Raw genomic sequence first — 72089 nt, forward strand, 5'->3', positions numbered from 1 at the left:
ATGCAAATCATCCATTTTATGAGATTTCAAAAAATATAATGGATGTCATAATCTCCTGGAGTCAAATGATCAAATCACATTCTTAAGAGATATTTGTGTGTGCATTGCTTGAAAACATCATCCTTCAGCCTTCGCTATACCAATAGATTGGCCCAATCATGTTCTTGAGCCCAATTGATAAACACCAAGTTTTACACTGGGGCAGATTTTCCATTACCTCCACTGCTTTCATTTGGGAGATCCTGGAATCCGTTAAAAAAAATGAAAAAAAATGAAAAAAGAATGAAAAATGACTCTGTTGAGATCATTTAGTCTTGTCTCCTAATTAATCTTTTGAAAATAAAACAACCAAAATTTGAAATGATGTGTGGCCATCTTTCTTCATCAAAAAAAAAAAAAAAAAAAAAAATAATACATCCTTTGATACCAAATTTGAGCCAATAAGAAATTTCTTTTCAAATTTTACCTGAACAAGAGTTACCATCACAGTAGAAGTCGACTCAAGTTGCAAGAAGAACACACTTAGTGATCAAATGAAGCAAACTCCTCAAAAGTGAAGCAAAAATACAAAGAATCACAAAGTGATGGCAAGCAAAGAATGAAATTTGAGAAAGGGCAAAGTAGTCAAAACAGTTTTGACGAATAACTGATACAAAGTATAGATGGTAACACTTGTTTTTCAAAAAAAATACCCACAAAAATTTATTTGAGCCTTTATATCCTTTCTTTCAACACCCTTTAGCCCAAGCCACATTACCAGCCCAATAAAAGTCCACACAGATTGAATATTGGTTGCTTAAATTTTTCATAAAGTTTAATTTTCGAGACAAATCAAAATGACTAACAATGCAGTCAAAAAAAAAAATGAAAAATGATGAAAAATAAATGTCTTCGGATGAAGGGAACTCCCTTTTGATTAGAATTATACAAAGGAAAATCAAACCGTTTGGGACAATCTTTTCAAGCCAATACTTTCCATATCCATCACAAATTCTTGAACACATTCAAATCCCATCCAAACTCTTCCCCCGAGTCCCAAACTTGGGGCAACTTTGTAAGCTCTTCATAACCTTTTCGCCTGTTCTTTAAAACCGGGGCAACTATGTGAGTTTTCATATGTTTCGGCCCGGCCCATTCAGAATATTGGACGACTTTGTCAATCTCACATTTTGTTTCATCTGTATATTCGAAGTTCGTACCAAGACGGGGGCATTCCTTGTTGGGCCTCTCAGATTTTTCCGTACTGAAATTCATAAATACACCCTCAAAACAGGGGCAGACACTTTGGGGTTTTGTATGATCCTGAGTCCATCTTATCATTCGTAAACCCAAAATGGGGGGCAACCTTTTGTTGAACCTCGCTTAATTGACTCATACCCAAAACCAAGGCGTGACTTTCATATGCTTCTGCCCATTCAGAGTATTGAGCAATTTTGTTAAATCTCAAATTTTTTTTTCATCTGAATATTCAAAGCTCATACAAAGACTGGGCATCCCTTGTTGGGCCTTGCATGATCTTGGTTCGCCCTGAACTTCAGAAATCTAAAACCACCAAAATTGGGTCAATTTGCAAATCCCACATGATATTCTCACTCCCTCATTCCTGACCTATTCCCTCACAATTCACAGATACATTTGTCCATACCAATACTTTTACCATGCTCCAAACTGGAGCAGCTTCTGAGTATCTACTAGCTCACACTGGCATTTGTAGCCGTTTTAAGGAGTAAGAGGCTCAAGTAGCCAACCCGGTACTCTCCAAATCCTTCCAATCATCCTCCACATATTTTTCCAACCCCTGATATCAAGCATGTACACACTAGTATCTCGTCAAGAAATGCGTAGCACACAAACTTCATTTTTGCACAATTGACTTTAGAATTGGACATCCATTGAAAGGAAATTGGAAGTCTAGATCATCATAAATTGGATGATTTCAAAGGAAACAAATTGACTCTAAAAAAAATGTCATAGGTTCATAATCTTCCAATACATCATGTACATATTTTCGTCAACCTTGAATTTGCCTCCATGTATATTCATCAATTTTTCTTCTTTCAAAAAGACAAAAAAATCAACATTCATCAAAGTTTTCCTCTCTAATTTCAAAAATTTCATCAAATTTTTCTTCTTTCAAAAAGACAAAAAAAATGCATCAAAGTTTTCCCCTCCATGTACATTACATCAAATTTTCTTCCTTCAAAAAGACAAAAAAATCAACATGCATCAAACTTTTCTTCTCCAAATTTCAAAATTTACATCAACCATGTTTCTCTTGCACATTGAGGTTTCAAAATCCATATACAGAATTGCAGCACCTTGTTTCTTAATTTCAAATTTTCAAACAAAAAAAAAAAAAATCAATCAAAATCAAAATCAAAAATTTCAACATCTCAAAATTTCAACCAATTCCAATTTTCAAATTCAAAGCAATCAAGCACTTTTCTCTGCCATTTTATCTCGGCCATCTGCAAGATAATGGTCGAGCGCACTTTTCTTTTGTTTTATCTCGGCCATCTGCAAGATAATGGTCGAGTGCACTTTTCTCTTATTTTATCCCGGCCATCTGCAAGATAATGGTCGGAAGCACTTTTGTTTTATTTTATCTCGGCCATCTGCAAGATAATGGTCGAGCGCACTTTTCTTTTGTTTTATCTCGGCCATCTGCAAGATAATGGTCGAATGCACTTTTCTTTTATTTTATCCCGGCCATCTGCAAGATAATGGTCGGAAGCACTTTTGTTTTATTTTATCTCGGCCATCTGCTAGATAATGGTCGAACGCACTTATCTCTTGTTTTTATCTCGGCCATCTGCAAGATAATGGTCGAAAGCACTCTTCAGTTTTGTTTTATCTCGGTCATCTGCTAGATAATGGTCGAGCGCACTTTTCTTTTATCTCGGCCATCTGCAAGGTAATGGTCGAACGCAGTTTTCTCCTCTTTTATCTCGGCCATCTGCAAGATAATGGTCGAAAGCACTTTTCAGTTCCTTTTTTTATCTCGGCCATCTGCAAGATAATGGTCGAAGACACCTTTTGTTTGTTTTATCTCGGCCATCTGCTAGATAATGGTCGAAAGCAATTTTTGAATTTTGGTGTCTCGGCCCTCTGTAAGACAATGGTCGAGCCCATTTTTTAACTTTTTTCAAACGACCTTCTGCATGGCAATGGTCGAACCCAATCAAATTCAATTTTCTCATTCATTTAATCTTGTTCATTTTATTTGAAAAAAAAAAAAAAAACAAAAAAATTTAATTAACTCAAAAAAAAAAATGAAAGAAATTCCCTGTTTGTTCCTGATTCCTTTTCATTGAAAATTCTCTATTTTTCCTTGTGTATTTTGAAATCCGAACGAAATTAATATTTCTATCTTTACTTATCTTTTACTCTGATAATATGAAAACATTGTTTATCATATGATCTAGTAAAATCTAAGTAAAGAGGGATCACACTCAATTTCGTCCGGGTTGATTAATAAATTTATTTTCAAAAAAAAAAAGGGCAAAACAAATATATTTCCTCGTTCACTGCATCTGTAGCATTGGTGGACCTTCCACGAGGTTGTCACACTTCAATTTTCAGTTTTGTTTGTTTGTTTATTCTCTGTTTGTTTCTTGTTTATCTTAAAATCCAGACAAAATTAGTATTTCTATCTTTACTTATCTTTTACTCTGATAATATGAAAACATTGTTTATCATATGATCTAGTAAAATCTAAGTAAAGAGGGGCAGCTGTCAACACTCAATTTCGTCCGGATTGACTAAATAATTTGTTTTATTGTTTTATCCTCATAAAAAGGAAAAATTAAAAAAAATGTGTATATAAAAAGAAAAAAATAATAAATAATAAAAAAATAAAAAAAAGGGGATCAGACGTTCGTCCTCTATGAGGTCGTTCGTCCAAATAGTGACCGTTCGTCCTTCCTCACTGTTGCTGAAAGCATTCGTCCTTCCCCACTGTTGTTCAACCGGTTCTCCCTCTTCCTAAAAGGGCTTCAAGGGTACTAGTTGCTGGAAGCCATGCTGTCAACACCCAATTTTGTCCGGGTAATTGTAATAAAATTAAAAAAATCAATGTATCAAACTTTGTATGTTTTTATCTTCATTTTTGTTTTATCTTTATTTTTAATGTATTTTATAAAAAAAAAAAGAGCAAATAAAAATATAATAAATTTCGTTTTGATTTAATTTAATTTTATCTTTATTTTATTTTGTTTTGTTTTTATTTTATTTTATTTTATTCAAATAAACTAAAAATCAAAATACAAAATTATAAAATAATTTTAAAATAAAAAAGAAATCTCCACCACCTACTGTTTTGTCTCCAATCTTATTCTACATGGAGGTCCTTTGTCTGCAAGCGGATTCTGAGTGGAGGTCTTGGGCACACACCACTTACTCAATGCATCATAGGCACACCATTTTAGTGGGCATGATCATTCATCATGAGGGGCAGCCGACACTCCATGATCGTTTCACCATTACAAAAGCAAATAGTCGTTCGTGAATAGAGGGGGGCTGCAAAAAGGATAGAGCACCAAAGGGGGAGAAGCTACGAAAAAAGAGAAAAAAGAACCCGAGACAGAAAAGAGGGTGATCACCACTAAAGAGCAAAGAAAGGAAGGGCATCTTGAAGCTGAAAAGGTAAGTTATTGTTTACCTAAGCTCTTTGGTCATGCTCCTCATAGATATGTTTTCCTTATGCATGCGTAGAGATGAATGATTGATGTTCAAGCAATGTATATGGTTAAATTTGTTTGCCTTTTCTCTGTTAATCAAAACTGCACCCATAAAGCACGCAAAGAAATGCAAATAAAAGCAAACTAGAATAGCAGACGCATTTGTCATAAAGCAAGCATTTTCATGAAGCAAAACGGACCCCAATCTCACTTCCCTCTGCATGACTCCATCATCTCCTCAAACTGCTTCCACCATCTTTATATTCACTTCATCACCTTCAACTGCCGCAAGCCACTGTGAGCGAGGCAAACCGTTGCCACCGGCTTCATCACGCTCACCAGCAACCACTACATCATTCATGCATCCCCTCCTGCAAACAATAAATCCAGGAATCCCATTCACCCATTCACTCTCTGATCATCAACCTCATCACTGTGAACGTAGAAAAGCCACCACCGAGACCACCGCCATGTGAAGCTCGCCTCTCCTTCTTTTCCGCAAATGGTGAAACTCTCGTTGCTGCCGCGTTCCAAACCTCACCCTCGATGCGCTTCTCTTCCCTCACCGTTCCCTATACAAACCGCAGATCCATCTTCTCCTCCACGCCAATACCCAGTTCCAAACCTAGCCGCCTATCCCCTCGCTCAAACCACCGTGAGTTACTAAGAACCCAAAGCTTCCTGCCACCATGGCGCCACCTTTCTGCTTTCGGCGCCACCCTTCCATCGCGGGCACCACCATGAGCGTCTCATCGTGAGATGCTGTCGCCTCCCCTACTAACATCGTTACCATCATCTTCGAAAGCCTTTCCTCCGTCCAACTACACCATCGACCTCACCGGACCATCTTCTTCCTCTAACCTCTGATACACCACTCCACCACTCGAGGGTCACCCCCTTTGCTTCCCCACTCCTCCTGGCGCCACTGCAACTCAAGCCACCTACTGAGACCACGCCGGCCACCTTCCCGTCACCATCTCTTCACACCAACCTTCTACTTCAACTTCCCTGCCACCATCAACGACTATTCTCCATGCTTTCATTTCAAACTTCACCTCCGACCACCGTGCTCCCTCCACTGGCTCACTACCACGGCCCCCCCCCCCCCATGCGGCTGCGCCCCGACACAGTGACCTCGCCGGGATATCTCCCATTCGAACCTTGCAGTCTTCAACGCCATTAACCAACCAGCTCACTGCTTCTCAACCAAACCCGACACCAGCCACCTTATTCGACCAAGCCTAACGCGTCTCTCGGCCCGTTTCTGACATGAAGAAGAGTTTGGGCCCTGGCACGTTCATTTTCATAAAATAAAAATCAAAAATAATCTTTAAAGCTTTGATATTGTTCTCATTTTGTAAATATTGTCTTTCTTAAATAAAAATTGTAAATTCATAAAAATAGTTTTCTTAAATTTTATTGACATGTTTGCTTTTATAATATAATTTTTCTCAAAATCACAAAAAATAAATAAATAAAATAATAATAATAATGAATTTGACAAAATCCCAAAAATACGTTTCAAAGGTTTAGGCACATGTGTGATCGCACGCATCGTCCTTGTGCCAAAAAACCTTATCTCTTTCTAGAATTAAAACTCCCAAAAATACGTTTTAAAGGTTTAGGCGCATGTGTGATCGCACGCATCGTCCTTGTGCCAAAAACCTTTTCTCTTTATTCAAAAATACCAAAAAATATGTTTTAAAGGTTTAGGCACATGTGTGATCGCACGCATCGTCCTTGTGCCAAAAACCTTTTCTCCTTCTTCAAAATCCCAAAAATATGTTTCAAAGGTTTAGGCACATGTGTGATCGCACGCATCGTCCTTGTGCCAAAAACCTTTTCTCTTTCATCCAAAACGCAAAAAAAATATGTTTCAAAGGTTTAGGCACATGTGTGATCGCACGCATCGTCCTTGTGCCAAAAACCTTTTCTCTTTCTTCAAAATACCAAAAATACGTTTTAAAGGTTTAGGCACATGTGTGATCGCACGCATCGTCCTTGTGCCAAAAACCTTTTCTCTTTCCTAAATAAAAATAACAAAAATATATAAAATCTTCAAAAACTAAAAAACATCTACTTTTCAAACTACAAACAATATCGTTGCAGAACTACGTGATCCTTGATTCTCCATCAAAAGTGGAGATACGTAGGAGCAATGTCAGTCCTTGTCAGGCTCATTCTCCCAAAAATCCAAAATTTATCCAAAACAATTTCTCAAACAATTCTCAAACAAGTTTCTTAAGCAGTTTTCTAAATGAACTACGGAACCCTGATTTCTCATTCTGCATGAGAATACGTAGGAGCAAGGGCAATCCTTGTCGGGCCCAAAAAAGCTAAAAAATATTGTTTGTTTTCTTTAGCATTTTATTTTAAGGGGAAGTTAAATACTTTGAAAACCACATCCACATTCGCACATTTAGTTAAAGGTACTGCCTTAGGGCAGGCGTTGTAGGGTGCTAATACCTTCCCTACACGTAACCGACTCCCGAACCAAGAATCTGGTTCAATTTGACCATGCCTTATCATTTTATGGTTTTTCCGTAGTTTTCCAGAATAAACTATGGTGGCGACTCCAAAATCTCTTTTCAAAACAATTTATCTACTCTTTTTTTATTGGATCGTCGTCCCGTCGCGATTCCGGTTGCGACACTTACATCTAACCCAACAATGGACTTAACTCTTCATGGTCATGAAGAGCTCAAAAAGAGAAGATGAAAAATGGATGTGGACAAAGATCAAAGGAGGAGAATGAAGGTATCTAAGGAAACCCTAGTAGCTAAAACAAAACTCCAAAACCCATTCCACACTTTTTAGCACCCAACAAAACCATTGTCTCAATAAAATAAACAAGGAGAAATAAGCCAAAATGTCAAAAAAAAAAAAAGTAGTGCCAAACACCAAACACTATTATGGGAATGTGAACTAAGAAGCATTGAATGAATTCTTTGTCCAAGTAGCATTCAACACATGTGAAATGATGCTAAATGGATTTCACCACTAGGAAGTGAGGCTCAGTATAAGTCAAGTGACACTCAACGTAACTTACCACTCGAAGATGATGTCCAACCCATGATGGTGGTGTCAACCTCATTAACAAATGTTTCTCTGTACCTTTGCAGCGTTGTACATGATTCAAGTGACACCCAATTCGAGAGATCCTTTAAAAATTCCAATTTTGACTTTTTATTAACACTTTCTTAGATTTTAATCTTTTTTCGTTTAACCGAAATACTTTCTTTTTAATTATTTTGACAAAAATTAATGGAAATTAGTAATATAATTAGATAAAAGTATCCAATATCTAAGTACTTAAAAAAATATTAAAATGAAAACTAAATGAATTAAAAACTAAAAAGAAGTTGGCTTTATTAATATAAATAGCTAATAATGTTGTTGATGATTAACATTATCATCAAACAAAAGTGACTACCATCCGAAGAACATTCAAGCGTAGTTTATTGTATTAATTGGTTTATTTGAATTAATTCAGTTGATTGAGAATTAGAGATGTCTCATTGTATAAATCAATATAAAAATAATATGTATTCAATCTTGTTTCGGCCGGATCCGGGCGGACCCTGCAAAAACACACGAACTTACTGTTGATGGCGGACGGGCGGACGACGAAGCTGAACGAACGGACGACTGATGGCGAATGCTGGGGCCGGGCGGATGAGCGCTCACGAACGTCGGAAACGAGCGGACACTTTCAGCTGGATCCCACGAACCGAAGCAAGCTTCACTGGCGGGCGGCACCGAGATGGACGATTGCTCTATGCTCCAAACCGGGCGGACGTCCTCCAATCCGGACGCTCGCTCTCTGCACCAAGCTGGACGGGCGTCCTCCCTCTCCTTGGCGCTGCTCCACCCTCCCAGTTGGGGAGGGGCCGGGTACCTGCTAAAGGCACTCCGACGCTCAAGTCAGTAATATGACAGAGCGATTGTGATGCGTGTATGCATCGTTATCAAGTTAGTTCGAGTTCATACCTGAGACCTTTATTTATAGTGAGTTGTAATGGGCTTTTACCTTTTGGGGGCCTGGGAACGGCCCAATAATACCTTAATCTTCATTAAGGACTTAATGTGTCATTAGCATTTAACCGTGTAATCAGCGAAGTGCGTCGGTTGGGAATGATGGTCGGTCAGGGATGTTACCCTGGGTGGGCGTCCAGCTCTTGGGCGGACGATCCTTTGCTTGGGCGGACGTCCAATCCTTGGGCAGACGTCCAGTCCTTGGGCGAACGTCCTACTTCTTGGGCGAACGTCCAGCTCTTGGGCGGACGTTCCACATTGGGCGGACTTACCACATTGGCGGACGCTCCTCATTGGGCGGACGCTCCACTTTGGCGGACGCTCCACACTGGCGGACGCTCCATATTGGCGGATGCTCCACACTGGCGGACGCTCCATATTGGGCGGACATGCCAACCTTGGGCGGACGTTCCGCATTGGCGGACGCTCCACACTGGCGGACGCTCCACATTGGCAGACGCTCCACTTTGGCGGACGCTCCACACTGGCGGACGCTCCACATTGGGCGGACATGCCAACCTTGGGCGGACGTTCCACATTGGCGGACGCTCCACTTCTCGGATGGTTGGCCGCTCGTTCGGCCCTGATTCCTGGGCGGATGTCCGGTTTCTAAGGACGGACGGTCCTAGAGTATTTGGCGGACGTCCGGATTACTGGGCGGGCGTGTCTTATGCCGGGAGGACCTATCAGTACAAATCTTCTTCCTTTTCTTTTTATATTACATGTTATTTTTATTTATACAAGGATAATCCATTGAAGAACAACCATCATAATTCTGAACAAGTAAATAAAGTGTTTCGATGACTGTGTGCTTGTTCATAGCTCAATTTATTGTCAACAAGTGTTCGAAATATTTGAAAAGACACTTTAAACGATTTTGTGCTAATTATTTGAGTTACACAACTAAATAGGACGTGTGTATGCACACCTTTATCAAATGATTGTTAACCGCAAGTCCTTGTTTAATGTTTGACAGACAACATGAAAGATATTTTTATATAAACATTTAAGATTTTTCTTGTAATCAAGATGAAAAAAAATACAAAATAATTATAGTTAAACTTTTTTAGATATTTTGTTGAGTTATTTATAATGTAAATAATCTAAATTATTATTTGTAACGAAATATTATTAACTTATTTTAGTTGGTAATAATAATTTAACTATTAATACTATTTGTAATTCTCATATATTAAATATTTTTCCATGTATTTAATCTTGCAAATCTTAACAAGTATTTAATTTAAATCATAAACAATACATCTTAGCAAAAGGAGTTGTATTATTAAATATTTGGATAAGTATACAAAACTCAATTTACTTTTCTGTAATATACAACTTGTTAAATCTACGAATGTGGAGACAAAAATGCTAAAGTCTTACCGTTGTACACAGGTCCCACCATCTTTTTGGTTTTATTATGCCAGCATTTGGAGAGGTCTGCGTTAATTGGATTGGGTCAACGCGGCTTTGGATCCATAATTTCGGAGAAAGGAGTCCAAGACGACACCGTATTATTACTATAGTTATTATCTTCACTGGTGGTAGTCGTAGTAGTGACATACATGTCAGTAGTAGAAAAGCTATCCGCACTAATTTCCTCTCCTTTTTCAGACGCGTGTTGCTCTGCACTTTCTTGTAGCCGCAGCGTAAACTCCAACATCGCAACCACGTCCTTCATGGACGGCCTCTTCGTCCCATCTTCCAACAAACAACTCATTCCAATCTGACAAAACGTTTTCAGGCACTCCGGTGCAATCTTCTTCTTCAACGTGGGGTCCACAATCTCTGGTATGGTCCCATTTTGGTCACAATGTCTCACCCAGTTAGAAAGCGATACCTGCTGCGTCTCTGCACTGTGAATCAAAGCTGGACGACCACACAGTATCTCAAACAGCACAACCCCGAAAGAGTAAACATCAGACTTTTCCGTTAAACGAAATCGTTTGTAGTACTCGGGATCTATGTAGCCAAAGCTTCCCTTCACATGGGTACTCACGTGGGACTTGTCCGTGCCTGTTGGCCCGATTCTTGAAAGCCCGAAGTCCGAAACCTTCGCCACCCACTTATCATCTAACAGGATGTTCGTTGTTTTCACGTCGCGGTGGATGATCGTGTGCTTCCCGCCTGTGTGGAGATAGTGCAGCCCTCGCGCCGCGCCGATACAGATCTGCAAGCGCTGCTTCCACAAGATAGCGGGGTTGTCCGTGTTGTAGAGATGGTCGCGTAGGGTATTAGAAAGTGAGTTTATGCCTAACTCATCCCCACAAAACCGGCTTGTAAGGTGAGGTTTGCACCTCAATTATATATTATCATTTGGCCTTATCTCTAGTCGATGTGGGACTTCCAACACACCCCCTTCACGCCGAGGTATAGACATCTCGTGCGTGATAGTAGAAATTGGGTGGTCCGATAGCGGCCCGATTGCGGGTGGAAGAGAAGAATAGAATGCCCACTTAGAACTCGCTAGGATAGGCTCTAACCATGGCTCTGATACCATATTAGAAAGTGAGTTTATGCCTAACTCATCCCCACAAAACCGGCTTGTAAGGTGAGGTTTGCACCTCACTTATATATTATCATTTGGCCTTATCTCTAGTCGATGTGGGACTTCCAACACACCCCCTTCACGCCGAGGTATAGACATCTCGTGCATGATAGTAGAAATTGGGTGGTCCGATAGCGGCCCGATTGCGGGTGGAAGAGAAGAATAGAATGCCCACTTAGAACTCGATAGGATAGGCTCTAACCATGGCTCTGATACCATATTAGTAATGGGTTTTAAGCCTAACTCAACCCCACAAAACCGGCTTGTAGGGTGAGGTTTGCACCTCACTTATATATTATAATTTGGCCTTATTTCTAGTCGATGTGGGACTTCCAACATAGGGTGCCGCGCGCCATGAAGTCGTAGACCAGTATCATCTCGTTCATCTCGTTGCAGTATCCGATTAGGGAGACCAGATGAAGATGGCGGAGCTGCGATAGCATCTCGATCTCGTTCAAGAATTCGTGCGCACCCTGCTGCGAACCCGGTTTCAGGCGCTTGATTGCTACCGGGGTGAAGCCGCCGTCGATGTAACCCTTGTACACGTGACCGAATCCTCCGACGCCGACGATGAAGACGTCGTCGAAGTTGTTGGTGGCGGCTTCGATCTCCCCAAGGGAGAAGTGGCGGCAGAGATCGGACGGCAGGGAAGCTTTCTGTGTGGCTGTGAACAACTTGGATTTGTATTCCTTGGGATTCGTTTCAGTGGTTCTCATGTGTCTCGAGACAACAAAAAATAAAATCACAAGAGAGATAAATACGACACCGATTCCCACCCCTGCGACGACAAAAATTCTAGTTTTTCCATTTCCGCTGCTTGTCTTTCCGGGGATGATGTTGTGCGGAGTCTGAAGGGGGTCCGGCTCGGGTCCAGCAAGGTTGTTTACAGTGGTTTTGAAGATCTCGAGACCGTTGAGGAAGGCGTCGCTGTATCTCGTATCCACGCCGCTTTCGTAAGGGTGCATTTGAAGCGAGAGATTATACTTTTTCTGAGTACCATTGTTGGGAATTAAAACGGCGTAGTTTCTATGCACAGCTAAACCTTTTTGTTTCTGACTCCATTTCATTGCATCTGCACGTGCTTCAGCCAACTGACTCGCTATGTAAACGTAGAACTGCCTGTCACCGATGTCATTAATATTGGGATCAAGCTCGCAAAAGTAGAGTCTGAGAACGTAAGTGAAGCCACAATCAACTGGGAACTCCCAAGTGAGGTTGCTCATTCTGTTCAGAGTGGCGTTTGTGCCCATGCTACGCGCTGTTCTGAACAGTTCCTTTGGTGCCAAGTAATCGGGATTCACGGTTATGTTCATTTTCCCATCCATGTCACCTGGTAGATCATCATTCTTTGGATTGTGTTTGATAAAATAACGTTCTTCGGAAGCCCAATTCCTGAACAAACCGGTGTCGTTTTGTGGTGAGATTTCCTGGCCTCCGGATTTAATACGATAAACTGTTTCCATGGCAGTGCTACTTCCGACACTGAATAGCGTATCATGTCCCACGAGAGTGAATCCTGGGTCATCTAGTGGAGTGTAATATAAATCGGTTGGCATGGAAAGCACCTCGATTCCATTGATGAAAGCGTAGGAGTTTGGATGGGAGGGGGTGAAGGTAAGGATAAGACTCTCACCGTCTTTGACGTTGACGACGTATTCTCTGAAGATAGTGTCGGTGGCTTGAGCGTCAGCGTTAAGAGAGGCGTTGAAAGCGTCGAGGAGAGTGAATTGGTTGGATTGAACGGAGAAAGATGCGTGGGTGCGGAGAAAGGAAGAGTAGTCAGCAGGGTAGAAGAAGAGGCGAAGGAATTTAGGGCCTGGGGAGACTGGGAAGGTGTAATTGAATTGGGAACTGGACAAGCGTGCAGTGGAGAAAGGGATTTGATTGGCGGAAGGAGACTGTGTTGTTGCCATGTCTGAAACGGTGTCTTGGGGAGATAAGTACTTGGTATCTGCGTCGCCGGTCCACGTTCTTTGACCGTTGGAGGAGTTGGCGGTGGTGCCGCAATTGATGGTGAAAATTTCCTCTGGGGTATAGGCTTTGAGGTGTGTAGAGAAGTGTAGAAGAAAGAAGAGTAGTATGAAGGAGGCGGTGAAAGGGAGGAGCATCATGGTTTGCGGTTAACGAGTGTAGTTGTGTGGCTTAGTACTATATGATGATTTGTACTAGTACTGTAGTTTGGAAGGAGAGGAAGAGATGATTGTTTGTTAGTGAATGACTTGGACCAGTCAAAGTCAAAGTGGAAAATATGTGGAGTTGAATGACTTCTTCATATTTCATAGAGCATATTTTAAAGGGCAGTACCTGACATGCAACGTGCCAAATATATTTATTTGAGTGATAGGTGTTATTAAATTTTAAAATTGTGTACTGATATGAAAATTCTGCAAAAATAACTTTCACACCATATCAAATTAGTGTTAAAAACTAAAACTTAGTCAAAGTATTATTATTGTATTTCTAATTTCAACACAATAGTAATGACTTGTCAAATATGGTACTAGAGTTCTTGCTTATATCCTAAAAATCAAATCAAATTGTCATTCCAACACATGATGTTATCATGCTGATGCCTAAAAAATTGATCTATGAAATAAAGTATACCCTTATGTACTTTTAAAATGAAATATTAAGGACTAACAACATCAATTTGAAATTTAGGAAGAATCAATTTTGAAAATTTATACAAACAACAATTAAAATTTACGTACGTTATAAGAACTACAATAGTGTATTTTCAAATTTTTATAAAAATAATAACAAATAAAGTTATAACGCTACTAGAATTTTATGGGAATTTTACTGAGATTTTTGTATATATAAAAAATTGTAAAAACAACAAGATTTCTGTGGGTATTTTTGGAATTTTAGTCAAAAGATAATTTGTCCGTCGTCCATGTATAATAAATTAGACAGAACTTTTAAATTTGAAATAAATCTCCTACATTAGTATTTGTCGAAGAGATTTGTAGAAAATTTTCATATGAAATATTTTGTTCAAAATGTACAATATCCTTTTTCCAAACTTTTAGATGTGCAGGTATGTTTTCTACAAATCTTAAGCTCATAAATAAATTTGTTGTAAATTTTAAAGTTAAATTTATAATTGGTAGGTAATTTCGATTTAACTTAATATACAAAGGAGTCGGTAAGAAAATTATGTAAATTAAAAAAATCAAAATAATTTATATTTGACGAAATAATTCGTAAATTTATCTATACATATTTAATTAATTAAAAAGCCTTAATAGAATTGATATTTATTTAAAAAAAAGTTTTTAAACTATAAATAACTTTTCCTTTTTTTAATTTTTCACTAAAATATTCAACCGTAATCTATACCTCACTTTTTATTATGCCTGAATATACTACTATTCGATAATCATAGCGTAATTATATACCTGAATTTATGCATCATGTATGAATAGAAGACTCAAAAGTTTTCCACGTAAACTCAAAGCAAAAACAAAGTTCAAACTTTTTTACATTTATCTCTCTTAACTTATAACTTTATGATGCATCATGAATATCATTTAAAAGATTAAAAGTGATACGTTTTGAAATTAGGAAAACTAAAAGCTAAAAAAAGATAATAATCTTTAGTGTTAGTTGAATTTTTTGAAAATAGACTAAATCTAAATTGTAAATATTTAGAAAAATTGTAATGACAATATCCACTACCTCACTATTTCGAAATAAAAAAGTGAAAAATAAATTGTAAACCTTCAAGACCCTATCATCCGTTCATAATATGAAGGGACAGGCCAGTTCGATCGATCAGACAGCAACGTTTTCGTAGATACCTTTCAACATTTTCCTATCGAGGGCCTTCTGATTCGGCTTCCAGGCTTCCTTATCCTCCATGGCATATTATTCGACACTGCTACCTTTTCAGAATCATTAATCATCATAAATGCTCACTCTTTATGTACCATGTAAGATTCCTTTCAACTTTCAACTTGTAATTTATAAATCATCCATTAACTTAAGAAATAATCCTATGATATAATCACTAAACTAAACAGTAAACTTAAAAAAAAATCATCCATTTCAACTCTTTGCTTGAAGCTCGTCTTCGGTGTCTTACGTACTTTCTCTATTTGCTCCCTTACCTATTCATACATACATCATACTTTATAGTTAATTCTTGCCATTCTTTTACTCATAAATCTAATTAAATTGAAAAACCAATATTTTATAAAACACTTTGTAATAACTTGTTATTGTGAAACAAATAATCAATCGTTAAAACTAGGCACAGGCTTAAAAAATATTCATATGAAGGAAAATTAATACACAGATGGAAAAACAAAAGGTGGGCAAAAAGGAATTTTCATATTTAAGATGAATAAACATACACCTTAAATGGAATTCCGTTGAATTTGATTTCCACGTAGACAACTGTGCAAATCCAAAATTGAAACTTTTAACATACAAGTTTAGATAGAAGCTAATGTCATCTCAATTTCAGCACGACTAGCATATTTCTGATGTGATTATTTTATCATCATACCCTTATAACTACTCCAAAAGTATGCATCTATCAGTTCCTTATCAGCATAGGCTCACAAACCTCATACGATTGAACTTTGATCTTTGATGTAATAATGTTAGATTATTACAAAAGAAAACGTTGGATTGCAACGGTTAAAACTTTAATTGTCAATAATGTAAGACCCTGAAAATTAGAAGAAAAATTAAGTTTTGGGTCATTAGGAGACTAAGAAATTCAAGATGTAACAAGTTGTAACAAAAGTACGAAGTATAGTACAAAATACAATGTTGTCGACTTTGACAAGGTTTAGTATTTCAATTATAACTTTTTTTATAAATTAGATATTTAGTTAATTCTTTTTCCATTAGAAAGTAGACTCAAATAGCTTCGATTCGAGTACTCATACGCGTAATTCCGACATCGGAAAGGGGTTCAACCAGACTTTTGGACGCGTTTTGACTTAGTGAACGCGTTTTACTATTCAAACACGTTTTCTGGTTATATAAGAGTGTTTTGGGGCTGAGAGAAATTCCTAAGTTGAACCAGAGGCTAGAGTACGAAGGTTCTGGAGCAGAGGGACTTTAGAGCTGTGATTTGAGTCGGGGGAACGTTCGCAAAGTGTTTTCGAAAGGCTAGCTAAGGAGAAAACCGTAAGGGGAGCTAACCTTGAGTCTTTTTGTTTCTGTATGATCTTAAATTTGGTATATGTTTAGGATTTTGATTCTCTTTATGATTTTAGAATGAAATTTTGCTTCTGTTGTATTTGTTGAATTGATGTACGGTTTGGAATTGGGATATGCTTTTGTTTTGAAAATTTTGAAGAAATCTTGTTCGTATTAAGTATTTTGAATCGGTGGAAGTTTTTTTTTTAGTATACGTATAGATCGAAGATTTTGAATCTGTTTAGGGATTTAAAAGGGGACTAGGTTTTTGATATGAAATTTTGGATTATACTATTTATCCGCTGCCTTTTAATTATATGTTTAGTTTAGATGTTTATAAGATTTGGATGAATATGGGTTGTTGATAGGAGATGAGTTTTTGGACGTCTAGAAAGTCTGTATGATGAAAGGAATAGTCGTTATAACGCGGAAGGTGAATTTTCGTGATTTTGAAATGGTAAATTCGCTTGAGTGAATGAGTCAACTCGCTGGAGCAAGTTATGCGTAACAAATTTAGTGTTTTGATGTTTTTGACGTTTTGGGAGTTCTGGATGTCCGTTTTGGATGTTCTATAGGTCGATATGGGGGTTTTTGACCCTTCCGAAGCCACTGGTGAGGGTATCCAAGCTGTTTGAACTACTTAAGGGTTCAAATTAATAGATCATAAAGAATTACGTGTTAATAAGTGATGTTTCTGTGAGGATGTGAAATGTCTGAGTATGTAAGAGTTATTTTCTTGAGATATGACTAAAGATGATAATATGTAGACATGTGTATTTATGAAGGGAAAGTGTGGAGTAGAGTTCCAAGGAGGAACTCCTTGTTGATTTGGTGTCAAGTACCGTACGTATGAATTAGGAACTCCGATTTAGGGGTTCATTCTTATGCTCTCAATAGTCTCGATCTCACTTAGAGAGAAAGCTATGTGGTGGAGAGTGGGAAATCCTTATCTGAAGATCCAGTTTGGGGGACTGAGTAGGATAGAATACTTGAGCTAGCAAGTAAGTGCATCCATATCCGAAGATCCAGTTTGGGGGACAGAGTAGGAAGGATGTAGCTTCAGTTGTTGTATTCATATCCGAAGATCCAGTTTGGGGGACAGAGTAGGATAGAATACTTGAGCTAGCGAATAAGTGCATCCATATCCGAAGATCCAGTTTGGGGGACAGAGTAGGAAGGATGTAGCTGAGTAAAGTACCACTGTAAGTGTAGAACTAGCTAAGAGTTCAATATTCATACGATTATTCGAATGAGTGAATTGACGATGAGTATGGTATGTTCTTTGTATTATTGAGTAATTTAACTTGAAATTTGGAAATTTGGTTATTAATTTAATTTACCATAACATTTTATTTTGCATTAGCTCACACTTGCTTTGTCTGTTGTGTGGTTGTTATTTTGCGTTATGTATTTTGTCTGGCGATGATCATCCGGTGGATGGGAGCAGAAGTTGGTGATATGCCAGTGGAGCAAGCTTTAGACGGAGGATCGACGGAAGCTTAGTTATAAGAATGAGACTTATAGTTTTAGTCTCTGTTTTAAGCTTGAATTGTATTTAGTTTGAAATTTGAGTGAGGGTTTGTATAATAATGAGGAAAACTGTTATTCCTCCTCCTATCAACTGTTCTATTGTATCAATGATGTAAGAACTCTATTATAGTTTAATGCTATAATAATTGGGATGTTACAAATAACGTTTAAATTCATTTTATTAAGTGATTCAACGGTAAAATATTTAATGGTTTTTATTGTTTTTTATTGATTTTATTCTTCCCTAACTCTATAAATAGAGAACTCTTCCTCCATTCCAAAACACACCAAAAGCAGTCTTCTCTCCTTTCTTCTTTTCCACTTCTAAAATTATTCTGGGTTTATTTTATACTCTTTTTAGAGATCCTTGCTAGTTCTGAGATTTTCAGAGATATTATGAGAAGTTCCTGTTGTATCCTGGGAGACTTGCGCAATACATCGCGGATAAGTCCTTAAGGACAGTGACTCTACACGCCTCAGAAAATTTTGTTCGTGATTATGTCAGCTTTTATACAACAATATTAAGGACTTATGGCACATCAACAACTCAATCCCGAAGAATCAAAACTTTGTTTTCAGAACTCAGACGGTATTTGCGAAACCCATAACTTCCAGAGGTTGCCAAGGTGCTTGCAGCAATGATGACTTCTGATCGCATTTGTAAGGTAGAACTGAATGCACCTGATTTTGAAGTGAACTAATATAAAAATAAGCTTGCCTTATTCCTTTTTGTTTTCAAAAGTTTTCCTAAACGCTTTTTGAAAAACTTAAGTGTTTAACACTTAGGCAAACTGTCTAACCACTACAAAAACAATTACTTGCAAAAAAATTTGAATATCTATTCAACATTCCACCCCCACCCCCTCCCATATTTTTAGAGTTTCCCTATGTTTCATTTACTTTCACAACAAGGATTTAAGACAACTAATGAGTCAAACTTCACTACAAAAAAAACATTTATTACCGACGATCAAAATCCGTCGGAAACGTCAAAAATCCGTCGATAATGACATTTTTCCAACGGATTACCGACGGGCCTAACTCTGTCGGTAATAACGTTGTCGGTAACCTTTACCGATGGCTTTTTATGGCCGTCGGTAATTACCAAAGGACAAATCTGTCAGTAATGGCTAAAAAAATCCGTCGGTAATTACCGAAGGAAAAAGTCATCGGTAAGTCCGTCGGTAAATATCTCGATCTGGTTCATCTTCTTCCTCTTTCCCCTTCTTTCCTCAGATTTTAATTTTTTTATCAAACTTTCTTCATTCCTAAACCAAAACAACAATCCAATTAATTCCAAAACCAAAATCAAAGACTAAACTTAGGTTGTCCAATTGTTTTAGAAACCCTAAAATTAGGAAAAATCCTCAATTAGGTTTTGAGCATCCACAACAGCAGTGACGGCGCTCTCCCATGGCAGCGGTGACTCTCTCCAACGACAGCAGTGGCGCTCTCCAAAGGCAACGGTGGCGCTCTCCAACGACAGTGGTGGAGTTCTCCTATGGCAGTGGTGACGCTCCAACGACAGCGGTGGCGCTCTCCAACGGCAGCGGTGACAGTATGGGAAGATGGTTGACCAAGATTGAAAAATGGTTGCAGAGAAGGTGAGAAATGCTCTTGAAAGAACAAATGACGATTTGTGAGAGATGAAAATGTAGTCTTCTTCGCGCAGTAAGAGAGGAAAAATGGGCAGGAATTTTGTCACTCTTTTTATCGAAGGCTTTACCGACGAATTTTGTTTGTTGGTAATTACCGAAGACTTTACCGACGGATTTTATTTGTCAGTAATTATCGAAGGTCAAAATTCGTCGGTAATCACTTTTTTACATCTGTCGATAAAATCCGTCGGTAATGCATTCTTTATCGACGAAAATGATTCGTCGATAAAGTTCCGTCGGTAATTCCATGTATTTTTGTAGTGCTTTATTCCTAGACACAAGCTTCATTAGGTATTTTGCTTCAATTCTTAATTATAAAAAATATTTTTCAATAATTAAATATAAAGCTATAAGTGATCAAACCACAATAAACAATGAGTATAAAAACAAAATACTGACACTGAATGGAAAGACATAAATATAAATAATACAAATTATATGAGAGCTTAGTTGCTTACATTTAATCCCAACAAAATGAACTTAACTCTTCATGGTCATAAAGAGCTCAAAAAGAGAAGATGAAAAATGGATGTGGATAAAGATCAAAGGAGGAGAATGAAGGTCTCTAAGGAAATCCCTAGTAGCTCAAAAAAACTCCAAAACGCATTCTACACTTTTTAGCACCCAACAAAAACAACAAGGAGAAATAAGCCAAAATGTCAGATAAAAGAAAGTAGTGCCTAACACCAAACACTATTATGGGAATGTGAACTAAGAAGCATTGAATGAATTCTTTGTCCAAGTAGCACTCAACACATGTGAAATGATGCTAAATGGATTTCACCACTAGGAAGTGAGGTTCAGTATAAGTCAAGTGATACTCAACGTAACTTACCACTCGAAGATGATGTCCAACCCATGATGGTGGTGTCAACCTCATTAACAAATGTTTCTTTATACCTTTGCAGCATTGTACATTATTCAAGTGACACCCAATTCGAGAGATCCTTTAAAAATTCCAATTTTGACTTTTTATTAACACTTTCTTAGATTTTAATCTTTTTTCGTTTAACCGAAATACTTTCTTTTTAATTATTTTGACAAAAATTAATGGAAATTAGTAATATAATTAGATAAAAGTATCCAATATCTAAGTACTTAAAAAAATATTAAAATGAAAACTAAATGAATTAAAAACTAAAAAGAAGTTGGTTTTATTAATACAAATAACTAATAATGTTGTTGATGATTAACATTATCATCAAACAAAAGTGACTACCATCCAAAGAATATTCAAGTGTAGTTTATTGTATTAATTGGTTTATTTGAATTAATTCAGTTGATTGAGAATTAGAGATGTCTCATTGTATAAATCAATATAAAAATATAATATGTATTCAATCTTCTTCCTTTTCTTTTTATATTACATGTTATTTTTATTTATACAAGGATAATCTATTGAAGAACAACCATCATAATTCTGAACAAGTAAATAAAGTGTTTCGATGACTGTGTGTTTCTTCATAGCTCAATTTATCGTCAACAAGTGTTCGAAATATTTGAAAAGACACTTTAAACGATTTTGTGCTAATTATTTGAGTTACACAACTCAATAGGACGTGTGTATGGACACCTTTATCAAATGATTGTTAACCGCGAGTCCCTTGTTTAATGCCTGACTGACAACATGAAAGATATTTTTATATAAACTTGTAAGATTTTTCTTTTAATCAAAGATGCATAAAAATATAAAATAATTATAGTTAAACTCTTTTAGATATTTTGTTGAGTTATTTATAATATAAATAGACTAAATTATTATTTGTAACGAAATATTATTAACTTATTTTAGTTGGTAATAATAATTTAACTATTAATACTATTTGAAATTCTCATATATTAAATATTTTTCTATATATTTAATCTTGCAAATCTTAACAATTATTTAATTTACATCATAAACAATACATATTAACAAAAGGAGTTGTATTATTAAATATTTGGATAAGTATACAAAACTTAATTTAATTTTCTTTCATATACAACTTGTTAAATCTATGAATGGAGACAAAAATGCTAAAGTCTTCCTGTTGTACAGAGGTTCCACGATCTTTTTGGTTTGGAAAATGTTATTTGGACAACGTATTTTTAACACTGTTTTGACAACGCCACGTGTCAGCGCTTCATTGGCTCAGTAATTTGAAATTAAAACAGAGAAAGGGTTACGGGGCGAGGGATATTTTGGGATTTCCAGGTTAAAATTTTAAGAATTGGGTTTGGCGGTTTAGGGTGGGAAAGACGTTCGTTCAACCCTTCCAGTGTCTCGCTCTCTCACTCTCTCGCTCGTCTTCGAAACTTCCATTCCTCCTTCTTCAATACGTGCGTTGAAACCTTGGATATTCTGTGTGGCTGTGTGTTCAATCTTTATCGTAGTACGGACGTTGAACCCTTCGATCTTTTGTGTGGGTCTGTCGTCCACAAGGAAACCCTTCCATCTTGTGTGTCGCTTTGTCCTCCATCTTGCCCTTGAAACAAGATTTGGAAACATGGACATGGTCATCACTACAAGGTTTGATGCGTTGCAATCGCGCGTTGGGAACATTGAACAACAACTGCAACACTTCCAAAGTGCTTCTGAAAACAATCCTCAGACTTAAAATTGGTTGTTTAGGCTTTATTTTCTACATTATAAAGAAGTATGTACCACAGTTCCTACTTTGATAATTTCAAGTCTTTAATTTAATGAAGTTATTTACTTTAAAAGTGGTTCCTCAATTCTCGACATTTATTATGTAATGTTCAATTTATGATACACTTAATACCATTGCAGTTGTGAGTAAAACACCAATACCACTAACCAATACCACTTAATGACATTGCAGTTGTCTGTAAAACTAAAACACTGTTGTAATCGTTTACAGTGGCCTGGTAAACGATTACACGAGAGAAATCACTGTTTTGTACAGAAAGTTGAACTGAAGTAGTCAGCTGTGGTGTCATGGGTGATCATTGGCAAAAATTGTTACTTTCAGGCACAAGTCCACTTGTATTTACTTGGTGTTGGTGTTTCAGTCGAGGTAGAGAGTGAAAAGTGACGGGAGGTGACCCCAAGAAGTGGAGAAGAAGCCATTCTTACTTAGGGGACCAAGTTGGACAAGTGCAGAGCCAATCTGTAGAAAAAACACTATGGTAATCGTATACAGTTTCCTTGTAATCGATCATAGTGTCAAAGAAGGTGTAAACTTGATTTCTAAGGCATAATTTGAAAGGTCTTTGAGTATAGATTCCAACAAAACAAGAATCAACTCATTTGGAGTTCGGCGGAGAAAGTTATGAGCAAAAGAACAAGCAAAGGTCAGAGTTGGCAAAAATATATGAAACGCTAACTTGAAACAATAAACTGTACAAACTCAGATGTCCAAAAATTACAAATTAGTAGTCATTGGAAAGATTTTTGAGTCTAGTTTCTAATAAAAAAAGAATCACATCATTTGGAGGTCGGTGGAAAAAGTTATCAGTAAAATAGCCAGCAAAGGTCAAAGTTGACAGCATGTTATCTCACCCAAGCTGCTCACCTCATAAACATTGTTTTTTTCCTCCATCATGGGGTGCCAAAACATCACTTCCCACCACTGAAACACAAGGAACAGCCTAAGACAAGTGCAAAAGTGCCTAAAAGTCACTTCTTTTACCAATGGTGACCCCTGTTCACCTGACTGAGTACCTGTGTTGGACTTTCTGTACAAATTCAAATTTTCTCTCGGGTAATCGTTTATAGTTTCCTTGTAATCGATTACAGTGTCAAAGAAGGTGTAAACTTGATTTCCAAGGCATAATTTGAAAGGTCTTTGAGTATAGATTCCAACAAAACAAGAATCAACTCATTTGACGTTCGGTGGAGAAAGATATGAACAAAAGAACAAGCAAAGGTAAGAGTTGGAAAAAATATATGAAACGCTAACTTGAAACAATAAACTGTACCAACTCAGATGTCCAAAAATTACAAATTAGTAGTCATTGGAAAGATTTTTGAGTCTAGTTTCTAATAAAAAAAGAATCACATCATTTGGAGGTCGGTGGGAAAAGCTATCAGTAAAATAGCCAGCAAAGGTCAAAGTTGATAGCATGTTATCTCACCCAAGTTGCTCACCTCATAAACATTGTTTTTTCCCTCCATCATGGGGTGCCAAAACATCACTTCCCACCACTGAAACATAAGGAACAGCCTAAGACAAGTGCAAAAGTGCCTAAAAGTCACTTCTTTTTCCAATGGTGACCCCTGTTCACCTGACTGAGTACCTGTGTTGGACTTTCTGTACAAATTCCAATTTTCTCTCGGGTAATCGTTTACAATTTCCTTGTAATTGATTACAGTGTCAAAGAAGGTGTAAACTTGATTTCCAAGGCATAATTTGAAAGGTCTTTGAGTATAGATTCCAACAAAACAAGAATCAACTCATTTGGAGTTCGGTGGAGAAAGTTATGAGCAAAAGAACAAGTAAAGGTGAGAGTTGTCAAAAATATATGAAACGCTAACTTGAAACAATAAACTGTACCAACTCAGATGTCCAAAAATTATAAATTAGTAGTCATTGGAAAGATTTTTGAGTCTAGTTTCTAATAAAAAAAGAATCACATCATTTGGAGGTCGGTGGGAAAAGTTATCAGTAAAATAGCCAGCAAAGGTCAAAGTTGACAGCATGTTATCTCACCCAAGCTGCTCACCTCATAAACATTGTTTTTTTCCTCCATCATGGGGTGCCAAAACATCACTTCCCACCACTAAAACACAAGGAACAACCTAAGACAAGTGCAAAAGTGCCTAAAAGTCACTTCTTTTTCCAATGGTGACCCCTGTTCACCTGACTGAGTACCTGTGTTGGATTTTGTCTACAAATTCCAATTTTCTCTCGGGTAATCGTTTACAGTTTCCTTGTAATCGATTACAGTGTCAAAGAAGGTGTAAACTTGATTTCCAAGGCATAATTTGAAAGGTCTTTGAGTCTAGATTCCAACAAAACAAGAATCAACTCATTTGGAGTTCGGTGGAGAAAGATATGAACAAAAGAACAAGCAAAGGTGAGAGTTGGCAAAAATATATGAAACGCTAACTTGAAACAATAAACTGTACCAACTCAGATGTCCAAAAATTACAAATTAGTAGTTATTGGAAAGATTTTTGAGTCTAGTTTCTAATAAAAAAAGAATCACATCATTTGGAGGTCGGTGGGAAAAGTTATCAGTAAAATAGCCAGCAAAGGTCAAAGTTGACAGCATGTTATCTCACCCAAGTTGCTCACCTCATCAACATTGTTTTTTTCCTCCATCATGGGGTGCCAAAAAATCAGTTCCCACCACTGAAACACAAGGAACAACCTAAGACAAGTGCAAAAGTGCCTAAAAGTCACTTCTTTTTCCAATGGTGACCCCTGTTCACCTGACTGAGTACCTGTGTTGGACTTTCTGTACAAATTCCAATTTTCTCTCGGGTAATCGTTTACCGTGTCCTTGTAATCGATTACAGTGTCAAAAAAGGTGTAAACTTGATTTCCAAGGCATAATTTGAAAGGTCTTTGAGTCTAGATTCCAACAAAACAAGAATCAACTCATTTGAAGTTCGGTGGAGAAAGATATGAACAAAAGAACAAGCAAAGGTAAGAGTTGGCAAAAATATATGAAACGCTAACTTGAAACAATAAACTGTACCAACTCAGATATCCAAAAATTACAAATTAGTAGTCATTGGAAAGATTTTTGAGTCTAGTTTCTAATAAAAAAAGAATCACATCATTTGGAGGTCGGTGGGAAAAGTTATTAGTAAAATAGCCAGCAAAGGTCAAAGTTGACAGCATGTTATCTCACCCAAGTTGCTCACCTCATAAACATTGTTTTTTTCCTCCATCATAGGGTGCCAAAACATCACTTCCCACCACTGAAACACAAGGAACAACCTAAGGCAAGTGCAAAAGTGCCTAAAAGTCACCTTTTTTCCAATGGTGACCCCTGTTCACCTGACTGAGTACCTGTGTTGGACTTTCTGTACAAATTTCAATTTTCTCTCGGGTAATCGTTTACAGGGTTGGTGTAAACGATTACCATACCCTTTTTTCAACACCCTCACTCATCCCTTGCACACCTTGCTCCTCCAACTGATGAGGGGTCACCCCACACTCCTTGGCCTCACATCACATCACCAACCACCCTATCCCAGCACTCAAACACCTAGACCAGCCTCAGACAGGTGCAGAAGTGCCTAAAAGTCACCTTTTTTCCAATGGTGACCCCTGTTCACCTGACTGAGTACCTGTGTTGGACTTTCTGTACAAAATCCAATTTCCTCTCGGGTAATCGTTTACAGGGATGCTGTAAACGATTACCAGACCCTTTTTTGAACACCCTCATTCATCCCTTGCACACCTTGCTCCTCCAACTGATGAGGGGTCACCCCACACTCCTTGGCCTCACATCACATCACTAACCACCCTCTCCCACCACTGAAACACCTGGACCAGCCTCAGACAGGTGTAGAATTGCATAAAAGTCACCTTTTTTTTTAATGGTGACCCCTGTTCACCTGACTGAGTACCTGTGTTGGACTTTCTGTACAAAATCCAATTTCCTCTCGGGTAATCGTTTACAGGGATGCTGTAAACGATTACCAAACCCTTTTTTCAACACCCTCACTCATCCCTTGCACACCTTGCTCCTCCAACTGATGAGGGGTCACCCCACACTCCTTGGCCTCACATCACATCACCCCCCACTCAAATTGTCCTTCAAATGAACTGGTTTTGACATTCGTCACCCATGTTACCTAGAAAGACCACTCAAACACGAACATCTTACAAACAACCCTGCAACTTAGGAGACACAAAAAATGACCACATTCTGAAATCCACAAACCCACAACTCATAATAACAATGGTATTGAATAAATAAAATATGAGACCAATTAAAAACCAAAACTCAAATTTTATTTCATTGAACTAAATCGGATACATTAAACATTGTTTTCTTAATCTATTGACAATGATTACAATTATCATTACTTTCCAAATAACATTTTCCATCAACTAAATACACATATCACTCATTTTTTATTCTAAGCACTATGGTTCCGGTGTATGAAGTCCTAAGTGCTCTTCCCTTGTAACGCCTTCGTGATCCAACCCTAACATACGTCTTCAAAGGTTGTTCATTTCCGTCAATGTCAGTAGGGGATACAAAACCAGTGTTCACGGATGGTTCTGTACGAGGCACACTTTGTCGAACGTCATCTTTATTTTGCCTTCTTGCCTTCTCTTCAGCCAATTGTGCCTCCAAACTTCCAACCCTCCTTTTAAGTTCTTCAATTAGAAATTCTTGTTCCTCTAAGGCACGCAATCAATGACCGATGCTCGTCTGTCAAGCGTTCGTTCAAAGTACATATATACTTTGTCGAAAAAGAGTGACGAACACTCAACTGCATAAACCAAAATAAAATCATCAAAACAACGAAACCCAATAACCCAAGAACCACAACACAAGGATACCAACCCCAAACCTTAACCCAAACCAAATAAGCATGCTACGACATGCCCAAACCGAATAACCAAGCTACGACATGGAATGGAAAACCACTTACCTTCGTCGTCGGACAATGGTCAACGAAACTTCCCATTCCGCACGATAACAGGAGACGAAACTGGACGGAGACAACACCACGCACAGAGAACAAAGTGAAGCGGCACGAAACGTGACCTTCGACCTTTCAAGAGAACGGACCTTCGTTTCCAATGGAACAGAGAAAAGGCTATTTTCGGATTTTCACTAAAAATAAAGGTTACGGACTTCCGTTTCGTAGGTTTTAAAAAATATTATTTTTAAAACAAATCAATCAAACAACGACACGTGACGTTGTCAAAAAAGTGTTAAAAATACGTTGTTGGAATATCGCGGTCGTTTTGGTTTTATTAGGCCAGCATTTGGAGAGGTCTGCGTTAACTGGATTGGTCAACGCGGCTTTGGATCCATAATTTCGGAGAAAGGAGTCCAAGACGACACCGTATTATTACTATAGTTATTATCTTCACTGGTGGTAGTCGTAGTAGTGACATACATGTCAGTAGTAGAAAAGCTATCCGCACTAATTTCCTCTCCTTTTTCAGACGCGTGTTGCTCTGCACTTTCTTGTAGCCGCAGCGTAAACTCCAACATCGCAACCACGTCCTTCATGGACGGCCTCTTCGTCCCATCTTCCAACAAACAACTCATTCCAATCTGACAAAACGTTTTCAGGCACTCCGGTGCAATCTTCTTCTTCAACGTGGGGTCCACAATCTCTGGTATGGTCCCATTTTGGTCACAATGTCTCACCCAGTTAGAAAGCGATACCTGCTGCGTCTCTGCACTGTGAATCAAAGCTGGACGACCACACAGTATCTCAAACAGCACAACCCCGAAAGAGTAAACATCAGACTTTTCCGTTAAACGAAATCGTTTGTAGTACTCGGGATCTATGTAGCCAAAGCTTCCCTTCACATGGGTACTCACGTGGGACTTGTCCGTGCCTGTTGGCCCGATTCTTGAAAGCCCGAAGTCCGAAACCTTCGCCACCCACTTATCATCTAACAAGATGTTCGTTGTTTTCACGTCGCGGTGGATGATCGTGTGCTTCCCGCCTGTGTGGAGATAGTGCAGCCCTCGCGCCGCGCCGCTACAGATCTGCAAGCGCTGCTTCCACGAGATAACGGAGTTGTCCGTGTTGTAGAGATGGTCGCGTAGGGTGCCGCGCGCCATGAAGTCGTAAACCAGTATCATCTCGTTCATCTCGTTGCAGTATCCGATTAGGGAGACCAGATGAAGATGGCGGAGCTGCGATAGCATCTCGATCTCGTTCAAGAATTCGTGCGCACCCTGCTGCGAACCCGGTTTCAGGCGCTTGATTGCTACCGGGGTGAAACCGCCGTCGATGTAACCCTTGTACACGTGACCGAATCCCCCGACGCCGACGATGAAAACGTCGTCGAAGTTGTTGGTGGCGGCTTTGATCTCCGTCAGGGAGAAGTGGCGGCAGAGATCGGACGGTAGAGAGGAATTCGTGGTGGTTGACTTGGTCGTTTTGAAGGACAGTGGACCCCACTTGGAAGTCACAGAAGACTTTGACTTGTTGTAATCTTTTGGCTTTGTGGTTCTCTTGCGTCTGAAAAACACGACAAGGAAAACGATTAGCGAGATCAAAACGATGCCTGACACCACCCCTGCTATGGCGCCTATAATAGTTGTGCTTCTGCTGCTGGTCTTTCCGTTTTGGCTGGGAACGTTGTTCTGTGGAGTCTGAACCGGTTCCGGGTTGGGTCCGGCTAGGTTGTTCGAATCACTGATTTTGAAGATCTCGAGACCGTTCAGGAAGGCGTCGCTGTATCTCGTATCCACACTGCTTTCGTAAGGATGCATTTGAAGCGAGAGATTAAACTTTTTCTGAGCATCATTCTTGGGAATCAAAATAGCATAGTTTTTATGCACAGCTAGACCTTTTTGTTTCTGACTCCATTTCATTACATCTGCACCTGTTTCAGCGAAATGACTCGCAATGTAAATGCAAAACTTCCTGCCACCGATGTCATTAATATTGGGATCAAGCTCGCAAAAGTGGAGTCTGATAACGTAAGTGAAGCCACAATCAACGGGGAACTCCCAAGTGAGGTTGCTCATTCTGTTCAGAGTGGCGTTTCTGCCCATGCTACGCGCTGTTCTGAACAGTTCCTTTGGTGCCAAGTAATCGGGATTCACGGTTATGTTCATTTTCCCATCCATGTCAGCTGGTAGATCATCATTCTTTGGATTGCCTTTGATAAAGTAACGTTCTTCGGCAGCCCAATCCCTGAACAAACCGCTGTCGTTATATGGCGAGATTTCTTGTCCTCCGGCTTTGATTCTATACTCAGTCTGAAGAGCAGAGCTGGTTCCAACGCTGTACAGCGTGCTACTTTCGATGAACGTGAAGCCTGTGTCATTTGCTGGTGTGTAATATAAATCGGTTGGCATGGAAAGTACCTCGATTCCATTGATGAAAGCGTAAGAGTTTGGATGGGAGGAAGTGAAGGTGAGGATAAGCCTCTCACCGTCGTTGACGTTGACCACGTATTCCTTGAAGATAGTGTCCGTGGCTTGAGCGTCGGCGTTAAGAGAGGCGTTGAAATCGTTAAGGAGAGTAAATCGGTTGGATTGAACGGAGAAGGATGCGTGGGTGCGGGGAAATGAAGGGTAGTCTGTAGGGTAGAAGAAGAGGCGAAGGAATTTGGTACCTGGGGAGACAGGGAAGGAGTAATTGAATTGGGAACGGGACAATCGTGCAGTGGAGAAGGGGACTTGATTGGTTGAAGGAGATTGTGTTGAGGCCTTGTCTGAAACGGTGGAGTCTTGGGAAGATAAGTACTTTGTGTCGATGTCGCCGGTCCAGGTTCTTTGACCGTCGGAGGAGTTTCCGGTGGTGCCGCAATTGATGGTGAAAACTTCCTCTGAGGTGTAGGCTTGGAGGCGTGTGGAGAAGTGTAGTAGGAGGAGGAAGAAGAGTTTTAAGAAGGTGAAAGTGAAGATGGTCATGGTTTGCAGTGAGAAGAGAAAAAAATAACAAAGTCACTGAAACTATGAAGACTTACTACTTATTATCTTGATCGATGTCTCGGGGTAGTTACTAGGAAGCTCGGGAGATAGTGTTGCTAGTGGAAGACGATAGCTAGTGGAAGACTTAGTACTTATATTTGACGAAATAATTCATAAATTTATCTATACATATTTAATTAATTAAAGAGCATGAATAGAATTGATATTTATTTAAAAAAGTTTTTAAACTATAAATATCTTTTCCTTTTTTAAGTTTTCACTAAAATATTCAACCGTAATCTATACCTCACTTTTGATTATGCCTGAATATACTACTATTCGATAATCATAGCGTAATTATATACTTCGCTGTACTAGTAAATTTATGCATAATGTATGAACAGGAGACTCAAAGTTTACCACGTAAGAGTTAATTTTCGCCCTCTATTGAATTTATGCATCATATGAATAGGAGACTCAAAAGTTTATTGGATATATAATTCAAGTTGTTAGTTTATAAGTGAGTTAGTTATTTTTTTTATTCGTTTTTACAGTTAGTTTTCTCTTGTATAAAAACACTATTCTTTCATTTTGTAGTATACTACTGCATATCTTCTTTTTCTCTGTTTTTCATATACTCCTTAATATTTGTACCGCTGCCATACATTTTTGTTTCCATTAGTGGTATCAGAGCTTGGTTCTTGAAAAGAGATGTAAGGTGTTTGAGTGTTTGGTTTAGTGCGGCTAACCAAGAAGCGTCTAAAGAAGAAAACTCTTGAAGCAGAAAGTAAGCGTTGAGGGCAGATTTTTCCACAAAAAATCTTCCTATTCTAACCGAAAAGAATTGGAGTAGATGGAGCACGCAAATGCGGGTGCTGTTTCGGGTACAAGGAGTCAGCAGCGTGATAGAAGGGGTGAAGTCTGCAACTGAGTTCTGTGGCACAGAAGATCAGAAGGCGGAGATTAGTAAGAAGGACGATAAGGCTCTGTTGATCATTCTCGAAGTGTGTAATGCGGCTTCTTGATAGAGATCCTGTCAGGGCTGATGATCAGGCATTAAAGGTGCAACATGTTAGAGGTGATGGGAAGAAGAAATTCAAGACTTGGAAAGGTAAATCCAATGTACCAGGTAAATGGAAGAATGATAATTTTGAACAAAGTAGATGGAAGAATGATATTTCTATACAAAGAAAGTGGAGGAATGATGGCGTTGAAGAACAAGAGGAAAGAGGTGATTCTGCAGAAAGCATAGGAAGAGACAACAAATACTACAAGAAGAAAGACAGAAGAAATATAGAGTGTTTTACGTGCCATAAGATGGGAAATTTCTCCTATGAGTGTTATTTCAACAAAGGTAGACAGTTGAAGAAAGATCAAAGCAAGCAAGTTCATTTTGTGAAAGACGAGTCTGACTCAGAGCCATTAATCCTTATGGTTACAACTTCTTCAGAAAGCGTTGTTATGGCATACCAAACAAACAAATTATGGTATCTAGATTCAGGATGTTCAAACCACATGACATACAATAGAGAGTGGCTTATTAATCTGAACGAAAGAAAGAAAAGCAGGGTCAGAGTTGCCGATGATAGTACATTGAAGGTTGAAGGGATAGGAAATATTATCATAAAGCAAAAGAATGGACTGAAGGCTACGATAGAAAATGTTCTTTTTGTACCAGAGATGAAATGCAACTTGCTTAGTCTGGGTCAACTAGTAGAGAAAGGTTTCACCGTGATGATGGGCAATTAAGGAAAAGTGGAAGTGTTTGACAAAAACTAAAGGCTAGTCCTGGAAAGCAAGATTTCTAAGAATCGTACCTTCAAGGTTCATATGGATATAATTGAGAATCTGCAGTGTTTATCTACCATGGAAGTGGATGAGAATTGGAGATGGCATCTGAGATTCGGACATCTGAATTTTAGAGATCTGCAACTGTTAAGCAAAAAGGCGATTGTTTCTGGGTTACCAGATATATCTATACCTCAGAGAGCTTGTGAATCTTGCATCATAGGAAAGCAAACGAGAAGACCTTTCAAAACGTACTTGAAGATGAGGTCTAAAGAACGTCTTGAAGTAATTCATTCAAATGTGTGCGGTCCACTTGAGATATCAACATTAGCTGGTAATCGATACTTCGTTACATTTATAGATGAATACAGTTGTATGATATGGGTATACTTCATAAGACTGAAAAGTGAGGTTCTAGAAATTTTCAAGCGGTTCAAGAATCGTGTTGAAAAAGAAATTGATAGGCAGATAAAGTTGATCAGGACAGATGGTGGAGGTGAGTATACGTCGCGTGAATTTGTTGAATTTTGTTAGGCACAGGGAATAACACACGAGATTATAGCCCCTTATACACCACAACATAACGGTTTGGCCGAAAGACGAAATCGAACAATAATGAATATGGCCAGATGTTTGCTTAAAGAGAAGGGCGTATCGCGTGAATTGTGGGGAGAAGCGGTGGCAACAGCTGTGTATGTACTGAATAAGTGTCCTACAAAGAAGTTGACAGACAACGTCCCACATGCAGTTTGGTCAGGTACTGTACCCTCTGTTAAGCATTTTAAGATTTTCGATTCTTTGGCTTTTTGTCATGTTGTAGAGCAGAAGAGAACGAAGCTGGATGACAAAGAAGAAGCAATGGTGTTTGTGGGTTATCATCCTACTGGAGCGTACAAATTATTTGATCCTATCAGGAAGAAGGTGATCGTTAGCAGAGATGTATTGATTCTCGAAGATGAAAATTGGGACTAGGAATGCAATCAAATCAGCATGAAGAAATCAAGAGCAGTATTGCAAATACCTATGCAAGTCGAAGAAGAAGTTGATAATTCGATAGTTAGTAGCAATACTGGAAGCGACGATAATAATGCAGAGTTTTCAACGAGACCGAGAAGACAAGTGGTAAGACCTTCTCGATTTACAGAATATGAAATGTATATGATGCTGGAGTGGATGAAGAAGGTGATATAATTCACCTAACATTAATGGCCGGGAGTGAACCTTTGAATGTTGATGATGCCTTATAACAACCACTTTAGAAGGAAGCTATGATGGAGGAGCTTAGATCGATCGAGAAGAATAAAACATGGAAGCTGGTCGATTTGCCACCCGAAAAGAAATGCATTGGAGTTAAGTGGGTTTTCAAAACTAAGCTTAATCCAGATGGTACAATCTCAAAATACAAGGCTAGGCTTGTGGCAAGAGGATTTCTGCAGCAACAAGGAGTTGATTTCAAGGAAGTTTACGCACCTGTTGCAAGGTTAGAAACTATTCGTTTAGTTGTTGCTATTGCATGTGCTAAGAAGTGGTCATTGTTTGCTCTTGATGTTAAGTCTGCATTTTTGCATGGCTTGTTGGAGGAGGAAGTATATGTACAACAGCCTCCAAGATTTATCAAAGAGAAGAAGCATAAAGTGTATAAGCTATTCAAAGCGCTCTACGGATTGAAGCAAACTCCCAGGGCATGGAACAGAAGGATTGATGAATTTTTTATAAGCTATGGACTTGAGATATGTGTTGCTAAACATATCCTGTATGTGAAGAAGAGTGGTGATGATATAATGATTGTATGTTTATACGTCGATGACCTACTGGTGACGGGTTCCAGCCTACATTGTATTGAAGAATTCAAGTAGAGGATGGAAGCACAATTCGAGATGACAGACCTTAGGGGCTCAGCTACTTTCTGGGAATGGAATTTATGCACACAGCTAGAGGCTTAGTTATGCACCAGATAACATACGTGAAGGATTTGTTGGAGAAATTTAAGATGACTGAGTGCAACATTACCAGGAATCCAATTGAGGTTAATGCTAAGCTAAAATTTGATATAAACGAAGAAAGCATGGATGAGACAACTTATAAGCAACTGATTGGTTCCTTGCGGTACCTATGTAATAGTAGGCCAGATCTAATGTATGGGGTTGGTCTGTTGAGCCGATTTATGAGCAATCCAAAGAAGAGCCATTTGATTTCTGGTAAACGTGTTCTAAGGAGTTCTAAGAAGCAAACCATTGTTGCTCTATCAAGTTGTGAAGTAGAATATGTAGTTGGCTGTCATGCGGTATGTCAGGGTGTGTGGTTGAATGAAGTTCTAAAAGATTTAAAGGTGCAAATTGAGAGACCATTTGTGCTACAGATGGACAACACATCTGCTATAAGTTTGGCTAAGAATCTTGTGAGCCACGGAAGAAGCAAACACATTGATGTGAAATATAATTTTTTACGTGATATGGTGAATAAAGGAAACGTTGAGTTGATTTACTGCAAAACTGAATCACAACTGGCTGACCTATTTACTAAAGCACTCAAACATGACAAATTTGAATGTCTCAAATCTGGAATAGGTGTATTATCTCTAAGTGACTTGATTTAAGGAGGTGTATTGGATATATAATTCAAGTCCTTAGTTTATAAGTCAGTTAGTTATTTCTGTTACTCATTTTTACAGTTAGTTTTCTCTTGTATAAAAACACTATTCTTTCATTTTGTAATATACTACTGCATATCTTCTTTCTCTGTGTTTTTCATATACTCCTTAATATATGTACCACTGCTAGTCTGCCAAAAAACAAAACAATTACCTCCTCCGTTCATAATATGAATGGACAGTTCGATCAATCAAGACAACAACGTTTTCGTAGATACCTTTCAACACTTTCCTATCGAGGGGCTCGAGGGCTCATTGGAGCCTTCTGATTCAGCTTCCAGGCTCTGTATAAAACAAACCATATGAGACCACCCAGCGATTTGAATAAATAAAATTGCAGATGCATAAACACTAATATATGAAGCCATTCTCTTGTGTTTCATTCCCATCGTCCAACATAGTGATAATAATAAAAATAAATTAACATCACATTTATTAGACTTAGAGGAAAAAATGAGAAAGCAACAAACCAAATATATCTGATGATTAAAAACAATGCTATCACGTGACAAGAGAGATAAATTAGAAACATCGAGAGTTTTAGAGAGAGAGAGAGAGAGCAGAGAGAAGTACTCTGCTAGGGTTCCACCTTCTTCCACCAAAGACGACCAAAGTCACCGCACACCGGAGCAAAACAAAGAATAAGACAGAGAGCAAATGAAGACACTCAAGGTACTGAATATCTTCTCAGAAATTTCATTAACCTTTACAATATGTGATTACAACTTTTATATACATGAAATGAACTGAATGTAACTGAAAACTGAAATGTTTATTGTTTATTCTAACACTCCTCCTAAACAAAAACATGATTTTCAAAGAAAACCCTCTTTTTCACCGATTGAAATCGTGAAACCATCTTCAACTGAGTAGATCTCCTCTCTGCGACGAAAACCCTAGGTTTTCGTAACCCTTTTCTGTCGATCTTCACTGATCTCCACCTTTTTTACTCCGATCTGCTTTCTAAGAACTAGAAAGCATTCACCTTTAAGAGCCTTAGTGAGTATATCTGCAATCTGGTCTTCGGATCTGCAGTACACCACTTCGAGCTTCCCTTTGCTGACTTGTTCCCTAATGTAGTGGAACCGAGTCTCGATGTGTTTACTCCTCCCATGCGATGTAGGATGCTTGGCCAGGTCTATGGATGACTTGTTGTCCACAAGCAGTCTGACCTTCCCCTCTAATTCCATCTTCAAATCTTTCATCAATGAACACAGCCAAGCTGCCTGACACGTGGCTACACAGGCAACAATGTATTCTGCCTCACAAGATAAAAGAGCCACTACTGGTTCTTTTGTAGAGCTCCATGAGATTGGTGCTCCACCCAGAAGAACACTACCCAATAGTACTCTTCCTATCACCCTTATCTCCAGACCAATCTAAGTCTGAGTAGGCATTAATTTGTACCTCTCCTCCTGGTTTCCCTCTCGGCAACAATATTCCAAAGTTGTATGTACCTTTTAAGTATCTCAGGATTCGTTTAACAACATTCAAGTGAGACATTCTTGGATTCTGCATAAACTTGTTAATCAAACCTACACTGTAACTGATGTCTGGCCTAGTATTACATAGATACCTTAGGCTTCCAATCATCTTTCTGTATTTAGTAGGATCAACAGCTTCTTCAGGGTCTTTTTCTAGCTTCAAATTCACCTCTGCTATACTGTTTGTAGAGTTGCAATGAAGCATGTCAAACTTAGTTAACATGTCCAATGCATATCTGGATTGATGCATCAACATTCCACCATCAGTTTTGGTAAATTCAATCCCAAGGAAGTAGCTTAACTGCAAATCACTTATTTCAAATTCCTATAACATTTGAACTTTGAGATCAGTGATTTTCTCCTCACTACTTCCTGTGATTAGCAGATCATCCACATACAAACACACTATCAACTTCTCTTCTCTCTCATTATGCTGACAACCCTGAACATACACTCATGTTCAGAAGCACACTTCTCAAACCCAATACTTCTCATAAACCCATCTATTCTCTGATTCCAGGCCCCTGGAGCCTGCTTGAGCCCATATAGAGCCTTCTTCAATCTGTACACCTTATTTGGATGTCTCTTATCTTCAAATCCTTGAGGTTGAACAACATAAACTTCTTCCTCCAGGTTACCATTCAAAAATGCAGACTTTACATCTAATTGATGCAAAGTCTAGTTGAACTCTGTTGCCAAGGAGACCACCAATCTAATTGTCTTTATTCTTGCCACAGGTGCAAACACCTCTCCATAGTTTATCCCAGCCTACAGTAAGAACCCTTTGGCCACCAATCTGGCCTGTTATCTAATTACCATACCTTGTGGATTTATCTTGGACTTATAAATCCATTTCAGTGCTATTGGCTTCTTGTTGGGGGGCAACTCTGTCAATTCCCAAGTCTCATTCTTCACTATTGAATCTAGTTCTTCCTGCATAGCCTTGTACCACCTTTCCTCCCTCACTGCTTGATCAAACTCCACAGGTTCAGCTTCTGCTATTAAGGCATAGTGAACAAAATTACCTTCTGATGAAATGGTTACATCATAGGCTAGATCATAATCTCTCAAGTGTGCTGGAAAATGAGTGATTCTAGATGATCTTCTAACACTTTCCTCCCTCCTGCATGCCTCTGACTCCACTGTTATAGGTTTATCCTCTAACACAATGGTTGATCCTTCTTTCTCATTTGATTCCCATTGCCATATTCTCGGCTTCATCAACTACAACATCTCTGCTGATAGAAGTTGCCCCTGTTGTAGGATCAAACAACTTATACCCCCTTGTAGCATTATAGCCCACCATAATCAATGAAACCCCTTTATCATCCAGCTTCTTCCTCAACTGATCAAGTACATGTCTGTAGCATAGACAACCAAAAATCTTCAGATGTTTGACATCTGGTTTCACTCCTGTCCAGGCCTCCTCGGGTGTAATACCATTCAGTCTCTTTATTGGAGACAAATTCAAAATGTAGGTGACTGTCAGCATAGCCTCACCCCATAGGAAACTAGGCAACCCTTTACTCTTCAGCATGCACCTAACCATATTCAATATGGTTCTATTCTTCCTCTCTGCTGCCCCATTGTGTTGTGGTGTGTAGGGAGGGGTAACTTCATGAACTATTCCCTCTCTTTCACAGTAGTCTTTGAAATCAGTAGAGGTATACTCTCCTCCTCCATCTGTTCTCAAGACTTTCATCTTCTTCTCACTTTGCCTTTCAACAACATTTTTAAACTTTTGAAACATCTGTAACACCTTCCCATTTCTTTTCAACAAGTAGACCCAACATTTCCTAGTCCAATCATCAATGAACAATAAGAAATACCTACTGCCCCCAGGTGTTTCTACTTGTATAGGGCCACACACATCTAAATAGACCACCCTAAGCTTCTCTGCTGATTTCTGAGGTAAGAATTTTTGAAAAACACCCCTGGTCTATTTGCATATGACACACTCCTTGCACACTGTTTCTGGGATGTTCACCTTTGGTAAGCCAATTACCATACTCTTCTGGCTTAACTAGGATAGATCTTTAAAGTTTAGGTGTCCAAATCTGAGGTGTCACAACCATTCTTCCTTACTCTCTGTTGCAGTAAAACACTGATGATTTACTACCTCCATCACCACCTTAAATGTTCTATTCTGTGACAGCTAGGCTTGCACAATAACCTTCCTATTCTGGTTGAAAACACTGAGGCAATTGTTCTCCATTTTCATCATGTAACCCTTCTGCAAAAGTTGCCCCAAGCTTAGCAAATTGGTCTTATACAGTACCTCTTCAATTATCACCTCTCTTCCATCTTCACCTCTCAAAACCACCCTGCCAGAACCCTTTGCAGCCAAGCTGCTGTTGTCTGCAAATCTAATTTTACTATGTTCAACCCCATGCATTCTCATAAACCAATCCTTTCTCTCGGTCATGTGAGTGGAACATCCAGAGTCTAAATACCACACGGTATTTTCTGGTTGATTTTCATCAGTATTGGCCATCAAGATCACTGCTTCAGAGTATGAATCTTCCTCCTGGGCCATATTAGCCCTTTTCTTGGGTTTATTCTTCGCTCATTCTCCCTTCCAGCACTCCTTAGCATAGTGACCATATTTCTGACAGTTGTAACATTTGACTTTCTTCTTGTCAAACTTTCATTCTCCTCCAAATTTCTGGTTTCTTCCTTTCTCAGATTCACTGGAATCTTCCCCTTGATGTTCTTGTGAATCTTTACCTTTCTTGCTATCTTTACTCCATTTCTTGAACCCCTTTTTCCCTTTAAACTAAGATCTAGCATGTAAGGCCTGTTCTTGGCACTATTTGCGCTCATTGATGCGATACTCATGAGCTTCTAATGAGTGCAACAGCTCCTCAATCTCCACAGTCTCCATTTTTCGAGTTTCCTCAATAGTCACCACAACATTGTCAAATCTGGATGTTAGAGTTCTCAGGATTTTGTCAACAATATACTCATCAGAAATCCCATCTTTACACACCCTCATTTTATTCATCAATTCTTGTACGTTGTCAAAATATTCTGCCACGGTTTCGCTCTCATCCATGACTAGAATCTCAAACTGTCTTCTTAGTGCCTGCAATTTCACCTTCTTGTTCTTGTCTCCATCACCATAGGTCTTCACTAGGATGTCCCGTACCTCCTTAGCAATAGCAGCCTTGGAGATCTTGTTAAAGATCTTTGGGCTGACACACTGGTACAACAAGAATCTTGCCTTGCTGTCCAGTTTCACTTGCATCTTGTAACTCTTCTTCTCTTCTTCAGAAGCCCTTCCACTCAATTCAGGCAATCTGTCTTCTATCACTTCTGAAACATCCTGGAAGCCAAAGATGGCTTCCATCTTGATGCGCCAGTCATCAAATTGCTTCCCATCAAACATTGGTAATGGTCCCTGTATTCCTCTAATTCTCGCCATCCTTTCTTGCTAGATCCTTGTAGTTCTTTGATTTTCACACACCCAAAGAAACCTTCTTTCTCCTCTTCTGAATACACACAATTCTAGTCACAAATCACACACCCATTTCACACACACCAGAAAATACAATCTATGCTCTTGATACCATATTAGACTTAGGGGCAAAACCAAGAAAACATCAAACCAAATATCTCTGATGATTAAAAGCAATGCTACCACGTGAAAAAAGAGAGAAATTAGAAACGTCGAGAGTTTTAGAGAGAGAGACCAGAGAGAAGTACTCTGCTAGGGTTCCACTTTCTTCCACCAGAGACGGCCAGAGCCACCACATACCGGAGCAAAACAAAGAACAAGACAGAGAGCAAATGAAGGCACTCAAGGTACTGAATATTTTCTCAGAAATTTCATTAACCTTTACAATATGTGATTACAACTTTTATATACATGAAATGAACTTAATGTAACTGAAAACTGAAATGTTTATTGTTTATTCTAACAACATTTTCAGTGTGGCAACAAAATTACGTGCAATAGGGAGTGAAAACAGAGAGTAACATCAAAGGAGTTGACGTCAATGGAAGGAACCTTGGGAGGAATGAGAATGAGAAGGAACTTGCAGATGACGAAAGCCAGTGCTAGAACGAGTAAGGGCCACCAAAAACGCCATTGGAAGAACTTCACAGCAGATTCAAAGAAAAGTAGTTGGATAGGGTTTAGAGAAGGTTGGGAAGTGTTTTTTGTTTTCCAAACCCTTTTGAGCAACAAACAACATCAAAAACTCACTCCATAAAAAATCTCTTGACATAAGAAATTACAATACATGGCAACATACCTATCATGAATCACGTTGTAGCTACGGTACCACTGAAATGAAACAAATTGCAAAACATGATTTCAAACAAAAAATAGGGAAAATGACGGCGTTGAGGATTAACGTGATGAATGAAAATAAAGAGAAGAATGGGTGTTGTGATGGATGTAGATGAAAAGAAGAGTGCGTGGATTTTTTTAGACAATGTAGATGAAAAAAAGACGAAGGAGTAAGAGAATGCAAACCAAGGGAACATGAATGATTGCTGAAATGTTTTTAGGAATGTTTTATTAAGGTTTAATACCTATTTTGGTCCCGCAGTTTGTAGGATGTGTTCAAAGTTATCCTCCATTTGTTTCAAAAGTTCACTAACGTCCTATATTTTGCAAAAATGGTTCACGTTAGTCATTTTTACTTACGGCGTTAAAAAGGCTAACGACAGACTTGCTCTGCTGGCAAAAACTTGATGACGCGTACAATTATTATTGATGTGACACTGTGAGGTCATTTGAGGCCAATGAGAAGATGGTACATGACAGATCCCTTTCCACCCAAATTTAGAGTTTCACAATTGTAGAATGGCAAGGGCTTTCTCTAAACTTTTATCACCACTCGGTTTGGACTAGGAGTTTTTCGGATAACGTCCCTGGGTTTTGTTTACGAGAGTGACAGTTCATTGAGAACTTTTATCACCGCTCGGTTTGGACTAGGAGTTTTTCGGATAACATCCCTCGGTTTGTTTACAAGAGTGAAGTTCGTTGAGAACTTTTATCACCGCTCGGTTTGGACCAGAGATTCTTGGAGAGCATTTCTTGGGTTTTGTATCTACGGTCGTTCTTCCAGTAAATTGGACGATGATGCAAGGCCTCTTATTGCTTTTCGGCATGTCATGGAAGAAGTGGCTTTCTATCTGCCTCTCACTTTTGCTGGAATTAAGATATACCATGATCTGTAAGAATAATGAAGGTGGCTTTTGACAACAAATAAGTAAGAGACAAGTGTTGGACTTAATAAACGTTAACCAATAGTGTTATAAGACATTAGTCTAAGTCTTAGACTTTAAATAGAATGATAATGATGTCATATATTTTTATCTTGTCACAAAGTGGTTCAAGAAAATAAAGATCTTGCTTGCAACCGTTCAATTATTTGCTTATGTAAAAATAATTTCTTATAACCAATGTTTTTATTATGAGAGCCTTATATATTATATTATTAATCATATATATATATATATATATATATATTTAATATCTATATAAAATAGTTATTATAATATCTACTGTCAATTAGATATTTGGATTTTAATGTGGTTTATCATAAAACTCAAACACTATTGTAAAATAATATAAGGGCATATTTTTTATTATTTTATTTTCATATTCATGTTTTAAAAATACTTATTTTGTTGATGAAGTTTCAAGTAGAGATGCCATGTAGTGTAGCTTTCGCTTTGTTGAAAGTTTTTGGTGTCGATCTGAAGTAGCAATGTCGAGACCGAGCGCTCGTCTTGGTTCCCTACAATTTCAGCGGGATGTCGCTCGGCCCCACGGTGGGCGCCAAAATGTTTCGGTAGGGATTTGTAGGACCGAGAAACTAACCTTTTCTGATGTGGCTTTGCTGCTTTCCGACGCTAGAATCGAGTGCTCCGCTCGCTTGGACTTCGAATGTCGTTCGGTTGTGCTCTTGATGGGGGGAGGTACCTGCAAAAGGCACTCCGACGCTCAAGTTAGGAGCAATTTTGTTGACTATTTATCACACTTTAATATTTAAGTCCTTATCGGACGTAAGTAGAACGTAGTGAAGTCTCAGTTGAACGTACCTGACCTTTGACCCTATGAGTGTATTTATAAGTGTTTCATAGATCAAATAAAAACAACCTTACCTAGAGATCCGATTAGTTACTCATAAATGACCTTATCAATATCTTAACTGCTTATCATGATCTTCAGATCTTCAGATCTTCAATTAGATATTGATTGTTTTATTCTTTTTTGATTATTTTATCTTTTGTTAGACTACTGGCCCAATAGTACTTTAAGTGTTAGCCCAATTATGGTCCATCACTATTTAACACGATTGACTTTAATTGATGCGGTTGATGATAACTTGGACGTGTAGAAACAACAAGTATTTCTTTTAGTGACAATTTGTTAGTAATTATGTGAATTCCTTATAAAGAATATTTTTAGTTCAATTGATAGAGACTCAAGAAAAATTTACTAATTTTTTTTTCTAATGTGCAAATCACTTAAAATTTAAGCGGTAATAATAGTAAAACTAAATGAAAGAAAAAAACATTTATCTGTTTTTGTGAGACCCTAGAAAATAACGTAAGCTGGAGTACGCGTGGCAGCTGGATAACGAGACACCTCAGCAACGTACGTGGCAGCTACAGGAAGAAGCATTTCAACAGCGGACGCCAGGTGTCACGCTGCATGGAGCCTGGAGTGCCGAGCGCTGTGCAGACTGCGTGTCATTCGGAGAGCGCGACAGTTCATTAACGAACCAGGTGTCACGACTAGGGGAGTCTGGAACGCGTTAGTGGGATGCACGTGGCGGACGAGGAGTGGACGTTCGTTCTCGACTGTGGAGCAGAATTGGGTTTTTCAGAAAAACACTTCACTCTCCTCTGCATGCATTTTTCCCCACCCAAACTCAAAACTTAACTCTTCATCTTCTCCAACTTCTCTCTAGAACACCCAACTTCTCTCTACTGAAAATCTCACACCTCTTCTTCGATCAACTTGCAGCACCGTAGAAACATTCACCCAGCTGTAAGCTACCAACTGAACCGAACAGAATTAGAGTCTAAGCTGGTAAGTTCCCTTCTCTAGTAGTTGTCCATTTAGGGTTTCGTACGAAACCATGCTCTCGGTGCATGCATGGACTGTATCTAAGTAATCTCTGATTTTGGTATTTAGATCAAGTGAAAGTGTCTAGTGAAACTGAGGGTGGAACACTGTAAGAGATAAACCCAACTTTTGCTTTAGGGCGTACACTGCTATCCAGGTAAGGGAAGCTTATATGTTTAATTTATAGTTGTATGTGATATGATCTGAATTTGCATGTGTGAAAAGCATGATGGTTGAGCTGTTATGATTGTTTACTGATATCGGATATGATTTTCTGGGTTGTTGAACTGCATGTTGGTTGATACGTATGAATGATGGATGAATACTATAATGTATGAGTTATTAATATGTTGATTGTTGAACGTGAATAAATCTGGAAGTGAAAGTTATAAAGTTCATAAATTTGAGAATCAATCTGAAGTATAAAGTATAAGTTAAATTGTTGAAATCTGGAAATTTGTTAAGGTTGAGAAATCTGCACTTAAATCATGCCTTGATAAATGACGCTCGTCACTGTACGGTCTTAGACCGTTTGGTTTTCCTTAAAATAACTTAGAATGGAATTATTTCATTTGGAAAGAATTCCGCTCGAGAACGAGCGTCCCCATTTGAATGTCTGAGCGTTCGTTCAGCTCAACTGAATATAAATATTTGAAACTTATAAATACGGAACGCTCGGTCTTTAACCGAAGCGTTCGTCCTTATAGCGTTCGGCCTTCTGTCGAACGTTCGTTCTTAATAGCATTCGGCCTTCTGTCGAACGTTCGTCCTTAACAGCGCTCGGTCTTGTACCGAACGTTCGTCCTAATTAGCACTCGGTTTTACACCAAGCGTTCGTCCTAAATAGCGTTCGGTTTTTAGGACTATAATATTCATTTTCTCTCACGTTCGTTCAATTATTGGCATCGGTCTTCTGTATACGAATTACTACAAAGATAATTCTAAATATTCTTGACCTTTTTTTTTTTACATTGGATCTGATCTAAGGTCTTCATAACGAAATTTTCTTCAAGTACCACGGTACGTCCAAACGAGTCAGTTCATTTAATTGGTCGAATTCGATAGTAACGTTCGTTGTATACTTCTCTGATTATTTCGTACCTTCATCTAGACGTTCGTCCTAATTCTTCCAGAGGACTGAACGTTCGTCATTTTATGCTCTTAAATCTAAGGATGTAAATGATTAGGAATTATGGTAACTTAAGATGTGAACACTATATGGAGTGATATTATGATATTGAATTTTGGACGAGCGTTCCAGGGAGGAACGTCTTATATATGTTGAATATTGGATTGGTAAAGTATGACTGTGGGCATGCTAATGCTGGCTTGGTCCATCCTGATATTCCGTGATACTCATCTTCATGTAGAGGAGAGTAATTCATGTGTGGGAATGGCAGGAGGTCCTTAGTCCATAAGTTAACATGGGCGACGTAAGAACGGACTGACCTCGAGTGGCAGCTGTTTGGTGTATCCCAGTTACTACACCACTCGGGTGCAAGGACGCCTGTAGCTACACGGTTCATACAGTCCGGACGGTCGGTCTTATATATATATATATATATATTTCTATGTTACATTGTGTTAACTGGTATGTTGTATGTGTAAGTTGGAATGTTGAACGTATATGTTGAATGTATGAATTAAATATTATAAGCTTACCCTTTTCGTTTTTCCTTGTGTTGTCCATTGTATCTGTACGTTCGTCCTGTCTTGCAATGATCATCCGTGTGGATGTGAGCAGAAGGAGAAGCCACTCCAGAGGACGTGATTCGAGGGAGAAGAAACTTAGTTGAAGTGGAAGCGAGAGCGGAGCAGTAGGACGTCCGTCTTTCATTTTTGTTTAGAGCGCTTGTAGATGTTTAGATTGTAATAGTAACTTATGAGGACGTTCGATTTTCTTTTCTTTTGTAAAAACCGTTCGTCTGATTTAATCCCTGTAACTAACCGCTCGTTATTTTGTGCTGGAGCCGTTCGGCTCTTAAAATTTCTTTTAGGAATATAAAGACTGTTCACTTCACTGTTAATTGTAATTAATTCTGATTAATAGTAATTACTATATTTTGGGATGTTACAGTTTTCATTATCAGCTCTTATATTTTCAATATAAGAGTTATTTGATGAATTCGTTTAGTCCTAAATGATTAGATTGAGTCTCATTATTCGTAACAATTAGATTATTAGTAACAATTAGAATACATAAGTAGATAAATACACTTTTAAATCAAAAGGGAAAATCAATCAAATAATAATAAAGAATATTAAAAAAAATGAACAAATATGTTATTCCATTAGAAATGTATAATTTTTTATTTATATAACACAATATAACTTCGAGTTATAACATATTATATATATTATTAAATATTAGTGTATAAATAGACTTTGATAAAAGAAAAAATACCGTTTCAAGTATTTTGGTGTATAATAGGTAAATTTACCAGTAAACGTGTCTTCTTACATTAGGAGGAAATAGAAGAAGCCTGATTGATATAGAGAGATAACCCTACTTTAACACTACAACCACGAAACTGAATACATAAATTTGGAGTATCCAGATAATATTAGGTCTTCAAATGTAACTGTTTAAGCAAACCTTTTCATGTTTTACTGGTAACTTCAACGCGGCTCTAGGTCGACAATCTCAGAAAAAAGATCCAACATCAACTTATCATTATCCTTGCAACTATTGTGGTGCTCTCCAAGATCAAGCACATGGTCAATATCTTCCTGTGTTGCACCTTGGTCGGCACTCTCTTCTTCCAGTTTCAGTGCAGACTCTAACATCAAAACGACATCGTTCATGGAAGGCCTCTGCATACCCTCTTGTGATAAACAACTCACCCCAATCTCACAAAACTTGGCCAAACAATCAGGAGCGATCTTCTCCTTCAATATGGGGTCCATAATCTCCGTCACTGTCCCATTTTGACAACAATATCTTGCCCAATTAGCCAGTGACACCTGTTCGATTTCTTCAGTATGGATAAGAGGAGAACGGGCACAGAGCACCTCAAACAACACCACCCCAAAAGAATACACGTCAGACTTCTCCGTCAGCCGCCGTCGAATGTAATATTCCGGATCCAAATACCCAAAGCTGCCTTTCACGGCGGTGCTCACATGGGCCTTCGACATCTCATTCGGCCCAATTCTGGATAGTCCGAAATCCGAAACCTTCGCCACCCATCTCTCATCCAACAAGATGTTCGTCGTTTTCACGTCACGGTGGATGATCATGTGCTTCGCGCCACTGTGAAGATAGCGTAGCCCGCGGGCAACGCCAATGCAAATCTTCAACCGCTGCTTCCATGAGAGAGGGGGGTTATCAGTGCCGTAGAGATGGTCGCGGAGGTTTCCACATCCCATGAACTCGTAAACGAGGATCATCTCGTTGTTATCGCAGCAGTAACCGATGAGTGAGACGAGATGGCGGTGGCGGAGTTGCGAGAGCATCTGGATCTCGTTAACGAACTCGCTGGCCCCCTGCTGGGAACCCTGTCTAAGGCGCTTGATAGCAACGGGGACTGAGCCGTCGTCGATGAAGCCCTTGTACACGTGTCCAAATCCACCGTCGCCGACGACGAAGGAGTTGTCGAAGTTTTTGGTGGCAGCTTTGATCTCGACGAGGGAAAACCGACGGCACTGATCAGAAGGCACAGAAAAGTTCCGACGGGTGGTTGACTTGGTCGTTGAGAACAACAGTGCACTCCACTTGGAAGTGGTCAACGACAGGATAAAGAAAACTACAAGCGAGATGAAAACGACACCGGAAACTACCCCCGCCGTGATACCAATATTCGTTGCGATTCCGCTGCTGGTATTTCCGTTTTGGCCGGGAACGTTGTTCTGTGGAGTCTGAACCGGTTCCGGGTTGGGTCCGGCTAGGTTGTTCGAATCACTGATTTTGAAGATCTCGAGACCGTTCAGGAAGGCGTCGCTGTATCTCGTATCCACACTGCTTTCGTAAGGATGCATTTGAAGCGAGAGATTAAACTTTTTCTGAGCATCATTCTTGGGAATCAAAATAGCATAGTTTTTATGCACAGCTAGACCTTTTTGTTTCTGACTCCATTTCATTACATCTGCACCTGGTTCAGCCAACTGGCTCGCTATGTAAATATAGAACTGCCTGTCACCGATGTCATTGATATGAGGATCAAGCTCGCAGAAATGGAGTCTGACAACGTAAGTGAAGCCACAATCAACGGGGAACACCCAAGTGAGGTTGGACATTTTATTCAGAGTGGCGTTTGTGCCCATGTTACGCGCTGTTCTGAACAGTTCCTTTGGTGCGACGTAATCGGGATTCACGGTTATGTTCATTTTCCCATCCATGTCACCTGGTAGATCATCATTATTTGGATTGCCTTTGATAAAGTAACGTTCTTCGGCAGCCCAATTCCTGAACAAACCGGTGTCGTATTGTGGCGGGATTTCTTGTTCTCCGGTTTTGATTCTATACTCAGTCTGAAGAGCAAAGCTGGTTTCAACGCTGTACAGCGTGCTAGTTCCGATCATCGTGAACCCTGTCTCATTTTCTAGTGTGTAATATAAATCGGTTGGCATAGAAAGTACCTCGATTCCATTGACGAAAGCGTAGGAGTTTGGAAGCGAGGGAGTGAAGGTGAGGATAAGCCCCTTATCGTCGTTGACATTGACCACGTATTCTTTGAAGATAGTGTCGGTGGCTTGAGCGTCTGCGTTAAGAGAGGCGTTGAAAGCTTCAAGAAGAGTGAATTGGTTGGATTGAACGGTGAAGGATGCGTGGGTGCGGGGAAAGGAAGGGTAATCGGCAGGGTAGAAGAAGAGGCGAAGGAATTTGGTGCCTGCGGAGAGTTGGAAGGAGTAGTTGAATGGGGAACGGGACAAGCGTGCGGTGGAGAAGGGTATTTTATTGGTGGAAGAAGACTGTGTTGTTGCCTTCTCTGAAACAGAGCCGTCTTGGAAAGTAAAGAACATTGGGTCTGTGTCGCCGGCCCACATTCTTTGACCATCGGAGGACATTCCGGTGGAACCGCAACTGATAGGGAGAACTTCCGATGGGATATAGGCTTGGAGGTGTGTGAAGAAGTGTAGAAGGAAGAAGAGTAATGTGAAGGAGGTGGTGACAGTAAGGAACTTCATGGTTTGCGGCTAGCAGGGGATTGGAGTTATGAGGGCTTAGCATTGTAGAATGATTGGTACTGTAGTTGGGAAGGAGGGGAAGAAAGGGTTCTTGATTGTTTGCTAGTGAAAGACTTGGACCAGTCAAAGTAAAAAATATGTGGAGTTGAAAGAATTCTACATATCTCTAATATGGGACTAATTACTTGCTTATATCTTAAAAATAAAATCAAATTGTCAATCCAAATAACACATGTGATTATGTCATGCTAATACTTAAAAAAAATGATTCATAATGAAAGTATACGTTTATCAACATTTTAAAATGAATATTAAGGATTAACAATATCAATTTGAAATTTAGGAAGAATAAATGTTGATAATTTGTAGAAACTACAATTAAAACTTACTTATGCTATAACAACTAGAATAGTATTTTCAAATTTTTACAAATATAAAAAAAAAGTGATAGACACTTGTTGAATTTTATGGGAATTTGTCTCCTAATTTTTATGTAAAAAATTACCAAAAACAAACAAGATTTATGTAGAGATATCAAAACGGTAACTCGGTTTGAATCGGTTCGGCTCACTACGGGTTAGTCACTTAGTGAGCTAACCCAACTTGACTCACTTATTAGCGAACTGAAAAAAATTTGAATTCAGACTAACCTATCACGGGTTGGTGGGTTAAATATGTTGACTCACTCAATCACTTAATTATAATTTTTTTTAAATAAAAAAAATTATATATTTTTTTAATTCAAATCTAAACAAATTTTTCTCTATCTCCAAAGATAATTCGAAGTAAAAAAAAAAGTATCATACAATCCAAGCATAATCCAAAAACAAGCACAAAAGACAATTCAAAGTAAAAAGAAAGTATTATACAATTCAAGCATAATCCAAAAACAAGCACAAAAGGTGAACAAATAATAAGTTTTTAATATTAATAATTTTTATATCACTTTTCCATCTATAATATTAGAGCCTTGAATAGATAAATATATAATATTTTTCTCTCTTGAAACATCTTATTTTTTTTATCTCATCTACCATATAATAAAAAAAATGCTAATTAATAATATTGAAACACAAAATAATAAATAATTAAATTAAATTATGTGGGTTGGTGAGCTAACCCGGTCCACCACGGGTTCAACTCGGATGAACCAAGTTCTAAGTGAGCCGAGTTGAAAACTAATCCGCATAAAAAATTATATTTTTTTAAACACAACCTGACTCAAACCCATGGTGGACCAAATTGGCTCACCAATTACAATCCATTTTGACAACACTAGATTTGAAATCTGAATCCACAGATAATTTGTCCAACGGTTTATAAATTAGATAGAACTTTAAATTTTGGAAAAATCTCCTGCATAATTGTCAAAGAAATTTGTAGAAAATTTTCCTGTAAAATATTTTGTTCAAAATACACAAATCCTTGTTTTTCAAAATTTCATATATTTAGGTTTTCCACAAATCTTAAACTCATAAGTAAATTTGTTGTAAAATTTAAGTTAAACTTATGATTTGTGGATAATTTCATGCTAATTTAATATGCAAAAACAGTAGGTAAGAACATTACGCAAATTAAAATAATGAAAATAGTTTATATTTGACGAAATAATTCATAAATTTATCAATACATACTTAATTAGTAAAAAGGTATTAATAAAAATTAATGTTTTATATACCTATCCAACCTAACAAATATGTTAAAAACTATAACCCAACAAAAACTTATTTACTGATATAGACCTAAAGTGATTAATAATATAAGAAGAAATATTTGTTAGCTGTATATTATTGTTACATGGTGAGTCGGGTTGGGGTATGGAGAAGAGTGCGCAGCCGTTCGGACACGACAGTCGTTAAGCAGTGTTTAAGTGCAATTAATACGGTAACTGCTATTGATGAATGGTTAGTGTTGACATTAATGACCATTAAGAAGTAAATTAATAGGTGTGATTCTTGTAAACTCTATAAATAGAGGTGTAATTTTGGGGTAAGACATTTTTTTCATAATTTGATTACTTTAGACCTTCATATGAAACATATCTGATTTGAGCGTCAGAGTGTCTTCTGTAGGTCAACCCCCCTCAAACCGATCGGTCACCCAAAACAGTGAGAGGAGCGAACGTTCGTCCAAGCAGGAGAAACAAGATCCATCCTCGTCCCAATCCAACAGAAACATTTTGGTGCTCGGTTAGGAACGATTTTCGTAACTCTCACCTGAGCCAATTTGACTTAGGGAACATTCTAAGTGAACTCCTAGAGTCTGTCGCTCAGTGAGGAACATTTTGTAACTCTTACCTGAACCAATTCGACCTAGGGAACGTTCTAACTAAACTCCTAGAGTCTGTCGCTCGGTAAAGAACATTTTTCGTAACTTTCACCCGAGCCAATTCGACCTAGGGAACATTCTAAGTGAACTCCTAGAGTGTGTCGCTCAGTAGGAATGTTTTTTGTAACTCTCACCCGAGCTAATTCGACCTAGGGAACGTTCTAAGTGAACTCCTAGAGTTTGCGCTTGCTGGGGAACATTTTCGTAACTCCCACTTGAACCAATTCGACCTAGGGAACATTTCAAATGAACTCCTAGAGTCTAATGCTTGGTGAGGAACGTTTTTTGAAACTCACCTAAGCCAATTCGAACTAAGTGAGCTTCTAGAGTCTACCACTCGGGTCGTAATGCACTAGAGCTTATGCGACCTGAGGAACGTCCTAGAGTGAGATACTAGGGTCTAAATGATTGGTAGAATGTGAAAGCTAAAGAATGAATGGAAGAAAAGGTAAGGTAATGCGTAGATTCATTCTTAAAGTTGAATACAGAAGTTAAGGGTCAAATAATTATATAAACCCTTGAATAAAAAGTGGATAAAAACTATTAAAACTAGGCATTCTCCCCTTCGGCCTCTTCAATATTTTCAACTACCACCGGCTGAGGCTCGGCAAAAGGAGCGATCGGGGTTGAAGTCTTAGGGATATTACGAAGGGGTACATTAACAAGTTTACCCTCGACCACCATTTTCATAATGTCAAAGCGAGGATCGTCTAGAAGCACTTGGTAGAAGAAGTTACACTAGGCGATCACTTGGTTGAAACCAAGGACATGTTCGTTGATAACTTCTTCGCCCAAGAATTTATTTTCATCATCGAACTTCTGTACTCTACTACATAGGGAATCTCGCTAGGCTAGAAGATCATCTCTTTCAGTAACCAACTTCTTATTCTTCTCACCCGAACATTGAAGATCCAGCTTCAAGTCATCGTTGGATATTTGCAGTTGGCATGTGATGGTGCGAGCCTCACCGAGTAAAGTTTTGGCTTTCGTTTTTTCGTTTGCAACAACCTTCTCAACTTCTGCTACCTGAAGGGTAAGCTCTTCGTTTGACTTCATAGTTGCATCAAGCTTTTCTTGAAGAGCTTTTAACTTTGCGGAGGCAACAACTTTCCTCCTAGCAGCAATGTAAGCCATGCACACTGATAACACTCTAGATTTGCATATTTTTCTTGGTTAAAATTCGTTTCTTAGGTTTCTTTAGTCTTTAATTCTTTAGAAATAGAATAGATTAGTTTAAATACCTAAAAATAGCTTTTTAAAAAAAAGTTGGTTAATTTTCTCTTTTTAGGTAAATAAATTTAGATTTTAAAGAATTAGGTTCTTTTCTGTGTTAGAAAACAAAATAAAAATATTTTTTTTAGGTTATATTTTTTCATATACATATTTTTTTCTTGCAAATTTAATTTTTGAACTTTGGTTAACTGTGGAGAGCTAATTGGACTGAAAATGCTACTGGGCTACTAGAATTTTGCATTTGCTATCTTCTCAAAGCCAGATTCATCACCAGCTCAGTATAGCATATACAAGGCCGACTTGTCTTTAGCTCGAACGACCTTCAACACATTCAATTGGGCACTTGAATATCCTTCTGTGCTAGCCAGTTCCTCATACCCAGTCTCGACTACATCCCAATTATCTTTGGAGCCGAGAAGGGCCTTTATCTACACCTTCTAGTTGTCATAGTTAACGTCTTTTGTCAACTTGGATAGTGGGATGTCATTAGTTAGACTTGTCATCTCTCTTAAGTTTTACACTCAACTTACACACCTCACAAAACTCTCAGTCGCTCCTCTCTGTCTCTGCCAACGCACACCACAACGTTCTCTCTTTAGCTTATTAGGGTCTCTTACTTTCACTTTACACACACACACACACTCTGATGCCAATTTGTTGGCAACACGAAGGCAAAACTTGGCCGCCGTTTTAAACTCTCTATCTTTCTTTTGCATTTTTTCAAATAAATTGTTACAAGTATTTATTGGCAAAAGGTTTGTATCTTCAAATGCCAGAGATAAATCATGATGCCTACTAAATAAGTCTTCCACCTAAAACCATTAATACTATTCTAGGAATACCAACCAGCAAGAAATAAAATTTCTAATTTAAGTTTTACAATAGTGTGCAGTGGAACTTGATTGGTTGAAGGAGAATGTGTTGGCACCTTGTCTGAAACGGTGGTGTCTTGGGAAGATAAGTACTTTGTGTCTCCATCGCCGGTCCACGTTCTTTGATCGTTGGAGGAGTTCCCGGTGGTGCCGCAATTGATGGTGAAAACTTCCTCTACGATAAAGTGTGTCGCAACCGGAATCGCGACGGGACGACGATCCAAAAAAGAAAAACGACAGTTTGTGAAAAAGAGATTTGGAGTCGCCACCATAGTTTCTTCTGGAAAACTACGGAAAAACCATGAAATGATAAGGCATGGTCTACAAAAATGAGATTCTGGGTTCGAGAGTCAGTTACATGTAGGGAAGGTATTAGCATCATACCCCGCCTGCGCTAAGGCAGTACCTTTAACTAAATACGTGAATATGATGTGGTTTTCAAAATGTTTAACTATCCCCTAAAATAAAACTCTAAAGAAACAAAATATATTTTTTAGTTTTTTGTGCCCAACAAGGATTGACCTTGCTCCTGCGTATTCTCATTAAAATGAGGAATCATGGTTACGTAGTTCTTTTAGAAAGTGCTTGAAAATTTTGTTTGAGGAATTGTTTTTGAGATTTGTTTAAGAAATTGATTATAAATAAATTTGGATTTTTGGGGAAGTGAACCTGACAAGGACTAGCCTTGCTCCTACGTATCTCCACTTTTGATGGAGAATCAAGGATCACATAGTTCTGGCTTTTTGGGAAAGTGAACCTGACAAGGACTAGCCTTGCTCCTACGTATCTCCACTTTTGATGGAGAATCAAGGATCACGTAATTCTGGCTTTTTGATTGTTTATTTGCTTGAAAGTATTGATGTTTTTAGTTTTTTTGAAGATTTTATATTTTTTGGTATTTTTTGAGAAAAAGAAGGTGAAAAGGTTTTTTAGCACAAGGACGATGCGAGTGATCACACGTGTGCTTAACCCTTTAAGTCATATTTTTATAATTTTAATTGAGAAAGAAGAAAAAGTTTTTAACACAAGGACGATGCGAGCGATCCCACATGTACTTAACCTTTAAAATATTTTTTTGGGATTTTGATATAATATTTAGATTTTTGCGTAATGAGCACTAGGCTGATGCGTACGATCGCACGAGCACTCACACGGTTTTTTTTCTTATTTTTTTATTTTTTTTTTGCGTAATGAGCACTTGGCTGATGTGTATGATCGCACGAGTACTCATACGACTTTTTTTGTTTATTTTATATTTTGGGTAATGAGTACTAGGCTGATGCGCATGATCGCACGAGTACTCATACCGATATTTATATCATTACATGTTTTTTTAAAGTTTTATATTTTTTTATTTTCTTTTTATTAAGAAAGAGAGGTGAGTTGAAATATCTATGACATAAAAATGTGAAAAAGCATAGGATAAAATTGTGGTAGAAAATAGGATAAATTTATAAACTAAAAAAATGATCAAAATGCATATAAATAGAATGAAAAGAAAATGTGTACCTTGTATATTTGAAAGATGAAGCAAGACTTTGCTTGTAATAAGTTGTGAGGAGAGATAGATTGATGGTGAAGAAGATGTGGTATGGGATTTACTATGTATAGAGGGATAGTAGAAATGTGGTATGAGATTTACTATGTATAGAGGGATTAGGAAATAGTAAAATGTGAGAGAAAAATGAAGTAGAGTTTTGGGATGGAATGAAGAGGTTTTGAGAGAGAAGAGATGGATATTATGTAATTGTGTGTGTGTTAGGAGTGAAGAGAATATAGGTATTTATAGAGTTAAGGATGAAGAAAGTTAATGAATAAAAATAATATAATAAGTTGGTGGAAAATTTAGATGAAATAAAATATAATAAAAAAGATGAATAGAAAAAGTTAATGTGGAAAATAAGTAAAAGAAATAATATAAAAAGTTGGTGGAGAAGGTAGGTGAAATAAAATTATAGTAAATAGTAAAAGTTAATGTGGAAAATAAGTGAAAGAAATAATATAAAAAGTTGGTGGAGAAAGTAGGTGAAATAAAATATAGTAAATATTAAAAGTTAATGTCGAAAATAAGTGAAAGAAATAATATAAAAAGTTGGTGGAGAAGGTAGGTGAAATAAAATTAGGAAATAGTAAAAGTTAATGTGGAAAATAAGTGAAAGAAATAATATAAAAAGTGGGTGGAGAAAGTAGGTGAAATAAAATTAGGAAATAGTAAAAGTTAATGTGGAAAATAAGTGAAATAAATAATATAAAAAAAATGGGTGGAGAAAGTAGGTGAAATAATGTTGATGAAGAAGATATAATTAAAAAATGTAAGTGGAATAATTAGAAAAGTTGGTATATAAAAATTAATAAGGAAATGAGGTGGAAAAAGTAAATGAAAAATATAGATGATGTGGAATGTGATATGGAGGGTGAGGTGGATGGTGATGTGGAGAGTGGGGTGTGATAAGAGAAAAGGGGTGGTGAGGAAGTAAAAAAAAATGTGAGATTATTTTCTGCCATTGAATTAAAAAAAATGTGAGATTATTCTTTGTTCCTTTTTTATTTATTTATTTTTGTGATGAATTTTATTTACTCGGACGAAATTAGGTATTGACAAAGTGTAATGGAAATTCTAGAAGAATGTAGAAGCTCCTAAGAAAAAAGAGTTAGAATGTAAATTGGGCTTGTAAGATAAAAGCCCAAGACTAGAGAAGGCCCAAAATAGAATTCTAGAAAAATCCTATCTAGAAGGATTCTAGAATGATGTATAAAAATATCTATGGATGCTTATCCATAAGAAGTGTCTAGATAAGTTTAGAATTATAGGAATGTTTTAGAAATTTCTAGAGAATGAATAATGACCCTTAGATTAATGTTGTGGTGGCAAGATCCTAACCATTGGTTAAGGAGGTGCCACTAGTATAAATAAGGGTGATTGGATCATTTGTAAGAAAGCCAATATCTACCATTTGTATGAACCAACATGTACTACAACTAAAGACAACTACAATACTTCTTCCAACCACTACTTCTACATTCAACTATCTCTACATTTTCTCTATCCCATCAACTATTCCTTTCACAACCTCAAAATACTAATAGTGGTATCAGAGCTACGTTCGGTCATCTACTAGGCGTAAATAAAAATTTTCAACTACCGCAAACAAAACTATAACTCCATTCTATACTACTTCCAAAATATTTTCTCAACTCATGGCTTCTACCAATAAAACATCATCAACTCCAATACCTATTTTCATAGGAGAAAATTATGATTTCTGGAGTGTCAAAATGAAGACATTCTTCCGTTCTCAAGATTTATGGGACATCATAGAAGAAGGATTCGCTATTCCAGAAGACACTTCCACTCTTACTACAGCTCAGAAGAAGGAGTTGAAGAAAAACAAGCAGAAGGATTCAAGGGCTTTATTTGTTCTTCAACAAGTAGTTGATGACACAATTTTTCCAAGGATAATTGGTGCCACAAGTGCAAAACAAGCTTGGAACACAATACAAGAGGAGTTTCAAGGAAGTAATAAGGTACACAATGTTAAACTTCATTCTCTAAGACGAGAGTTTGAATTATTAAGAATGAAAGAATCTGAGACCAATAAAGACTATTATTCTAGAATAAAAGAAATAGTTAGTCAAATGAGAGCCTATGGGGAAAATATTCTTGACAAAAAGATCGTTGAGAAAATTTTAATTTCTATTCCCCAAAAATATGATGCAATCGCAACCGCGATTGAACTAACAAAACATTTGACTACATTATCAGTAACAAAACTAATGGGTTCTCTTGAAGCTTATGAACAAAGATTGAAAAGGCATGAAGAAGACTCGATTGAAAATGCCTTTCAATCAAAACTAAAATTACGGTCTCAGAATAAAGAATAAGAAAGAAATAAAATTAGGAAAGAAATTTCTAGAAATAAAGAAAAATCTAGAAGCTTCTCTATGACTCGTCAAGGAAAATATCCTCCATGTGGCATCTGTAAAAAGACAAGTCAGTTGGAAAAACATCGTTGGCATCATGAAAAACCTCAATGCAAGTATTGCAAGAAGTTTGGTCACATAGGAAGTATTGTCGTAATAAAAATAGACATCAAGCAAACTTTGCAGAAGAAGATAATCAGGAGAAACTCTTATTCTATGCCCATCAAGAATCTCTTGGTAAAGAAGGAAGTTGGTACTTGGATAGTGGATGCAACAATCACATGGTGAAAGATCAAAGCATCTTCAAAGACATTGATAAATCTATCAATGTCAAAGTTCGGCTAGGAAATGACACCACAGTGGAGTCTCGAGGCAAAGGAATTGTCATGGTGGAGACAAAGAAAGGTACAAAATTCATCAAGGATGTTTAACTAGTTTCAAATCTTAAAGAGAATCTTTTAAGTAAAGGCCAAATGATGGAGAATGGATATTCTCTTCATTTTGAGAAAGATACATGCAAAATTTATGATACTAAAATGATAGAAATTGACCAAGTAAAAATGGAGAAGAGAAATAGAAGCTTTCCTATAAGCTTCAAACCTGGAACTAATATTGCCACGAAGGTAGAAGTTGATGACTCATGGCTTTGGCATAGGAGATTTGGCCACTTCAACGCACATGCCTTAAAGCTTTTATATCAGAAAAACATGATGAGAGATCTTCCATGCTTGAAAGAGAATAATGAATCATCCGAATGATGTCTCCTCGGAAAACAACACTGATTACCATTCTCGACAGACAAAGCATGGAGAGCAAAAGACTTATTAGAGTTGATTCATACTGATGTTTGCGGACCGATGAGAACACCTTCACATCATTACAACATGTATTTCATCCTCTTCATTGATGACTTCTCTAGAATGACATGGGTCTATTTCTTAAAGGAAAAGTCAGAAGTTTTTGGAGTATTCAAGAAATTCAATGCCCTTGTTGAGAAGCAAAGTAGAAAACAAATAAAAGTACTTCGAAGTGATCGTGGCAAGGAGTACACATCTCGCGAGTTTGACAAATTCTATGACGATGAAGGCATAGAGTGACAACTTACAGTTGCATATACTCCACAACAAAATGGAGTATCAGAGAAAAAGAATCGCACATTTATGGAGATGGCAAGATCAATGCTAAAAGATAAAAGTATGCCTAACACTTTTTGGGCTGAAGCAGTCTACACTGCAGTTTACATTCTAAACTGATGTCCAACTAAAACAGTCCAAGACAAGACTCCTATTGAAGCATGGAGTGGAAGAAAGCCATCAGCTAAACACCTACAAGTATTTTGATCTATCTGCTACATACATGTTCCTGATAAAAAAAGGCACAAGCTTGAAGACAAGACTATACGAGGAATATTTTTGGGATATAGCACACAGTCAAAAGGCTATCGAGTTTACAACCTACAAACAAAAAAGCTCATCATCAGTCGAGATGTTGAAGTTGATGAAAATGCTTCTTGGAATTGGGGAGAAAAAAAAGTTTTTAAAAGCAACATTCTACTTCCAATGCAACAATCTCTAGAAGAAACTCAAGAAGAGGCAAAAAATTCAGGTACACTTTCTCCACCTTCACAACAAGATTCTTCACTTGAATATAGTCCAAGAAGAGTAAGATCTTTGGTAGAAATATATGAAACTTGCAATATGACCATGATTGAGCCTAACTGTTATGAAGAAGCATCAAAGCAAGAAGTATGGGTCAAGGCTATGGAAGAAGAGATTAAAATGATTGAGAAGAATAACACTTGGGAACTCGTAAATTGCCCTCATGGAAAAGACATCATAGGAGTGAAATGGATATATAAAACAAAGCTCAATTCTGGTGGAACTATACAAAAGCATAAAGCAAGATTGGTTGCCAAAGGCTACTCATAGCAACCAGGAATAGACTACAATGAGACATTTGCTCCAGTAGCTCCCTTAGATACAATTAGAGTTTTAATAGCTCTTAGCACAAAAAGGATGGATCATCTATCAACTGGATGTCAAGTCAGCCTTTCTAAATGGGGTGCTCGAAGAAGAGATTTATGTTGAATAACCACAAGGCTTCATCAACGAAGGCAATGAAGGCAAAGTACTAAGACTTAAAAAAGCATTATATGGCTTGAAGCAAGCTCCTCGAGCATGGTATAACAAGATTGATAAATACTTCATCGATCAAGGATTCAAGAGGAGCAAGAGTGAGCCAACACTATATATTAAGGCACAAGTTCAGTACCATCTCATTGTCTCTATATATGTTGATGACCTTATCTATACAGAAACAATATAGAGATGATGAAAGAATTTAAAGAAGACATGATGAAGACATTTGAAATGACCGACCTTGGCTTGCTGAACTATTTCCTCGGTATAGAGGTGAAACAAGAAAAGGAAGGTATATTTATCTCTCAAAATAAATATATTGAAGCTCTATTAAAGAAGTTCAAGATGAATGGTTGTAAACCTGTCACTACTCCGTTGGTGGTAAACGAGAAGCTACAGAAAGATGATGGAGCATAAGAGGCAGATGCATCATGCTATAGAAGCTTAATTGGAAGTCTTCTCTATCTCACAGCCACACAACCAGACATTATGTATGCTACAAGTCTTCTATCAAGATTCATGCAAAAGCCAAGTCAGATTCATTATGGAGTAGGAAAAAGAATTTTAAAATATCTATAAGGCACAAAGGAGTTTGGTATATGGTACAAAACCATGACTAACTCAAGGATGATTGGCTACATAAATAGTGATTGGGAAGGATCAATGGACGACATGAAAAGTACGTCAGGATATGCTTTCTCATTAGGATCGGGTATTTTATCTTGGGCATCAAAGAATACTTGAAGAAATGGGTGAACCACAAGATGGACCGACTATTATCTATTGCGACAACAAATCGGCAATAGCAATAGCAAAAAATCCAGTCCATCATCAAAGAAAAAAACATATAGCCATTAAATATCACTTCATTCGAGATGAAAAGACAACTAAACAAATTCGACTCTAGTACGGCCCAACAGAAGACCAAATTGCAGATATCTTTACGAAGGCATTACCACAACCAAGATTTGAACTACTACGCACTATGCTGGGAGTTACCGAATTTACATTAAGGAGGAGTGATAAAGTGTAATGCAAATTCTAGAAGAATGTAGAAGCTCCTAAGAAAAAAGAGTTAGAATGTAAATTGGGCCTATAAGATAAAAGCCCAAGACTAGAGAAGGCCCAAAATAGAATTCTAGAAAAATCCTATCTAGAAGGATTCTAAAATGATGTATAAAAATATCTATGGATGCTTATCCATAAGAAATATCTAGATAAGTTTAGAATTATAGGGATGTTTTAGAAATTTCTAGAGAATGAATAATGACCCTTAAATCAATGTTGTGGTGGCAAGATCCTAACCATTGGTTAAGAAGGTGGCACTAGTATAAATAGGGGTGATTGGATCATTTGTAAGAAAGATAATGTCTACCATTTGTATGAACCAACATCTACTACAACTAAAGACAACTACAACACTTTTTTCAACTACTACTTCTACATTCAACTATCTCTATATTTTCTCTATCCCATCAACTATTCCTTTCACAACCTCAAAATACAATTCCTAAAATTACTTTTTAATTATATAATTCTATCTATATTTATTTTTATTATACTTTATTATGAAAATATTTGTCAAGAGAATGTAAATAAAAGATAAATTTTACCACCCTTATAAAATTAAAATTTTGAATACCGATAATATGAATGACATGAATTGTAAGATGGTAAATTAAACCATTCTCATTCGAATCTGGGATACCTATACTTTCCACATGCCTTTTTCTTTTACCTAAATATTATCTTCCATTGAATTTTAATTAGTGTGAATAAATAATTGTCATTTCCGTCAACGGTTTTAGTGAATTCTTATTTTCTTTTAAGTCAGGTGCTTTTTTGTATACTAAATACTTATTCTTTTATATATTTTTCTTTAGTTTAGTTAAATTTAATTTTTATATTCATTTAAATTATATTTAAATATTGATATAATACAAATTGAAGAAACTGTTTTTAGATAATAATTACTCATAACTTACCCGAGAATGTCTACCGACCGAGACAAAAAGGATAGTTACGTGTAGGAAAGAAGGAGAAGAGGAAGGTTGTGCCGATGATATCAATGGTTTTCAATGGTGGTGTTTAACGAGAGAAGTAAAGAGAAAGGAAAAACATTGCACGCATAAGAAATACGAAAGAGAAGGAAGGTCAATCGTAATAGAGCAATCAAGTACATTGGCAATGAATGCAGCTCCTATGGAAGAGAAAAAGAAGGGAGAAAGTTTAACCTAAATGTATACAAGGTTCCTCAACAACTGTGTAATTTCTCTTCTCAAAACTTCTCCTTTTCTCCCTTGTCTCATTCCATCTCTGCATACTTCATCTTTTTTAGAATTTTAACGCACCTTGTAGTAATTAAGGAACCTAGAAACATTTTTGTTTCAGTAGGGATATGGAGCCCAAGATTCGAACCTAACAACTCTGGATCGTTTCTTCTCTGTACTGCTTTTACTGCACTGCTTCTCTCTTTCTTCTCTTGCTTCTCTGGGTAAGAAGGGCTGAGTACCTGCAAAGGCACTCCGACGCTCAAGTCAGAAAGGGATCTGATCAAAAACAGATTAGGAGTAATCTTTCTTAATTCTTCTCTATGAGTGAAAAACGTACCTTTTTTCCTTTGTGTTTCGTATATTTAAAACAGTAAAACAAATTGTTACCTGAAAATCCGGACAGTTACCGAAGTGGATCGTGTAGAAGTTGTAACTGCTAGATTGCGCGTTGATACTGAGTCAACTGCTTCCGTGATTCGCGGCGTCGGTTAGCTAACATGTGTAACCGCTTCTCTGCAACCGCTAAACCGTATGCTAAAATATCGCAGGCCGCATGTCGATCGTTCTGTGTGTCGATCTGGTAAGGCGACATGTCGTATGAGCGCTTCGTGTCGCGACATACTATTTAGGTTGTCGAGCACCAAGTGGTCGACGATAATGTGCCATTGGGTTATCGACCGACTGTTTTGGCTTAGGTGTCATTAGGTCGCCCGGGTTATCGGTCGACCGTTGTAGGATAAGGTGTCATTAGGTCGCCTCGGGTTATCGGTCGACCGTTGTAGGGTAAGGCATCCTATAGTACAATTTTCATCCAATCAGATTTTCAAACAAACAAAATTCCTATTTACTCTAAGGCTTTTTTGTTCTCCCCTTTTTATTACGATTGTTTTAATCAATATTAGTAAGTAAATTGAAAAAAACTTATCATTTCAACTTGGTTAAAGCATACTAAAATACTATCTCGAGTTTTATAAAGGTAATGTGTTTTATTTGGAAACTATTTGAATGTTTGAAGCTAGATGACAAGAGATTTAGTTAATAAATTATTGTTTTACAATCTTTTAAATTGAAGATTCTCGAACAAGAAGTTGATTTATGATTGGATTATGCATGTTATAATATATGGTTTATTAAATTCACTTGAGTATAATTTTGATGAGTATGAGTAGTTTCCTATAATTTTCTTTTATATTAAGTTTGAATTATTTAAATGGAATTGAAATAAGTGAAGGATGGTACTTGAGAAAATTTGAAATTGTAGTGATAATTTTGAATGTGTTTAAGAATTGTATTTATAAATTAGTTTTGGATAAAAACATCAAATATAGTTGTATTCTATTGCATGAGGTTGTTTTTATAATATTTTTGTTCAAGAAAGACTGTCGCTTAAAGTAAAAATAGAAAATAGATTTAGACCTTGCTCGTTGAATCTTCTATATTTTCACTCAAAAGAGATAATTTCTGCTCAAGCTAGAAAATAAAATTTTCCTTTCTTTATTTCTTTCTTTCTCTTATCTTTGTGTTCATTTAACGAATCATATTGTGTGTGGTTTTTTTGAATTTATTATACTAATATTTTAATGAAATTAAATTGTTTTTGGTTTGCTAATTGTATAGTATGATTAAAGATATTTATTGCATAAAATATCTTTCAGATATTTTAAACTGTTAAGATATTTATGAGTAACTAACCAGATTTTCAAGTAATGTTATTTTTATTTGCCTTATGAAACACTTGTAAATACAATGACAGAGTCAAAAGTCAGTTCTCTTATGCTCTATTGACACTAGATAATATTCTACAGTGATAATAAAATCACTTTCTTGGAGCTGAGGCTCCATAACTCACGTCTGACTTAAGCGTCAGAGTACCTTCGTAGGTACCTTTTCCTCTACTGGTGAAAGTGGACGAGCTGTACGAACTGAAGGAGTGTGAACGACTTCCAGAAAGGACAAGTTGATAGAGACCTTTTACATTACCGATCGTCCTTAACGCTCGTCATTACTGTTCGGACGATCGGTTTGATTGTAATCCTTTTCTTTACCGATCGCTCTTACCGATCGTCACCACTGATCGGTAAGGACTCTTGGACGATCGGTTGTACCGTTCGTCAGGTTCTGTTGACTTCTCGCTACTGTTCCTGTTGTCTTCTCACTAACGATCGACTCTACTCTCGGACGATCGGTCGTACCGATCGACCGGTCCTGGTGTCTTCTCACTGTCGACCGTCCTGGTTGTCTTCTCACTGTCGGTCGTACCGATCGACTCTCCTTTTTCAATCTAAAGTTCCTAACATTTTTTGGTCTTATGCTATAAAACTTGCCATTCACATTATTAATAGACTTCCAACACCTTTTCTTCACAATAAATCTCCTTATGAATTAGTTTATTCTATCAAACCTGATTTTTCAAGTCTGAAAGTCTTTGGATGCTTATCATACTCCAGCTCTGCTACTGCAGGACGTACAAAACTTGATTCCAGAAGTACTAAATGCATTTTTCTTGGATACAAATCTGGAACCAAAGGGTTTGTGCTGTATGATTTGCATTCACATTCTACTATCCTTTCACGCCATGTCATTTTTCATGAATATATTTTTCCCTATAAAAATTGTTCTACTTCACCTTCCTCTCCTACACATGATGATATTTTGTTTGATTTTCCTACTGTTCTACCTATTTCCACTGCTTCAAATCATTCACCTAGTAACATTTCTCATCCTACTTCTGATAGTATCATTATTCCCACTGTTGAACAAAGAATTTCTCTTAGAAACAAAACTCGACCTAACTATCTTGATCATTACTACTGTGGTACTACTTCTGGCATTCAACCAACCCATACTACCCCGTATCCCATGCATTTGTTTCTTTCTTACACTAATTGTTCCTCTAACCACACTTCTTTTTGTCATAATATTTCTGCTCAAGTTGAACCTTTGTCTTTTAAAGAAGCTAGCAAGTTTGAATGTTGGCAACAGGCTATGAATTCTGAACTTGCTGCTCTTGAAAGAAATCAGACATGGACTTTGGTGAATCTCCCTACTGGTAAGAAACCTATCAGCTGTCGTTGGGTATATCGTATAAAGCATAAGCCGGATGGCTCTATTGACCGATACAAAGCTCGTTTAGTGGCAAGAGGTTACACTCAAACTGAAGGATTGGATTACTATGAAACTTTCTCACCTGTCGTTAAAATCACCACGGTTCGGCTTGTTCTTGCTCTTGCTGCCATCAATAAATGGTTTCTTCATCAATTGGATGTCGACAATGCTTTTCTTCATGGTGATTTATCTGAAGAAATATATATGAAGCCTCCTCCTGGTCTCTGTTCATCTACTCTTAATCTCGTCTGCAAACTTCAAAAGTCTCTTTATGGTTTAAAACAAGCTAGCAAAAACTGGAATCATAAACTCACATCTGAGTTGTTTTCTCTTGGTTTTAAACCAAGCTCTGCCGACCACTCTCTTGTTATCAAACATTCTCCTTCTGCTATCACTATTATTCTGGTATATGTTGACGATATACTTCTTTCTGGAAATAACCTGTCTGAAATTACCACTGTCAAAGATCATCTACACAGCAAGTTTCACATTAAAAATCTTGGAGATCTTAAATTTTTTTCTGGGCTTTGAAATTGCTAGATCTCAAGCTGGGATATGTATTAATCAAAGAAAATATTGTCTTGAATTAATTTCTGAAGCTGGTATGTTAGGCTGTAAACCTGCTTCTACCCCTGCTGATCCTTCTATCAAACTTCATGCTGATGACGGCCCTCTTCTCACTGATCCTTCCTCTTATCGGCGTCTCATTGGTCGTCTCCTTTATCTCACTCATACACGGCCTGACATTACTTTTGTCGTACAACAACTTAGTCAATTTATCTCCATTCCTCGCCAACCTCACATGCAACAAGCCATGAGGATTCTTAGATACTTAAAGAATGCTCCTGGTTCTGGTCTATTATATGCCACAAATAACTCCTTCCGCATTCATGCCTATTCTGACTCTGATTGGGCTACTTGTGCTACCACTAGAAGATCCATCTCTAGTTTTTGCGTTTTTCTTGGAACTGCTCTTATCTCCTGGAAATCAAAGAAACAAACCACCATTTCCAAGTCTTCTTCTGAAGCCGAATACAGATCTTTAGCTTCCTTAACTTGTGAATTACAATGGCTGCAATATCTTTTAAAAGATTTGCATATACCGTGTCCGACCCTTATTCTGTTTACTGTGACAACAATTCTGCTATCCACATTGCCAAAAATCCCACTTTTCATGAACGAACCAAGCATATTGATATAGACTGTCACGTTACTAGACAAAAGCTTCAAGATGGTCTTATCAAACTTCTCCATGTTTCTTCAACCAATCAAGTTGCAGATGTTTTTACCAAATCTCTCTATCCTTCTCCTTTTAATACTGTTACTTCCAAGCTAAACATGCATAATATCCATGTTCATCTTGAGGAAGGGTGATAGAGACCTTTTACATTACCGATCGTCCTTAATGCTCGTCATTACTGTTCGAACGATCGGTTTGATTGTAATCCTTTTCTTTACCGATCGCTCTTACCGATCGTCACCACTGATCGGTAAGGACTCTTGGACGATCGGTCGTACCGATCGACCGGTCCTGGTGTCTTCTCACTGTCGACCGTCTCTACTCTCGGACGATCGGTCATTCCGTTTGACAGGTTCAGTTGTCTGCTCTCTACCGATCGTCTCTATTCTAGGACGATCGGTCTAGGAAGCTGCTCGGTCTGCGTTTTACTTTTCTTAGTTATTTCTTCTTTTTCCTGTATAAATACTTTGTTTTATTGTAATTTCTGTAACTTTTCAATACAATTCATTTTTCAGTTTGTTCTTTCTGGTTTTCTCTTTCTCGTTTCTCTGATCACTTACACAAGTGAGCAACATATCGAAGGACAAGCGAGCGGTATAGACGTCCGGAAGCAAGAAAAACATGTCGGCAAGGTATGTTTCTCGGTCCCATAAAATATATACTGAAACATTTTGACGCCCACCATAGGGTCGAACGACATCCCGCTGAAGCTGCAAGGAACCAAGATGAACATTCGGTCTCGACATTGCTACTTCAAATCAAAGCTTTCGGCAAAGCAAATGTAGAGTCATCAACAAGATAAGTATTTTTTGAAATATGGATGTTTCATAAAATATCTAACTTGACAGTAAATATTATAATAACTATTATATATATAATAATAATAATATAATATGTATTGTTACAATTTTTATTTGAGAGTGGCCTAAAAGAATGTAAATTTTCTCTTTCAATAACGGCTTTTATTTATCATATATGATATGTTATATGTAATATAATACGTAACTAATATCGGTGCAAATCAAAATATATTGTAAGCAAAGCATTTGTTATTTAATAGTTATATAATATAATATATAACTATCGGTGCAATTCACGATGGGTGGTAGCCCTGCCTCAGTTCAATAACAATTCAAATCAGATTTTTATTATCACAAACGGCTTAGTTTGTAGGTCCTTCATCAGAGAAAGGCTGGAAAAGAGTCTTTCAAATACTGTTTTGCAATACGAGATATCGTCATCCAACCAAGAAATCTAACCAAAAGGTATAAGGAATTAAATTTCCACATAGCTGATGAAAAGATGCCAGCAGCTTGTTCAAGCCTTCAACATATTTTATAATGATATCAACATATTCTGGAGGACAATATAATACCAGTGTGCCAAAAGTACACAAGACTTTGCAGAAGAATTTTATGCGTTAAGATTGGGTCTCCCAACAACCGCTGAATCAGAATTTACATAATAGGGTTTGGCTTTGTCGAACCAAGCTTAGGACGTCAACATATTGTATATCTAGGGGAGACAATTTATAATCTGTCCATCAAAATCCTCAGCAGAAAGGAACTTTCGGGCAACATTTAGTCCTTATCAATAATGTCAAAGCATCATAAAACGCCTTTTCAGTAAGTTGCAAAATATTATTGCAATCTATACCACCAACTTTATTTTTGATATCCTTTGAAGAGTCTGCTAGCATAGATGAAAAAAGTGTCCGCACCTATAGAGACATCAATTAAATTGACTAATGGCCATCACGTTAATCTCACCAAAATCACCCTCACCGGAAAGGGAATCATTCGTTATGTCAAGAGCAAGGGCTCACCAGCCCACTTCTCAATAACGACGACATCTCCACCGTCATCACCAGACCGAATGGCGCCTCCAGCGAGTTTCTCTCCTTCTTCCGCCACCGTGGCTGCTTCAGCCGTCGTTACTGACGTCGTCTTTGTCGAGATTCGATTCCTAGACCAGCACCGATTGCTATGGCAATTGGCTCGGCATCTTCTACGACCGTGACTCTCGCTACACCGACGAAATCATCCTCTACCGCCGCCTCGACTCGGACAAGCGCCGCCTTCACCAGCGGCAACACTTGCATCTCCAGTTTGCATTGTCACCAACTCTTCTTCCCAACCAAATACTCACCGCCAAACAAGGCCAACTCAAATCCGCCAATCCATCCCAAGCCTGGGGACTCCACGGTCTTCCATCACCTCCGATCGCGGCTTCCGTCGACGACAACCTCATGACCGGCCGTTCTGCAATGCGATTGATTCTACGGTTTTTTGGGTAAATGGGGATTTGATAGAAAGAGGCGAGAAGAAGACATTTTGTCACCATTTCATCGCCGAGGCTGCAACTTTTAATCTAGATATGGTCAACATTTTATATTTTTATGTAAGCACTGGCAACGTTGTGAACCTGGTCACAAATCCTACTCTGAAACATTTAGCCATCATAAGTTTATTTTATTCTTTACTGAATAATCTAGTATTTTAATATATTATTCAAGCTTTATCAGTGCTCACCATGCCATCTTGATAAAGAAATTTCAGATACGGATCACTTGGAGCGTCCTCGGTTTCTGTGAAACTTTTCTTGATTAGGAGAAAATAATTTTCAGAGCATAAGTCTTTGAAAGTGATTGCCTGTTGCGACTTATGAAGGATACGTTCAACATGTCACTCTCATACACAGTTTTAAAAGTTTCATGCTATGAATCATTTCTACTAGTCTTTGAAAGTGCTAAATAGGGGTATCTTCAAGTATCTTGATCCCAATGGTGTTTCGTTAATGCAATTTCATGCTATTGATAAAGTTGTAGCTTTGGAACTCAACATCGCAGCCCGCCGTGCTTTCTTTGAACCTATATATGTTATTTAAAATTTATTCAACATTAATCTTTTCTTGTACACTTTTCTTGATAAGTTGCAGGGAGAAAAAGCACAGGTTCTAATACCCTTCTTACAGCTCATCAATGTTAATTTTTCCATTATTACCGGTATCCATCAGGATCAACCCTTTATGCGGGAGCCACCTCACTGTCTCCACCGCGAAATCATCGTCTTCATCGACGCCGCCACGCATCGGCGCTACCAAAGACGTCATCCCTTCTCGCCAACCACCACACATCGGGGCCATCAAGGTTCCCTCGCTGGAAACCTCATTCTCTTCGTCGATAAGAGCAGAGTCTTCTGTTGCGACACCTCCATCGATCACCCTCACCGATCACCCTTACGTTTGGCCGATTTAGAAGTAGTGAAGATTTCACTATCAGACAAATTTAATATTTTTAATGTAGGAATATAGGGTCAAGTCGTGGTGGCCTCGCGAGGGGCAGAGCGAGGCTGTAATTGTGCTCGCATTTGGCTCATATGCCTCACTCCGGACACAACAAGCGTTGCCGGTGAATGTCCCAACAATAGTGTCACGATTGTTGATCAGTATAGCCGCTCTGCGTCATCTACCGCGCCGTCTGTCAGCTCGCTTGGGGCTTTGTAGAGGAATGTCCTCAGGTGCCGTGGATAGCGTGTTACCCTTTAAGATCAATTCTAAATGTCGGGTGACAAGTGTCCTTGCCATTTCCATCAACATATATAATACTTTTAGTACAAAGTCACAAAAGCTGCAGCGCTTTGGAAATTACCATTCCATAATATACACGCATTCAGATGCATTCAAAAATTACCATATATTCGACAATATATTATTATATATGCATTCAAATACAGGTTTGGACTCAAAAGCAGGTTTGAAGGCAAGATTTTCTTCTGCTGAGTGTCTTCAGTTAAGATCTTGACATCTACACGTCAAATAGTCAGAATGGTAGAATCATCCTAACATTGATTTTTCAAACGTTCAACCAAAGACGAAAGGATCTCAACTATATTTCTGATATTATATATATTGCAGGTTACAATACTCTATAGCAGTTACATCTAAATCAAAGGTATCGATTTTTTATATTATCTTACAGGTCAGAAGGCGCTAAAGGAATTACGAGTTCATCTTAATATGAATTTCAAATTTTGGTCTCCAGACAATCAACCGAAGACCAACAATCTTACTCTCCAGTCTTACTCTCTCGGCCGATCGACCTTATAACATAATCTATTTTTAATATTAATTGTCTACACCTTGTAAACGTATTGGTTTGTTTAGCTACTCCTTTTCTTATTTTACAGTGCAGATAAGCACATCTTGTATACAAAGACGAACGCCAGAGAGCCGTTCATGCTGAAGAACTCAAAATCGGGAAAACACTCCCAGACCTAGTAGATGTTCGTCCTAGAACACCCAACTTATTGCGTATAGGGATACACTCCCTCTAGTAGATGTTCGCCCTAGAGCACCCAGAACATCTAACTTAGTGGACCATCCCTTAGTCTAAGTTACGTTCGCCCAAGAACACCTACCGCACGTCATCATAAAGTCAATCTACCTATTATGGAACCTGGCAGGTACTCGACCCTTCGGCCTCAACCGTTCAGCCTTCTATGGCCTCAAGCGTTTCAGCATTCGGTCATTCGGTCTCGTAGGTGTTCGGCCACTCGGCCTCAACCGTTCGACTTTATAAAAGGACTCACATCATTTACCGCTCGGCCTATGGCAAAGTTCAAAAAGAAAACTCATAAAGCCCGTCATTCGGTCCACAGATGAGCAACGACCAGAAGCATGCTCCCCAACACAACGAATACAGCCTCCCTCAAACTCATAAGTCCTATAGTTAACCCGTCCATGAAACCGAACGGTTAACTTGAACTTGGGAGACATTATGTATAGTATGATTAAAGATATTTATTGGATAAAATATCTGATTAAAGATATTTTAAGCGGTTAAGATATTTATGAGTAATTAACCAGATTTCCAGGTAAGGTTATTTTTATTTGGCTTATGAAACACTTATAAATACAATGACAGAGTCAAAATCCAGGTATGTTCCACTTACGCTCTATTGTCACTAGATAATATTCTACAATGATAATAAAATCACTTTCTTGAGAGTTGAGGCTTCATAACTCACGCTTGACTTGAGCATCGAAGTATCTTCGCAGGTATCTCCCCCTCCGCTGGTGAAAATGGACGAGCGTTATGAACTGAAGGAGTGCGAACGACTTCCAAAAAAGACAAGCAAGCGACATAAACATTCAGAAGCAAGGAAGACACGGTCCCATAAAATATATACACACTAATCATAATACTTCATATATATATATATATATATATATATATATATATATATATATATATATATATATATATATATATATATATATATATATATATATATATATATATATATATTTCAATAAAGAAAAAAACTTATTTTATTGACAAAAATCTATTTCAATAGTTAACCAAAGAATCCAACACCGATCCCTTACTTTAATCTACATTACTTGCAAGAGAAATAATTGATGGAATCTGTTCATAACAGATGTAGACACAAGAAACAAATAAACTCCTCTCCGAAACAATTTCACTGTAATTTAAATAAGAATCCAGGAACACTTCCCTTTGCGCATGAAACATTTGATTGGTTTTTGGAAAAAAAAATGACAAGTTCGTTGATGCTTATTAAATCTTATATATAATTACCACAAAGAGATGTTATTTAAAATTAAAATTTAGATTTCAAATTGTCCATTTGAAAAATATAAACAACCTAGTAGGTGTTGATTTAACCCTAAAGACATAATATAGATTATAATAATTGAATAAGAGAATCTTAATTTATCACTATATAATATTAAAATATACAAGATATTTGTTATTTTTATTAAGAAATAATATAGTAAAAAATTTAAAATTACTTTTTCGAATAGCAGAATCTCTCAAACACTAATATAGAAACACATATTTCCTGTTCTTCTTGTAAATTCTTCTGTGAATAATAATTTGTAAGAACTGGTAGTCAACATTTTTGTCAAAATTTTTCACACAAAATCTCTACTATACTTTTACTATATTACGTACTTATTATTTATATATTTATTCACTAGTATTTGAAGATTAAAAATAAGCTAGAAACGTTGCAGGTTTTTCACTTTTTTATTTTCCATATCTGGATTCGCTTGCGGAAAGAAATCTCTCGGTGAATTTTAATAAATGTTCTTGTAGGAAGTTGGAGATAAAAAAAATAAAGAGAAATTGCAACTTCTTTTATTTTTTCTATTATTACAGTACTATTCTTTCTTTCTCCCGCTTAATTCTTTTATTTTTTATTTATTATTCTTAACGGTGGACATAGATTGGATTTTTAGATCCAAATATCTAATAAAATTGATTGAATTTATAATTCATATCTATAATCACTGGATCAATTTAATTTAATTTAAAGTTGTACTCAGTCAACTCAACTCGATCTAGATCTAGATTAACTTAGGTCTTATTCACACAGCACAACTTTCGGTTGAAGTCGACTCAACCTGACCTTTGAGCTGACTTAACTAACAAGACTGACTCAACATGATCTTTAACTAACGTAGACTCGACTTAATCTTTGGTCCAAATCGACTTAACTTTACTTTCATTTTGGATCGACTTGACTTGATGTTTGACCCAAAGCAACTCAACCTGATATTTAGTTTGAGCTAACTTAACTCAATTTTCAACCCAACCGACTTGACTCAACTTTTGGTTGGAACTAACTTAACTTGACCTTTCGATTCAGGTCAACTTAGCTTGACTTTTCGATCCGAACTA

General features: G+C 37.7%; 3 protein-coding genes across 4 annotated transcripts; all 3 read right to left on the minus strand.

Annotated features, from left to right (window-relative positions):
* Positions 1–9978: 9978 nt before the first annotated feature.
* On the minus strand, positions 9979–13375 carry LOC108344516 (receptor-like protein kinase FERONIA). Its single transcript, XM_052866997.1, has 2 exons — positions 11600–13375; positions 9979–10967 (listed from the first exon to the last, which is right to left on the minus strand). The coding sequence occupies exons 1-2, from the start codon at positions 13371–13373 to the stop codon at positions 10174–10176; spliced, it is 2568 nt and encodes an 855-aa protein (XP_052722957.1). The 5' UTR covers positions 13374–13375; the 3' UTR covers positions 9979–10173.
* A 13146-nt stretch (positions 13376–26521) lies between these two features.
* On the minus strand, positions 26522–30352 carry LOC108345673 (receptor-like protein kinase FERONIA). 2 transcript variants are annotated; one of them, XM_052866995.1, is made up of 2 exons: positions 27172–30352; positions 26522–27009 (listed from the first exon to the last, which is right to left on the minus strand). In XM_052866995.1, exon 1 carries the CDS (start codon positions 30129–30131, stop codon positions 27540–27542), a length of 2592 nt encoding a protein of 863 aa, XP_052722955.1. In that variant the 5' UTR covers positions 30132–30352; the 3' UTR covers positions 26522–27009; positions 27172–27539. The 2 variants fall into 2 exon arrangements, with proteins under 2 accessions (XP_052722955.1, XP_052722956.1); XM_052866996.1 differs by having other exon boundaries at positions 27084–30352.
* A 15192-nt stretch (positions 30353–45544) lies between these two features.
* On the minus strand, positions 45545–48306 carry LOC108345996 (receptor-like protein kinase FERONIA). The gene has a single exon (XM_017584898.2). The coding sequence runs from the start codon at positions 48268–48270 to the stop codon at positions 45763–45765; it is 2508 nt and encodes an 835-aa protein (XP_017440387.1). The 5' UTR covers positions 48271–48306; the 3' UTR covers positions 45545–45762.
* Positions 48307–72089: the final 23783 nt, after the last annotated feature.

Source organism: Vigna angularis, chromosome 8 (assembly GCF_016808095.1).
Source record: "Vigna angularis cultivar LongXiaoDou No.4 chromosome 8, ASM1680809v1, whole genome shotgun sequence".
NCBI classification, from domain to species: Eukaryota; Viridiplantae; Streptophyta; class Magnoliopsida; order Fabales; family Fabaceae; genus Vigna; species Vigna angularis.

Bases quoted from the DNA above. Each gene is read 5' to 3' on its own strand.
- LOC108345996 (XM_017584898.2), bottom strand. From the start codon at position 48,270: ATGAAGTTCCTTACTGTCACCACCTCCTTCACATTACTCTTCTTCCTT.
- LOC108345673 (XM_052866995.1), bottom strand. From the start codon at position 30,131: ATGACCATCTTCACTTTCACCTTCTTAAAACTCTTCTTCCTCCTCCTA.
- LOC108344516 (XM_052866997.1), bottom strand. From the start codon at position 13,373: ATGATGCTCCTCCCTTTCACCGCCTCCTTCATACTACTCTTCTTTCTT. The intron at 10,968-11,599 runs GTTGGAAGTCCC...GGGATGAGTTAG, and splicing joins CATGGCGCGCGGCACCCTAT to GCATAAACTCACTTTCTAAT.